This window comes from Muscardinus avellanarius (genome assembly GCF_963383645.1).
Source record: "Muscardinus avellanarius genome assembly, chromosome: X".
NCBI lineage: Eukaryota > Metazoa > Chordata > Mammalia > Rodentia > Gliridae > Muscardinus > Muscardinus avellanarius.
Genome location: NC_137792.1, coordinates 1872643 through 1944731, shown reverse-complemented (window position 1 = coordinate 1944731; position 72089 = coordinate 1872643). Strand labels below are relative to the sequence as shown.

Below are 72089 nucleotides of genomic sequence, written 5' to 3'. Positions count from 1 at the left end.
CTCAGGAGAGTTTGCAGAGGCTTCGGTGAGGCTCTGCAATACCATTTCCACCACATCACGGTCGATCGGTGATGCTCACCCGTGGTCATCTCTGAGTGAGGGAAAGGGGCTCAGCACCCACGGTCTGATCTAGGGCACCCCAAAGACCTAAAGACCTCCCATTAGGCCCCACCTCTTGAAGGCTCCACCCCCAATAGGGACACTATTGTGGGAACCTAGCTTTCAACACATGGGTTTCTAGGGAACATTGAAGATTCAAACTAGAGTGACCACCAGTAACGAAAGAGATCTTTACTGTGACCCTAGAAACAGGACTGCATCCATAGATGGCTTTCCTTTGCTCTGTGGCCACCAGGGATCAAACCCACCTTACCCCTACTAGGTCAGCTCTTTACTCCTGGGCTGCTCTCCCAGCCCCTTTCTGCTAGAACATCTCATGCTGACCTTGAGCCAAAGTTCAGTCGGGGGGAGCCCGTAAGAGCCTAAGCCCCCCGTGAAGTGTGCCTAGCATCTCCTCCTTCAAAAAATTATTTTAAGATTATCTGGATCAATATGTGTAATTGGAATTTCATGTTTAAGCATTATCGACTAAAGCGGGTGTGCGATGGCTTGTGAGAGACTGAGTCAGCAAAGAATTTTTTCCCAAGGACAAAGTCTGGGCCAAAAGTTTAAGTTCAAACTGGCCTTAGTTTGAGCCAACGTGTAAGATTAGGTTCAAGCTGGCCCTGTGATATGAGGCAAAGCACACTTTCTATGATTCATTAAATGTCTGGCACCCTGCCCTGAGGTCTGTTAAAGAATCTTTTCCTCTTTGAACTTTCCTGCTTACGTGAATATGTTTTTTTTCTGTCCTGCATGAAAGAAAGTATAAAAATTGTTGTAAGTTCTGAATAAACAGAGTAGACTGCAGCTGGTCCGTGTGTCAGCGTCTCACGACCTCGACTCTCCTCTCACCAGCACACGAACGCCGACTCTTGCTAGGGCTGGACCCCGGCAACTTTTATTTTAGTTTAAGATAGGGTCGCAATATATTATCCAGGGTGGCCTCAAACTTGTGACCCCTCTAGCCCCAGCCTCCCCAAGTAGCTGGGGTTACAGGCTCACACCATCCTATGTGGCTCTACATCCACAGAGCTCCATGGTGCTGAATTGAGACTTCTGGTGTTGCCTTTAAGAGCCACACTGCTGCTGGGCGTGGTGGCCCACGCTTGTAATCCCAGCATTCGGGAGGCTGAGACAGGAGGATCGCGGTTCGAGGCCGGCCTCAGCTACTATCTAGTGAGTTCCTTTGCAACTCAGTGAGACCCTGTTTCAAAATAAAGGATTAAAAAAGGGCTGGGGTTGTCGCTCGGAGGTAGAATGTCCCTGGGTTCCATCTCCATTAATTAAAAAAAAAAAAGAGCCACACTGCTGGCTGGCTGAAACACATGTTAGTTTTTGCAGGGCAGGCATCACCTAGTATATCATGCTGTCCTAAGTGTTAAAGTTGAAATCTGTGAGCTAGATACTGGTAATCCCAATACTCGGGAGGCTGAGACAGGATGGTCCGAGGACAGCCTCAACAAGCAGGGAGACTACCACCCATCTAGTGAGACCCTGTTTCAAAACAAATAAAACAGCACTGGGGATGTAGCTCAGAAGTATAATTCCCCTAGATCCAACCCCCAGTCCCATGAAAAAAAGGCCTCCCTAGGGTACCAGATCCACACTGCCATGCTTGATGCTCAGAAACCTAGTGGAGAAATAATGAGAGGACTATAGATTTGTTTCCTAAATTCAATTCCCTAAAGAACCACCGACAGCGGTGTGGAGAGGCCCTTATGACGACCGTCAAGGGTCGTCTCATGAGTAAATCGGGGTACGGAGAGGCCCTTGTGACGACCGTCAACGGTCGTCTCATGAGTAAATCGGGGTACGGAGAGGCCCTTATGACGACCGTCAAGGGTCGTCTCATGGAGAGGCCCTTATGACGACCGTCAAGGGTCATCCCATGAGTAAATCGGGGTACGGAGAGGCCCTTATGACGACCGTCAAGGGTCATCTCATGAGTAAATCAGGCGGGTGAAGGACCTCCATGTCGGAAGACTTAGGTGGCGGTCATGACAAAAGAGGGCATTTCTATTCTGAAGGGTATTTATTGGTAAGAAATTCTGTGAACGTGAGGCTTTCTGAGACACATCCAGCACACCCACACGGTGCTGCACAGGAGTTCAAAGTGAGAGCCGGGAAGTGCAGTCCTCGGAAGGGACACTGCCTCTCTAAATCCCAGCAGAAGCCGGACGTGGTCGGCACGCTTGTCATCCCCGCGCTTGGGAGGCGGAGACAGGAGGATCGCGCAGGTTCGAAGCCAGCCTCGGCTACGTAGTGAGGCTCTCGGCAACTTAGTGAGACCCTGTTTCCAAATAAAGCATAAAAATAGGTCTGAGAGTGTAGCCCGGAGTTAGAAAGCCCCTGGGTTCCATCCCCAGTACCACCAAAAACAAACTGTGGGGAGCCATTAAGGCGTTCCCCTAAAAGAGTATTTCTGACTCAGCTGACTGTCCTTCACCCAGAGTCAACAAGGTTTGGGGTCTGGGAGAAGATCAGGTGGTGATGGCATGAGGGTGCCGATGAACCTACCTGTAATGTATGTGCTTTGGACTGGTCTTTATTGTATTTTGGTGGTGGTAGCATGAGGATGTTGATTGACCTGTAACTATGTAAATATTATCTAGAAAAACAAACCCAGCGTCGGAGCAATAGAGAATACTGACCTAGAAGTAGTCATCGACCAGTAGAGATATTGACCCAGGAGCAGGGGTCGGCCAGTAGAGATAGTGGGCTGGCGCCCCCCCCCACATTAGAATAAATTAAATATTCTGAGAATCAAATTCTTAAGAGTTGAATTCTTCATCCTCACGCCTCTCTTCGGAACCCATACTTTTGCCGGCTGGCTCTGGCATCAAGCAAACAAACAAACAAACATCAGAGTCTCTCTAAACACTTATCACCAGGGCAACCATATAATTTATCATCTAAACGTTGATGCCTGGGAGTGAAAGGGGATGCAGCTCACCAGATGGGAGATTGAACAGTAGGTGCCAAATGGAGCTATTGTAGCTGAGCATATGGTCAACCTCAAAATCAGAGAGGATCTGCTGGTCCAAGCCAGTCACTCTTCCTCCTTGAAAACACACTAGGGTCATCTTGAAACAATGCACACATGTGCACATATGCACACACGGACGTTTATGTAGACACACACACGCACTCATATAAATATACATTATAATATAAACACAGATATGTCTTGGCCCGACCCAGGACCAATTAAATAAGATTTCTGAAAGTGGAGTGAATCTTGGGCATTAACAATTTTGTTTTGTTTTTTGTAGTACTGGGGATTGAACCCAGAAGTATTCGACCTCTGAGCTACACTCCCAGTCCGGTATTTTTATTATTTATTGAGAGTGGTGTGCTGTTTTGCTTTGGGGCCTGTCAAGAGGCGGCACATCGCGACACCAGAGTGTAACTGAGAAAAAGTCACCCTCACGTGACCAGGAAGGAAAAGAGAAGAGGAAGAGGCCAGGGTCCCATTAATGTCCTCAAAGGCACACACCCAAAGACCTAAAGACCTCCCCTCCCCTCGTACAGGTCCCACCATCTCCCAAACACACCATCATAGAAACTGAACTTTAGCAAGTGGGCCTCTGGGGAAGTGCACATCCAAACCGCAGCCTAGCTGCCAGGGACGCGCTGACCTGGCGGCCTCCAGCCTGAGCACCTGAGGATCTGCGGCTGAGCCTTGCTGGGTCAGGACTGGGGTCTTTCTCTCTGGGTCCTAAGTGCCTCTGGGCTTGGGGCGGTCACTGAAGCACAACCCCATAGACAGCTGAGCCTTCCTCCGAGGTGGGGTGCAATCTGAGGCCTTGCCTGCTCTACTCTTACGGTCTCACTACCCTGTGTTCAAAGACTTCTGGGTCTGCCACGACAACCTCGTCCTCTCTCCTCCAGCCCACCATAAACAACTCTGTGTAGGGCAAGGAGGGATGTGCTCTAGCTACCTGAAAAAAAGAAATCCCCCTAGCCGGGCGTGGTGGCACACGCTTGTAATCCCAGCAATCCGGAGGCTGAGACAGGAGGATCGCGGTTTACGGCCAGCCTCAACTACTTAGTGAGGCCCTTTGCAACTTAGTGAGACTCTGTTTCAAAATAAAGAAAAAATAATAGGGCTGGGGGTGTAGCTCGGAGGTAGAATGCCCCTGGGTTCCATCCCCAGTACCGCAAAAAAAAAAAAAAAAAAAAAAAAAAAAAAAGATGATAGATCCCAGAGAAACGTTTTGTTCCGAAATTTCATCTTTTTTTAAGGTTCTTTTTTACTTGATGGTACTGAGGATTGAGCCCAAAGGGATCTACCTCAAAGTGACACCCCAGCCCTATCTTGTGTTTTCTTTAGAGATTGGGTCTTGCTAAGTAAACACACGCTGACCCTGTGATGAGCTTGTCTCAGCCTCCCAACTCTTGCAACTACAGGTGCGCCTCGGCGGGCCCGCCCATCATCTTCCAATGGTATATTCATGTGGAAATACTACGGGGTTGTAAAACTGGCTTGTCTATTTTTTATCGGAGTGACTACAACATAAGGCTAATGAAAAAAGTAATTATGGATCATACTCTGTCTGTGTCCTCTTTGTTTTTCAAATGAAAGCTGTTATGCCACATTAGCTCAAAGATAGGAATATTTTAATAATGTCAGATGTATAACTTGCAAGAAAAATGAATTATAATTTTAAAATGTATTCAGTCAGAGAAATTAGATTTCCTGAGGGCATATCTCCTCTATAGAAAGAAAAGGTGTTCTCAATTATTGGCTTTGCATGCTAGCTATGGAAAGTTTCTTCTCAGTTTTAAGAATTCATATTTTTCAATATATTTAATACCTTAAAAGTAATTAAAGAGCTTCATGATAAATGGTAAACCTGAAATACTAGTTTGGGCCAGGGATGGTAGCATACCCCGATAATTCCAGTACTTGGGAGGCTGAGACAGGAGGACTGCAAGTTTGAAGCCAGTCCAGCAACTGAGCGACACCCTCACCAACTTAGCAAAATCCTGGTTCAAAATGAAAACTAAACGCTGGGCGTGGTGGCGCACGCTTGTAATCCCCGCATTTGAGAGGCTGAAAGAGGAGGATGGCGGTTCGCAGACAGCCTCAGCTGCTACTCACAGTGAGGCCCTTGCAACTCAGTGAGACCCTGTTTCAAAATAAAGAATAATAAATAAAATAGGGCCGGGTTGGAGCTCGAAGGTAGAATGCTCCTGGGTTCCATCCCTAGTACCGCAAATAAAAAAAATAAAAAATAAATAAAAGAGAGAGAGAAAGAAAGAAGAAAAAAGAAAAACAGAACTACGGATATAGTTCAGAGGTAGAAGGCTTTTTGATCCCCATTACAAAAACAAAAACAAAAACTAGTTTGATCTAATAGTTAATTTCTTTTTTTTTTTTTTACAATACTGGGGATGGAACCCAGAGGCATTCCACCTCCGAGCTACACCCCCCAGCCCGATTTTTTATTCTTTATTTTGCAACAGGGTCTCACTGAGTTGCTGAGGGCCTCACTAAGTAGCTGAGGCTGTCCGCGAACCGCGATCCTCCTGTCTCAGCCTCCCCAATGCTGGGATGACAAGTGTGTGGCACCACCCCCACTGGTTTAAATGTTTTTAATGTTACCTTTTTATAGTTTAAAATAACAATGTGATAAACAGTTCTTACTACATTACAGATATTGTGTGCTCTTTATATATTTTAATTCGCTTATCCTTGTGAGCACTCTATAATTTAGGTGCAATCGTCGCCCACAATGTACAAATTGAGAAAAGGAGGCCCAGAAAAGTGACATCACCGTGCTGAGGGCACACAGGCATAAGAGGTAGAACCTAGATTTGAACCAGCGACCTGTGGGAACCAGGGAAGACAAACACTGACCTATCTTCAGCCACATCAATTCAACCTGGGGCCCCTGAGTCAAAGTGTCACCAATCTGTGCGGGAGCTGAGCACACACGCACATCGTGAACTCTGATGTAAACAAGTGCGTGTGGGTGAACAGGCCTTGTCAGAGACCTCCTCTTGAGCCCTCCCCAACTTAGTGCAACCCTGTTTCCAAACAAAAAAATAAAAAAAGGGCTGGTAGCATAGCTGGGAGATAGAATGCCCCTGGGCTCAATCTCCATTAACAACAACAACAAAAAATTAATTTTCTTCACTAGAATGAAAGATTATATAAAGTGAATGTAATAAAGTAATCAATACTTGGTAACCCACTGAACATTTTAAATAAAAATAATAGAGCCGGGCGTGGTGGCGCACGCTTGTAATCCCTGCATTCCAGGAGGCTGAGACAGGAGGATCACGGTTCGCGGACAGTCTCAGCTGCTAAGTGAGGCCCTCTGCAACTCAGTGAGACCCTGATTCAAAATAAAGAATAAAAAGTAGGTCTGGGGTGTAGCTCGGAGGTAGAACATCCCCTGGGTTCTATCCCCAGTACAAAAAAAAAATTACTAATATTAAAAATAGTCGAAATAAGTAGCTATATTCCATAGCCACTTGATTTTGATTCCGGACAGAATGGAATGCGTTTATCCTTGAAAGCAGTTAAGTACTCCAGAGTCAAGGTAAATGATGAGGTGGGGGGGGGGAATGAAAGACCGATCTAATCCAAGTTACTTTTTAGATGTTTACACATTTAGTTTTATATGGAGATTTTTTCTTTTTTTTTCTTTTTTTTTTTTTTTTTTGCAGGTCTGGGGATGGAACCCAGGGGCATTCAACCTCCGAGCTACATCCCCTGCCCTATTTTTTGTTCTTTATTTTGAAACAGGGTCTCACCGAGTTGCACAGGACCTCACTAAGTAGCCGAGGTTGGCCTCGAACCACTATCCTCCCGCCTCAGCCTCCTGAATGCTGGGATTACAAGCGTGCGCTGCCATGCCCAGCTTATATGGAGATTTCAATCCTGACTCAACATGCCTAATACAAAATGGCCCTTTTGACGCAGCAGCAATATGAATTTGACCTGAAAGCATTCTGCCATCTGACTGGAAATATCCCGGGAACTATGAAATCCAGGTAGGGGAAAGTGGGCTGCCTCCTGGCTAGAGGACCGGGAACTCCTGGCTAGACTTCCCGGGCCACAGGCCACCTCGACTTCCCAGCTCTGCTGACCCTGGCTCCCAACGTCAGGGACCCACCAGGCCCCAGTTCTCATCAGGCAGCAGGGGGCAAGCTGGAATCAGCGATGGGACACTGCAAAAATCTGGAGGATGTGCCGAAATCTGTTAGCGCACACCGGTCAGTCACATCTGGCTCCAATTTCTGCCGGATTATGGATCACCACTACCCCAAAGGACGCATCACCACTCCTCCTCCGAAGTCACTCGTTAACTGAGGGCAACATTTCCCGGGACTCTGACGCCCTAATGGCTATGATCAGCTCACTGAGTTGCCTGGGGTGGGGGAGGAAAATAAACCAGCAACGAAGGATCGAAAGTTTTCTTAAGTCTTTGAGGGCAATCAATCAATCACCAGAGGGAAAGCAGGCTCATAATGAAAATGACACACTTGTTTCTCAACAGAGTGTACAATGAAACCGTTAGCTTGTGTTTATTATTTGTGTCGGTGAAAGGTGAAAGGGTTCTGCCCGCGGCGCTGAGCTCGGATCTGAACCTAGACTTCTTTCGTGGCTCTGGGACAGGTGGGGAAAGAGCCTTATCATCCTTGAGACGAGTTTCTTTACCTCCCTCTGGTATTTATGGTGGAGCACAGTGAGTGTAACATGATACGCCAAGATGCTCGCAGGCAGTGTATTCGATACCTGCTGATGACATATAAAGGAGGTGCTCCTCTGTGTCAGTCCAGTTTCTAAGCCAAAATGGTATGGAATAATCAAAGAAAAGCTCTCTCTATCTGTAGCTATTAAAAATGCCTAGTGGCGCACGCCTGTCATCCCAGCATTCGGGAGGCTGAGACAGGCAGGTCGTGGTTCCCGGACAGCCTCAGCTACTTAGCGAGGCCCTCTGCCACTCAGTGAGACCCTGTTTTCAAATAAAGAATAAAAAATAGGGCAGGGGGTGTTGCTTGGAGGTCAAATGCCCCTGGGTTCCATCCCCAGTACTGTAAAAAAAAAAAAAAAGCCTGTGTTAGTCAGCTTTTAGTTGCTGTGACCCACACAGATAACACAAACAACTTTAAAAAGGAGAGTCGTATTTTGGCCGATGGTTTTAAGAGGTTTCACTCCAGGACTGGCCTGCTCCATACACTGTATATCTTGGCAGAAAGAAAATAAACAGAACAAGACATCACAGTGACTTGGCATTCTAGTATAAGATAAAAAAGGAAGGCGTGAGCCACTTGCCAAGGAAAACACGCAAATCATAGAGATGAGCCAGGATTATAATAAATACATGTCAACAGCTAGTTAAAATAGGCACTTGGCAGAAGATGTTAAGTACGAGTAAAATCGGGGTCATTAAACCAATGTGCTTGTCTATGTTATTAGAAGGTACTGCTCATTCAACAATTAAGAACATCAAGCTGCTTGTGATAGTGTACACCTATGACCCCAGTACTTAGGAGGCTGAGACAGGAGAATCACAAGTTCAAGGACAAGCTCGGCAACTTAGCAAAGAGACCCTCAATAACTTAGCGAGACCCTTTTTCAAGTAGAGCCAGGGCTGAAGCTTAAAGTAGGATGCCTCTGGGTTAAACCTCTTGTACCAAAAAGGAGAAAGGATATTATTTTAGTTTCTCCTGTAGCGTTATTAATGGTATGATCATTAACTATGTCATTTATAGGATGTGGAAATGAAACTCATTTTCAGTACTAGGGATTGAAATGAGGGGCGTTCTACTACCTCTGAGGTATACCCCCAGCCCTTTTGCTTTTGAAATCAGGTCTCACTAGGTTGCTGAGGCTGCCCTGGAAGCTGCGATCCTCTTGTCTCAGCCTCCCGAGTTCTGTGATTACAGGCAGGGGCCACCATTTCCGGTTTTAACATTACATTAGCCATCACATCTGGCTGGCTCTGGTCTCTTTAAGGATCAGCCTATGAATATTTTATACCCTTTGGAATATGAATTTTTCCTATGATAATACTAAAAATTTGATCATCACGGACACAAGCCAGTTTTCTTGGAGTATAAACCCGCAGGAAAATTAAATTTTCAGAATGACAAGGAGCCTTTTGAACAACCTTGAACTCAGGGTACATTTAGGGTGTGGTGAGCTTTTAAGAGCTGTTCTTTAAGCTGGCTGCGAAGAGTTGAGGAGGCTACTCCAAGTTGGCTTTCTGCTAAAGCATGCTAAGAATGCGTTCCTAGGTCCTCAAGGTGAGAAGAGAGAGCCCTGGAAAGAAAGCTTGGTGCTTAAAATAACATCAAGAGCTCTCTCTGGCTTCCATCTGGGAATTCAAAAATGCAAAACTGTCATTAGGCAAATCTTACTGGCAGACAGACGGGCTTCCCCACGGAATGAATGCCCTTGGAGTGACGGAACCTGCAGTCTCTTCTTGTCAGACCATGAACTCTGCCTGCTTTAAAGGTACTGACGACCATTTATCAGAACTTGACTTAGTCTATACGATGCAAAAAATACGGTTGAATAACACACACTCTGATAGCTTCCTACTGGCTTACAAGTTTTCTGAGAATTAGGTCAAAATTAGAGCCGAAGCCGGGCGTGGTGGCGCACGCTTGTAATCCCGCGCTTGGGAGGCTGAGACAGGAGGATCGCGCAGGTTCGAAGCCAGCCTCAGCTACTGAGTGAGGCTCTCGGCTACTTAGTGAGACCCTGTTTCAAAAATAAAATATAAAATAGGGCTGGGAGTATAGCCCGGAGGTAGAAAGCCTCTGGGTTCCACCCTCAGTACCACACATACACAAAAAAAATTAGAGCCAAGCCCCTTATTTATTTTTTTGGTGGTCCTTGAAATGGAACTCAGGGGCTTTTCTACCTCCAGGCTATACTCCCAGACCTATTTTATAACTTTTTTTTTTTTTTTTTTGCAGGGCTGGGGATGGAACCCAGAGGCACTTGACCTCCGAGCTACAACTCTTGTCCAACTTTTTATTCTTCCTTTCTTTCTTTCTTCCTTCCTTCTTTTTCTTTCTTCCTTCCTTTCTTCCTTTCTTTCTTTCTCTTGTTCTTTCTTTCTTTTCTTTTCTTTCTTTATTTGGTGGTACTGGGGTTCCTGGAAACCCTCTACCTCCGGGCTACACTACCAGACCTATTTTTTATATTATTTTTATTTGGAAACAGGGTCTCTTTTTTTTTTTTGGCGGTACTGGAGATGGAACCCAGGGGCTTTCTACCTTTGGGTTATACTCCCAGCTCTATTTTTTATACTTTATTTGAAAACAGAATCTCATTATGTTCCTGAGAGCCTCACCAAGTAGCTGAGGCTGGTTTCGAACTTGTGCGATCCTCCTGTCTCCGCCTCCCAAGCACAGGGATTACAAGTGTGGCCACCATGGCCAGCTTATTCTTTATTTGGAGACAGGGTCTGACTGAGTTGCGAAGGGCCTCACTCAGTAGCCAAGGCTGGCTTTGAACCTGCGCGATCCTCCTGTCTCCGCCTCCCCAGTGCGGGGATGACAAGCGTGGCCACCGCGCCTGGTTGAGCCATGACTTCCTCTTCAGGCGTCTGAGGCTCTGTCCACCATTCTTTTGGGGATTTTTCAAATATGCGATGTACCTACATACTTTGGGCTACTCTGGTGTTTGTGTGTTGGGAATGAAGAATGCTTTTGAAAGTCTTTGGATTTGCAAATAGCGTATTTACTTATGGTTTTAAAACAAAACAGGAGATACATGTGTGGCCATCCATTAAGTGGTGACTAGAAGCCGGGCGAGGTGGCGCACACTTGTAATCCCCGCGCCTGGGAGGCAGAGACAGGAGAATCGCGCAGGTTCGAAGCCAGCCGCGCTGACTTAAGAGACCCTATTTCCAAATTTAAAAAAAAAAAAAAAAAATGGTCTGGGAGCATAGCCCAGAGGTAGAAGGGCTTCCAGGAACCCCAGTACCACCAAAATAAATAAATAAATAAATAAATAAATAAATAAATAAATAAATATAAAAATATTGTTATCCATTAAATGATGACTACATTCACTGTGTGTGTGTGTGTGTGTGTGTGTGTGTGTGTGTGTGTGTGTTACTGGGGATGAAATCCAGGGGCCTTTTACCTCGGGGCTAGACTCTCAGACCTAGTTTATACTTTATTTGGAAACAGGGTCTCACTAAGTTGCCGAGAGCCTCACTCAGTAGCCGAGGCTGGCTTCGAACCTGCGCGATCCTCCTGTCTCCGCCTCCCAAGCGCGGGGATGACAAGCGTGGCCACCACACCCGGCCTACATTCTTTATTTAAATGCCCTCCGATAGGAGGCTTTGAAGCAAGCCATGATGGAGAAAACCTTGGGTCCTGCCCCCTCCCACCACATGCCCGTCCCTGCACGCAAAAGCACACATTTGCTGAGCCTCTACTTCTTTGCAAAGCTCTGTGTAAAATAAGGTCCTCGCTTCAGATTCTAAGCACCACGGCTTCCTACAGGGAAGATGAGCACAGAAGCACATCCACGTTGCTTGACAATGACTTGGTCGGCAAGCGTTACCTGCCACTTTCGCCAGCCAAAAGTCCAAAGGAGCCAGACAACACCGCGGGTAACTCGGCGCCATGCCACGGTACAGGTACTGCTTGTTTGAACATATCTAATACTGTAACTGGTATTCAACGCACCAAATGTCACAGTTGTGTTTCTATCTGCTTGGAGGACTATGCACTTATTAAATGCATAGGACAGAGCCGGGCGTGGTGGCGCGCACTTGTAATCCCCACGCTTGGGAGGCTGAGACAGGAGGATCACACAGGTTTGAAGCCAGCCTCGGCTACTGAGTGAGGCTCTTGGCAACTCAGTGAGACCCTGTTTCCAAATAAAAGTATAAAATCGGTCTGGGAGTATAGCCTGGAGGTAGAAAGCCCTGGCTTCCACCCCGAGTACTACCAAAAATAAATAAATAAATAAACAAATAAATAAGTTAATTAATTAATTAAAATAAGCCAGGCGTGGTGGCGCATGCTTGGAATCCCAGCATTTGGCAGACTGAGACCTGAGGATCACGGTTCGTGGCCAGCCTCAGCTGCTTAGCGAGGCCCTCTGCAACTCAATGAGACCCAGTTTCAAAATAAAGAATAAAAAACTGGGCAGGGGGTGTAGCTCAGAAGTCAAATGCCTCTGGGTTCCATCCCCAGACCCACAAAATAAATAAATAAATAAATAAATAAATAAATAAATAAATAAATAAATAAATGCTAGGACTACCTCTAAAGAGCTAAAGCTAACTGCCGCTTTTGCAAAGATAAGAGCAGCATACTTGTTTTTATTTACTGAGGCACATATTTATCGCGTACTCCGGTGGGGATGCTGATTTAGAACGCCCGCCCTCTTCCTAGGGAGTTTTCCCTGCCCGGTTCTGCCGGCACCTGGTGGTGCTTCTATTTACGTCCACCCACTGTCCGCACAGCACACGTGCGTCCATCCTAGATGCTGTCAGCGCCTCACAATTTGGGGTTCACGTTGACTGTTCCAGAGATGAGCATACAATAAAGACTGTAACCGTTTCAGATGTCGGAGTTGGTTCCTGTTCTTAGCTGGTTTAGGAAAAATAGCCAGAGCTATACTGCTCTGAGCTTAGGCAAAGTTTATTATTACAAAGGAAGAAAGAAGGGACCGATCGATAAAGCACTGTCAGAGAAAACGTAGTGGAGTGCTTTGAAAGTAAGACACTGACGGCTCTGAACACATAACTTATTTTATATAGAAGAATTCATTATCAGCTGGGCGTGGTCACACACTTGTCATCCCCACGCTTGGGAGGCTGAGACAGGAGGATCACGCAGGTTCGAAGCCAGCCTCAACTGGTTTAGGAGACCCTGTTTCCAAATAAAATATAAAATAGGTCTGGAAGTGTAGCCCAGAGGTAGGAGGCTCCTGGGTTCCATCCCCAGTACCACCACCAAAAAAAAAAAAAAAAAAAAAAGAATTCATTATCTCCTTCCTCCCATCCTGCTTAGCCAATATGCCTCTTTCCCCACCAAAAGCAGATGCGGGCTCACCAGTTATCTCTGCTGTATAAGCCTATCCTCACAGGGACAGATGAGTCTGATTAAAATATGCTACTTATAAACAGTCAGAGGGCTGCACGGAGGAAGCCCGTTTTGTCTTTGGTTTTAGTCTTAAAGCATACATTTTCTACCTATGTCCTTGGTGAGTTCATAGCCTTTTCCTATCTCTACTAAAAAATTGCTTATTATGTTAAAAAAAAAGGGGACTTCCGGGAAGATGGCGACCGAGAAAAGCGGGGCTTAAGAGCCTCGCTAACAACCAATCTCCATTACCGCAAAATCAGCGCCTTTCATAGCCAGAAAACACCATCACCAGAGAAACAAAAAAATCACCAGGCTCCAGAGAGAAAGCGGTCTGAGAACAGAGCTCAGAGCCACAGAGGAGATACATCGGCCTCACGCCCGAGGACGCGGCAGCAGCGCCATACTGCTGGCGGCAGCGGCAAATTCACCGGTCGGCTACAGCAAGCCGAGGTGAGCCGCTACGGAACAGCCAGGCGGGATTTTTCAGCACAGGGAACATCTAAAGCTCCCAGTGGCTGAGCTCAGCACACGCTGCAAGAACTCAGAGTGGAATTCAAAACCAAGAAGAAATAAGCCAGCCTCATGGCTGAGGGCGTAGCAGCGGCGCCATATTGCCACCGGCGGCAGCAGCAGTGAATTCAACAAGTCCAGTACAGCTACATCTGCGAACTCAAGAACAGTGAGTCAAATTGCGGGCCACAGAGGAGAAATCCCAGTACTGTACTTGCTGGGACTTGACCCAGTGAGGGAGGGGCGGTGGCAGAGATATCACACCATAGGAGAACGTGCAACCTGGCACCCCCCACAGTCTAAAGCAGCCTCTATCGACTCTCTGGGTCGGAGACTCTGTGATACAACCCAGTAAAGGAGTAGTGGAGTCTGAGATACTACTGACTCGAGATCCAGAGCACCTTAAGTGAAGTCATAGTGACCCAAGGGAAGAACCCAGAGAAGGCACAAACTTCCGAAATCATGGGAAAGAGGAATAATACTGGAGCAATGAATGCCCACAACCCCACAACATCAAAACCCAATAAAACAGAAAATCAGAGATTTCCAGAAGATCAAATCAGGAAAATAACTGTAGAAATAATAGAGGTGCTTCAAAAAGAACTCAGAGAGAGCCAAAAAGAGATAAAGGATGCAATTAATGAAGTAAAGGCCTCAATTCAAAGCACAAACAACCGATTAGACCACATGGAGAACAGATCTCGCTCTTAGAAGATGATCATTCCAAAAATGAACGCATAGTTTCTAATCTAGAAAAAAATATCGAACAGCAGGAATCTGACATTGAAGAAATATGGGCCCATTTTAAGAGAGCTAACCTAAGAATAACTGGAATAGAGGAGGAAAAAGAAAGTGATACCAAAGGGATCAACAATCTCTTCAAGGAAGTAATAGCAAAAAATTTTCCAAACATAGAGCAAGAGGTTGATACACAGATCCAGGAAACTTATAGAACTCCCTTTAGACAGGATCGGAGAAGAGGATCCCCACGCCATATAATTGTCAAAATGACCAATGTGGAAGCCAAGCAGAGAATCTTAAAGGCAACAAAAGCAAAGGGCCAAGTGACATTCAGAGGCAAACCAATTAGAATCACTCCAGACTTCCCAAACCAAGTTATGAGAGCCAGAAGGGCTTGGAGTAACATATTCCAAACTCTGAAAGAAAACAACTTCCAGCCAAAAATTTCCTACCCAGCAAAACTTTCTATCAAATTAGATGGAGAAATAAGAAGCTTCCATGACAAACAGAAACTGAAGGAATTTATGTCTTCAAAACCAGAGCTAGAGAAAATACTCAAAGAGATTAATTACAAAGAAGAAATAGGTAACACACACCAGAACCAGAGAAACAAGATTTTCCATCCAACAGACAACTAAGATTGGTTATCTGTGGAGATTCATTATTTATGTTAGTCTTTTACCTATCTCTAAATGGTATTGTTTGCCTTTATTGTTGTTAATTTTTAGGATTTCTAGTTGGAATATTAATATACCTTCAGATATAGCATTTGGAAATATTTTATCCAATTCTATTAGTAACTTTTAACTCTGTTTACATTGTCTTTGGATATACAATATTTTTTTATTTTTTTAGGGAGTTTGTATACCCCGTTGTTGCCTGTGCCATTGAAATCATATCCAAGAAATCACTGCCAATTTCAATGTTGTGAGGTTTTATGACCCAGATTTTCTTCTAAAAGTTTATAGTCTTAAGATTTATATTTAGGTCTTTTATCTATTTTGAGTTAATACTTGTATATGGGATTAGGTAAGGGTCCAATTTTATTCTTTTCCATGTAATTATTATTTTTCAACAATATTTAGTTAAAAGATTATTATTTCCACCATCAAATGTTCATGGAAACCTTGTCAAAAATAACTTGATAATATAGGGAAGAATTTAGCTCTAGGCTTGTATTTAACTCCAATGGTTTATATATCTGCCTTTAGAACAGTACTACACTGTTTCAATTATTGTATCTTTATATGGTTTGAAATCAGAAAATATATATCTTCTAGCTTTGTTCTTTTTCAAGATCATTTTGGGTATCTAGAATCCATATTCCATATTAGGATAGATTTTTTCTGAAAAATAAATATATAAATATATGATAGTTTCACCTAAAAAAAATAGAAAAAAAAATATTCTCTGGTAAGAAAGAAAGCAAAGAGAAATATTGAAATGTTATCTTTAAGTCATCAAAAGCTTGGTATCAGACAAATGAAACTTATGTGATATTATCATTTTTAATTTTGGATAATTTGCTATAATACTAGATGTCAACCACTAAGCCAAGCATGGGAAGGAGGGATGGGGAGGGAATGGGGTGGGGATCGGGTGGGGGCTGACTGGGCGATGTGTGCATGTATGTCTACAAAAGTTTGTATCTCACTATGATTTATGAATACAGTGCACCAATTAAAAAAAAACCCACTTGTCTTACAATAAAGAACAGAAAGACACAGGAATGTAGTCTTTTAAGGTATGGAGGTTTCGGGCTATAACTATTTTGTGTAATTAGTAATCACTGCCGGGCTAACATGGTTTTCTTTTTCTCTTTAGTAGTGTGAAAATCCGTATAATTCTAGTGTCCAGCTGGGTTAACAGCCAACTTAGCTGACCAAGGTCAATCCTGACTGCAGCTCTTGGCTGACAGCTTAGAGGCAGAGAAAAGCGTGTTATTGTTCTGCCCTAGTATGAAAGCTTGTTTTTATCACCAATTAATACAGCTCTTATCAACTATCAATACAGGCTCCATCCCCATCAAAGACAGAGCCAGCAAGGGCACTGTGGTTTGGGTCAGCGTTGCCCAAAGGCCCGTGTGCTGGCAAGGCTTGGTACCCAGCCTGTGGTGCTACGGAGAAGCAGGGCCTAGCTAGAAGCCCTCAGGGTCTGCCCTGGAGGGAGATACCGGAATGCTAGCCACTCTTCTTGTTTGCTTCTGAGCCATCACGAGCTGGCTCTACCACGCATGCTCCACCCTGATGTCCCTAGACCAAAAGCATCGGGGCCGAGCAACCGTGGCCTGGAACCTCCGAAATAAACTCGTCTTTTTAAACCGATCGCTCCAGGTACTTTGCTACAATAATAAAAAGCTAACAGAGAAGCTGTGATTTCTCCCAAGTTTTGGAGGTGAACCGTGTAGAAAGGACTTTTCTCCTAATGAGACACTAAGGTGCGGGCTGCTGCCGGTCTCTTGGGGATAAACTGCTTACAGAATAAAAGCAAGATGAGAAAAAGTGGGAACGTGCGCAGAGTCCCTCTGAACTCCTTGTCAAAACTGGCACGTTTCTGCTTAATCCCAGTTAGCTACCTAACACACGCAGGCTAAAGATTCCCAGTGGTGAAGCGCACTTGTCATCCCAGCATCCGGGAGGCTGAGACCGGAGGATCGCGGTTCGCGGACAGCCTCGGCTACTTAGCGAGGCCCTCTGCAACTCGGTGAGACCCTGCTTCAAAATAAAGAATAAAAAATAGGGTTGGGGGTGGAGCTCGGAGGTAGAATGCCCCTGGGTTCCATCCCCAGTACCGCGCACACTCACACACACAAGAGTCTCAGCTATCATACACATTTCCTATGCTTTACATTTTAAGATGCTCATAAAACCCAAGAGGAAAACATAGTCACTGTTCCAAAATGAAGTCTGGACCTAGAAAGTACTGGCGGCCACATCTCCAAGGGCGACAGAGGACGGGAGATGCTGTCACAATGACTCCTGAGCGGTGACGAGGGTGTGGCCAGCACAGACGGAAGGCAGGTGGACACATTCCAAAAGCAGAGCCTAGCTTCAGCCCGGGACAATAAGCGGAGCTTAGGGAGACAGAAGGCTGTAAAAGGGCATTCTAGAAAGAAAAAGCAGTGAGCTTTGAGCGGAAACCGGCAGTGGTGGCCGGCGCAGGACTGTGATTCCACTACCTGGGAGACCCTGAGTGACGGGAGGATGAAAGTTTTGAGGCCAGCTTTGGTAACTCAGCAAGGCTCTCGGCACTGTAGTGAGACACTGTTTCAAAATAATAACTAACTAAATAAATAAGTAAATAACAAGAGCTATGGGTATACTTTGGAGGTAGAACACCCCTGGGTTCAATCCCTACTAAAAATACATACACAGCAGTGTGTATTCTAGGAATTTTCCCCCTATGTACGTATGTATGTATTTATTTATTTTTGTGGTACTAGGGATAGAACCCAGGGGCACTGTACCTCCAAGCTACATCCCCAGCCATATTTTTTAAGTCTCTCTATCTTATTTTAAGCTTAAGTAATTTTATTATAACAAAGGCAGAAAGGACAAAAATTTATAAAACATTGCATTAAAAATAAATACAGTGGAGTAACTTATTTTCAAGTTACTCTAGTCTTTTTTTTTTTTTTTTTTTTTAGTGGTACTAGGGGTGGAACTCAGGGGCTTTTCTACCTCCGGGGGGCTATACTCTCAGACCTATTTTCTATTTTATTTGGAAACAGGGTCTCACTGAGTTGCTGAGAGCCTCACTAAGTAGCTGAGGCTGGCTTCGAACCTGCGCGATCCTCCTGTCTCAGCCTCCCAAGCACAGGGATTACAAATAGGCACCACCACACCTGGCGTTACTCTAGACTTTTTATTTTTGAAACAGGGTCTCACTGAGCTGCGAAGGGCCTCGCTAAGTAGCTGAGGCTGGCCTCAAACCGCGATCCTCCTATCTCGCCTCCTGAATGCTGGGATGACGAGTGTGAACCACAGCGCCTGGCTCCCCCCGCCATGTATATTCTGCCGACTCAAGTCTCTTTCACATATTAGACACTCAATGAAGTTTATAAGTGAACAAAAATAGGCATGGAGACACAGGATTAAAATATGATTTATATCTATTTCAAGACCTTGATCACTAACAAAATCCCCCTTTGGTAACATCGGGCCTAATGGAAATTGTGTTCTTTGTATAATAACCTGCTTTGTGACACCGCTTCCTGGAATGAGAACCATCAAAGAGAGTTATTGCTGTAACTGATCAATCGAAGAGAGCTTTAATTCATGGGCAGGCCTGCTTTTATTTATTTATTTTTCCTTTCAAGGCGTCAGCGAGGTCTCTTGTAAACAAATTCCTATATCATGTTTGTTAAGAGCTCTTATCGCTTTTTAGTAAAATTATAAATATCCAAATCCGAATACTAATTACAATTTTTCTGTACTAGAGATTGAACTAGAGGTGTTCTACTTCCGAGCTCCATGCCCAGCCTGTTTTATTTTTTATTTGGAAACAGGGGCTCATGAGGTTGCTGGGGCTGACTTTGAACCTGTGATCCTCCTATCTTAGCCTCCCAAATACTAGGATTACAGGCCTGTGCCACCACACCCGGCTCAATCACTAGTTTTGACCAGAGAAACAATTTAAGTTGAAAGAAGTATGATTATGAGACACGTAAAGGACAAAACAGACCAAAACAGCCAAAACTCTTGTCTCTAAACAGTTGGGCACAACAATCTCATTGATTCGTTTTTTAAAGAGTTTAGTAAAAGCAGATCTGAGACACGTAGTAGCCAAAACAATAACTCTGGACACATGTTTTGAAACAACAATTTCACTGATTCATTTTTGAAAGGCTTTAGGGAAAGCAGACCTGGGGCCGGGCGTGGTGGCGCACTCTTGTAACCCCCGCGCTCGGGAGGCTGAGACAGGATGGCGCAGGTTCGAAGCCAGCCTCGGCTACTTAGTGAGGCTCTCGGCAACTTAGTGAGACCCTGTTTCCAAATAAGGTATAAAATAGGTCTGGGAGTATAGCCCCCGAGGTAGAAGGCCTCTGGGTTCCATCCCTAGTACTACAACAAAATATAGTGTTCTGGGTATCCAGGGCCCAGGAACTAGACCTCTAGGACCACTGAGGATACCAAACTGAGTCCATGCTCAAGCCAGGCGTGGTGGTGAATGCCTGCAATCCTAGTACTTGGGAGGTGTGGTGGTGAATGCCTGCAATCCCAGTACTTGGGAGGTGTGGTGGTGAATGCCTGCAATCCCAGTATTTGGGAGGACCACAAGTTCAAAGCCAGCCTCTGCAATTTAGTGACGCTCGCAGAAGCTTAGTAAGACACTGTTTCAAAACAGAAGGGTAGGGGTGTGGCTCAGAGGTAGAATGGTTCAATCCTCATTAAACAAATAAATAAAATGGATTACATCGCATTTGCTCCATTACATACTCTCCTATATACTTTGTTTTTTTTTTTTTTTTTTTTTTTTGGTGGTACTGGGGTTCCTGGAAGCCCTTCTACCTCCGGGCTACACTCCCAGACCTATTTTATATTTTTGAAACAGGGTCTCTTACGCCAGCGTGGCTGGCTTCGAACCTGCGCGATCCTCCTGTCTCCGCCTCCCAAGCGCGGGGATTACAAGCGTGCGCCACCACGCCCGGCTCTCCTATATACTTTGATCTGTAGTTTTTTTTTTTTTTTTTTTTTTTTTGTACTGGGGATGGAACCCAGGGCCATTCTACCTCCCAGCTACACCCCCATCCCTGTTTATTTATTCTTTATTTTGAAACAAGGTCTCACCGAGTTGCAAAGGGCCTCACTAGGTAGCTGAGGCTGTCTGGAACCCTGATCCTCCTGTCTCAGCCTCCCGAATGCTGGGACTCCAAGGGAATGCTGGGACTCCAAGGGAATGCTGGGATTCCAAGCATGGCCGGCTTCAACTTGTAGTTCTTAATGCAACAGACACTAAATGAGTAATTATGGTACCGTAGCGCTTAGGAAATAATTACGATAAATAAAAGCTTGTGCGTGTTTAGTATGACGCATGTGTACGCCATAATGATTCCAATACACTGAGCGTCGGTGGCTGCAAACATCCTTCAACCAAACTCAGATTTAAATCAAAGATCTGGGAGCAAGGTCCCCTCCTCGGTGTGGAGGTGTCGGCAAGGATCCCTGATACGTGTCCTTTCTCCTTCCCTATGCAAATACAGTAATTCCCCTTTGCACGGGGACTATGTTCCAAGAACTTGAGCAGGTGCCTGAAAGCACACACAAGACTGAACCCTAAAAAAAAAAAAAAAACTATGATTTTTTCCCCCTATATGCCCTGAAGCCAAAGTCCATCTGGTCTTTCAAGTTTTACCCCCTGCTGGTTCCTTGGTATCCTCAATCTTGTGCTTTGGGTCCATTATTAAGTAAAATAGGTGTTCTGGTGAGATTAAAACATGTTCCCATTTAGTAACGTCTGGAGCTGGTGTGACTGCATGCCGAGAGCTGCAATCCCAGCAGCGGTTGCGTCCACTGTAATACATTTACCTGGGCGGTGACCCGTAGGCTGGTAGGATGCGGCTGCGGGAGGTGGTCCCTGAGAGTACGGCCTTGGAGATTTCTGGAGGTGGTCCCTGAGAGTACGGCCTTGGAGATTCTATTTATGGTCCCTCCTCTCGGGCTCCCTCTCTTGCTTCTGGGCCCTGTGATGTGAGGGGCACAGCCCACGTGCTTTCCCTCTGCCTCTTCCCCCCCAGGCCCTGAGATCAAGAGTCCCCAGCCTCACATGGACTGTGCCTGAAACCATAAGAAACAAAAACTTCCTTCCTTTAAATTATATGGTCATAATCTTTAGGGGTTACCTGAAACACAAACACTGCAATACTATAACAGCTGATCTGATCACCAAGAGGGATACTAAGTAGCCGACGCGTGGGTAGTGTATAGTGCGCGGACACGGTGGGCAAAGGCACGATTCTCCTAGTGGGTGAGATGGAGCCAGATGGCGAGAGATAATCCTCATCCTACTCAGAACGGCATGCAACTTACAACTTACGAATTATTTATCTAGGGACTTTTCCATTTACTATTTCCAGACTATGGCTGATCCTAAGTAACTAAACTGCGGAAAGCGGAACTCTGGGCAAGGACTTTATCCCAACTCGTGGGAGGCAACTTAGGACAGAGAGAGGAGCCATGAGTTTGGGGGACTCTGTCTATACGCTGGGTACTCTGACAAGTGCCTTCCAGGGCTAAGAGTTTCCTACTGTGTAGCTCAGTGTAGACATCCAGGGAACCTCTGTGTGTGGCCTTGCAATAGCAAGGCGATGTGATGATTCTTCTGCAGTTATGTGTCAGACGTCCACCTGCCTGCTGCACTCTGAATCCCTGGTGATTAAGGCTGAATTCTTGTCAATGTGTGGCCCCAATGAGCACAGCACATGCTATAAACAGATGCTTAATAATTATATGACATATGGCTAAATAAATAAACCAGTCCTGAGACTAAATTACTATGGAAAATGGAAAAGCAAAAATAAATGACTGCAGAAGTGTTTTTAAAGGGCAATTACATGACAATACGCCCAGACCATAATGTTAATTTGCTTAAATCCAACACCCAAAGCAAGTATGTATTGATTACAACCTAGGCAACAAGTGCTATGCCAAGATGACAAGTATCAGTGTAGATGAATACGATATTCTTTACATGAGGGAGCTGACTTTCTAAGTGTCGCATGGAAACGCGATTTGGGAGAGAACAGAGAGAGAAGGAATCAAGCGTGACATTTTCAGAGTTAAGAGCATGGGGCAGCCGGCTGCTCCTGTGAGACTTACGTTTGGGGGAACTGCGCTGCGGCCCGCGGGACCGGTGAGAACGTGTGTCATCTTTCCTTGAAGAATCCCACAGTTGTGATGTTCACTCAGGAAACACTCGCTGCGCCAACGGTAGACCGGGTTCCAATTCTGTGAAGCCAGCCTCTCGAACTTTTGATGCCACTGTACCACTTCAAATCAAGAGATAGCCTCACGCTACTCAGAATGGCAAGCAATTTACAGCTTATGAATTATTTACCTGTCTTAGTCCATTCAGGTTGCTATAGCGAAGCAGTGCCATAGACTACATAGCTTAAAAACACCTAGGATTCTCACCGTTCATCAGGCTACAAGTCCTGTACGTGAGGTCTCCTCCAGGATGCCGACTGCCATCTTCTTGTTGCTGTATTCTTACATGATAGAAAGAGAGCTTTTGGAAAGTCTCTTTTCTAAGAGTACTATATCCATCCATGAGGGCACTTCCTTATGACAGAATCACCTCCCAAAGGCCCACCTTCTAACACCATTGCATTAGGTATTACAATCCCCACATACTTATTTTGAAGGTCTAAAAACATTCAGGTCATAGGGCAACTGCAGCAGTTAGACCAGTGCTTCACAAACTATTATGTGCAGGGCGATACCTGGGTTGCTGTGAACACACAAATCCTGATTCAGGATGTCTGGCTTTCTTCTTTTTCTCATAAGCTTTCTGAAGGAGGCCATTGTGAAGAGGATCTCAATCAGAGCTTAGCAGAAGGCTGGAAGGCCTGAAATTTGTATTATATGGTTTTTCAGTCCTTTCATATTTCTGGATATTTCTTTTGCCTCCTCGTCACTAAATTCTGGTAGACTTTTGAGTAATGTAGTCATGCTATGTTCAAGCATTAGGATGTTTGCAGGACCAACTGTGTTGGCAGATGACTTACGTAAATTACTAACAAAATCTCTTCCTTAATCATCATAGCAAAGGCTGCTGCTCACACAAGGTTTTCTGGGCCTGAGGTGGCACCCCGAAACTGGGAGAAAGGAAACGCCCAGGCAGAGGCAACCCAGTGAGTTCTAACCATGCTCTCTGGTTTCCTTAAAGGAGAGAGGTGATCGTGCATCTCCCATATTTTCTTCTGTACCTCAAGGGAGAGAAAAATCTATCCTGAAATCGGAAACTTCAATCCCAAAGTCTGGGATCCCTCCAGCCTCGTTATTAAGACCGGACAAGGAAGTCATTGCTTGGAAAAATGAGTTATCAGACTCCTTCAACTCTGGGTGGAGAAGTTAGCCCTCCTGGCCACCATCGAAGCAGCTTTTCAAGTTCACTCACAGCTAGGGTGACGCTGGGCAGAGCGGGGACTGTTTACTAAAGGGCCTCATGTGAAGCGAACTTTACAACGTCCCTGTAAACTCGCATTTTATCTTCCCTTACTGCAGATGAGCCAGCCAGGAAGCTCAGTGATTAGAAAACCTCTCCAAGGTCACAGGGTACACAGGCTGCTGAGGATGTGAAAGGTGCCTGAAGCCACATTCTGGCCTTCCTGACAATGCTTTTGGAAAATAAAACTCTTCAAATTAAAAATGCATTGAGAGTCGAGCGTGGTGGCTCAAGCTTGTAATCCCAGCATTTGGGAGGCCGAGACCGAAAGATCGCGGTTCGAGGCCAGCCTCAGCTTCTTAATGAGGCCCCTTTCCAACTCATTGAGACTGTTTCAAAATAAGGAATAAAAATAGGGCTGGGGGTGTCGCTCAAAGGTGGGATGCCCCTGGGTTCCATCCCTACTACCGCAAAAATAAAATATAAAAAATAAAAAAGGAAGAAAACGTATTTCAAAGCTGCGGCCTGAACAGTGCTAAGGAGCAGCCCGACCTTCAAAGCGCGGGCCAGGGAGATAATGGGGAGAAACCGCTTCCGGAAACCGCTTCCGGGGCAACTGACCCGAGAGGACGGAGCACCGCAGGCGCGGGGTCATTGAAGGTCAGCGAGCTCGCAGGGGGACGACGGACCTGCCGGGCGTGCTAAAGAGCTCAGAGGGATCGAAACGAAACCGGAGACGTCGAGGAGTGGGTATCTTTAGACGAGAAGGTCTTTTTCCTCTCCCGGCCCGAGAACGCCGGGACGAGCGGTCGCCGCCATCTTGAGTCCCGCCGTTTATATAGCGGAGGGAGGGGCGGCGTGATGACGTCACAGACGCGCGCGGGAAGGTCACAAAGTCCGAGCGCCCGACCTTCATGGGCGGGCGCTTGACGAGTGGAGCCCGGCCCTGATAGGTGGAGCCGCGGCGTTGAGTGACGGCCGGGCCCGCCTTCTAGTTAAGGATTAGCGGGTCGGCCGTCAAAACGGAAGTGCCTGAGGCTTGCCTTGGTAGGACGGAGTGCAGGGTTAGCGCAATGGCGGGCGGGCCAGGGTGGGCTGCGCCGACTTTGGGGACTGATGAGGCTGCAGCCCCATCTGCCCTAGGCTTTTTGGGGGGGGATAGGGATAGCGCCCCAGGCTGATCTCCCCCTAAAAGAACACACCCCCTTTTGCCCTTGTTTGCAGAAATACACTCAAAACCTGGGCTCAGACCCAAAAAAGGGGCCCAGCCTGCTCCCTGCAGAGGGCCGGACCTGGGACATCAGAAACCTTTAGGGGAGGGTCCAAAACCCCAAATCCCTATCTGGGTAAAATTTGCACACCAGTAATCTCAGTCCTTGGGGGGCTGGGACTGGAGGATCTCAGGTTCAAGGCCAGCCTCAGCGACTTAGGCTCTCAGCCACTTAGGGAGACCTTGTTTGCAAATTAAAAAATTAAATAGAGCAGGGGGTGTAGCTAATTTCTGGCATTATACACACACACTCAACCAACCAAACAAAAAAAATCTCCTGAGCTCCTGGCCTATGGCTCTGAATCAGTGTACTTGAATAAGGACCAGCCTTCAATCCCGAGAAATCTGAACAGGTAGCCTGATGGAGGCATGATTAATTTCATTCTTGTGGGTGTGTAGTGCCCACTCAGACTTTGGAAAGTATATATATGCTGTTTTTATACTTAGATATCTTTTTTTTTTTAATGCGGTACCCAGGGGGCATTCTACCTCTGAGCTACACCCCCAGTCCTATTTTTTAGTCATTTTTATTTTTGAAACAGGGTCTCACTGAGATGCAAAAGGCCTCACACTAAGTAGTTGAGGCCGTCCTTGAACGGCGATCCTCCGGTCTCAGCCCAAATGCTGGGATTGCAAGCGTGCACCACCACGTCTGGTTTATACTTAGATGTTTTTAGGTATCCCGAGCTTCTCGGGGATTAAGCCATATTGCATTGTTGAGTAACACCGCATTGTTGATTAATTGTGGGTATCGGTGTTTTTAAAAATAAGGATGCTTTCCATAGAAATAGGAGGGAGACGAAAGCCTATATTTGAAATTTACTGCTGCATTAGGAAGAGCAAGTGTGTTACTCATTTGGATGTGTGTGTGTGTGTGTGTGTGTTGCTGAGGATTTAACCCGGGGATGTTCTACCTCTGAGCTACATCCCCAGCCCTATTTTATTAATTAATTAACTTATTTATTTATTTTGTGGCACTGGGGATGGAACCCAGGGGCATTCTACCTCTGAACTACAGCCCCAGCCCTATTTTTTATCCTTTATTTTGAAACAGGGTCTCACTGAGTTGCAGAGGGCCTCGCTAAGTAGCTGAGGCTGTCCGCGGACCGCGATCCTCCTGTCTCAGAGCCTCCCAAATGCTAGGATTACAAGCGTGCGCCACCACGCCTGGCTTATTTTATTATTTAACTAGAAACAGGGTCTAAGTTTCTGAGGGCCCAGCTTTGCTGCTGAGGCTGGCCTCAGACCTAAGATCCTATCACCACAGCTGCCCAAGTACTGGGATTTGAGGCACCTGCCACCACGCCTGGTTTTATTTGGAATTCAACGAGGCCTTTAATGATTTTTCCTTTCAGTAGTAGTAGCGCCCTTACCCCGCCAAGAGTTACAAAGGGTCAAGAAAAAGACCAATTGTCTTGCCCATTAGAATTTATACATCTGTTTCTTGCCAAGTAATTAAATATTAGCTCGCATAATCTATGTACTGAGCAAACACAGAGCCCAGTTGTTTTTTAAAATTAATAAGGCTCTGCGCTGTAAGGGGGAAAAATGCTTCCTTGAAAAATGTCTGGGTTTAATTACAACTCATTGAAACCACTGCACTTGAAGAATTATAAGAGAAGTCCATGGCATGATGACCAGCGTAAGATGACGCAGCAGTTTGAGGAATAGAGAATACTAATATACAACTGTTATTTAATTTTAATTGTAATATTTTTGTAGGTTTGCCAATTCCGCGGCTAGAATGAAGCACATCAACTTGTCCTTCGCAGCCTGTGGGTTTCTGGGCATTTACCAGTTGGGGGCAGCATCTGCATTTTCCAGACACGGCCAGAAGCTTTTGAAGGACGTGCGGGCCTTTGCCGGGGCTTCGGCGGGATCCTTGGTTGCTTCTGTCCTGCTAACGGCGCCAGAAAAAATCGAGGTAATTAAGTCCTAACGAGGCTGTTCCTCATCGAGAAATTAACAGGGCCGGGCCCAACCGAGTGTCGACTCTACGACGTGAACCCTGCAGAGAAAACCTGTTTATTTTTTCTGTTTATTTTTTTTCCCCCCCCTGGCCAACAAAAGGTTAACGCTTTTCTTTTCAAATTGGCCTTTGAGGGATCTGTGGTCCGGAAAGAAGATTATTTGGGGGGACAGTACGACAAGGCCAGCACATGCCTTCCTTACCTCTGAGTTCTTACTCTCTCTGCTTGGCGCTGTTTTCTGCACCAGCACAGCAGTGAAGCGGGGGATGGGATGGGGGCATACGATTTCAACTAAGGGGAATGATATGGGAATTTAATTTGCTTTTAATTCTCACGGTGAGTGGAAGCCCTGAATTCCAAGCAGTTTAGCCAAGAAAGGAACAAAAGTAGCCATCCCCGGTGTTTTCTTTAGCCCACACTCTTCTTTCCAAAATCCCTTTTCTGCTCTCTGGACTGCGATCAAGCGTTTACTCACCGTGAGAGCTGCTTTCTGCGGGTGGAGAAAATATTGGTTAATTACATACACAGGCCGGTGACTTTGAACAATACCAGTGCGACGGCTTAACACATTCGTGCCCGGGAATGAGCTGCAAAACTAGCACATTTTAAACAGCGGAATCTCCGTCCCCTGGCGCGCGCCCGTAATCCCAGTACCCGGGGAGGCTAAAACAGGAGGATCACAGGTTTGAGGCCAACCCTCGGTAATTTACTGAGACCCTGTTTCAAGATAAAAAATAAAAAATGAAAAATGGGTCTGGGGATGTAGCTCGGTGATAGAACACCCCTGAGTTCAATCCCCAGTGCCACCACCAAAGATACAAAAATAGTTCTCAAACCTGTTTTTCAGCCACCTATGGAAGGGAAACTAGAGTTCTTTTTAGAAGCAGCAGACTACTGGGAGTGTGGGGGGGGGGATGATGGAGGGTTAATTCCTTCTTTTTTATGCAGTCATTTATTTATTTATTGGTGCTAGGGATGGAACCCAGGGGCATTTATTTATTTATGTATGTATTTTTTAGTGCTAGGGATGGAACCCAGGGGCATTCGACCTCCAAACTACACCCCCCTGCCCTATTTTTTATTCTTTATTCTTTATTTAGAAACAGGGTCTCGCTGAGTTGCAGAGGGCCTCACTAAGTAGCTGAGGCTGTCCCCGAACCCCCATCCTTCTGTCTCTGCCTTCCGAATGCTGGGATTACAAGCGTGCACCACCACGCCCGGCTACAGTCTTCTCTTGAGCCGGGGCAAATAATCCGAGCTTCGGAGTTGAATGGACTTGGTTTCCAACCCTCCAGCAAATGCAGAAGTGCATTGGGTGTGATTTACTGTGAACGTGACTTGGATAGAAGGTCATATTCCAGCCAGTTCTGAGACTGACCTTCTGCGATGTTAAGCTATTGCATGATTTACCTGAATTTCAGAGTTGCTCTCATCAGGTTTTCAGATCAGATCACATGTTTTCTTTTTTTTTTTTAAATCAAATTGGAGGCTTTTTTTGGTTCATTGTGTTGCTATGACATGACGAATAAGTCTGTTGGGTATTTACATTGGAAGGTAGAAAACTATTCTTTTTTTTTTTAACCTAAATATTTCTCATTCATATTCTCTCTCTCTCTCTCTCTCTCTCTCTCTCTCTCTCTCTCTCTCTCTCTCTCTCGGTGGTACTGGGGTTTCTAGAAACCCTCTACCTCCAGGCTACACTCCCAGACCTATTTTATATTTTTATTTGGAAACAGGGTCTCTTAAGCCAGGGTGGCTGGCTTCCAACCTGCGCGATCTTCCTGTCTTCACCTCCCCAGCACGGGGATGACAAGCCTGCACCACCAGGCCCGGCCCTCATTCTCATTTTTTCAAAATATTTTTTCAAGCTGGGAGTCGCATGCTTGTAATCCCAGCATTTGGGAGGCTGAGACAGGAGGATCATGGTTCGTGGCCAGCCTCAGCTACTCAGTGAGGCCCTGTTTCAAAATAAAGAATAAAAAAATAGGGCTTGGGACATAGCTCGGAGGCAGAATGCCCCTGGGTTCCATACCCAGTACCATAATAATAATAATAATAGTAATAATAATTTTTCAGCTAAAATAACTTTCTGGCTGGGCATGGTGGTGCAAGCTATTGTAATCCCAGTACTTGGGAGGCTGAGACAGGAAGATGACAGGTTCATGACCAGCCTCAGTGACTTAAAGAAACCTGTTTCAAAATAAAGAATAAAAGCCAGGCATGGTGGCGCATACTTGTAATCTCCGCGCGTGGGAGGCTGAGACAGGAGTATGGCACGGGTTCAAAGCCAGCCTCAGCTACTTAGTGAGGCTCTCAGCAACTTAGTGAGACCCTGTTTCCAAATAAAGTATAAAAGAGGTCTGGGAGTGTAGCCTGGAGGTAGAAAGCCCCTGCGTTCCACCCCCAGTATAAATAAATAAATAAATAAATAAATAAATAAATAAAAATAGGTTTCAGGGTATAGCTCAAAGATAGAATGCCCCTGGGTTCAATCTCCAGTACCCCAAACAGAGAAACCAATCAATCAATCAATAAATAAATAACCTTTGATTGCAAGGTTATATTCTCTCTCTCTCTCTTTCTTTCTTTCTTCCTTCCTGATACTGGGATTTGATCCCAGGAGCCTTCTCCCTCCGAGCTATACTCCATCCCTTTTTTACTCTCTATTTTTTTGAGACAGGGTCTTGGTAAATTGTGGAGGGCTGCCCTAAATTGCTGAGGCTGGCCACGAACGAACCTACGACTCTCCTGTCTCCTGTACCGGGATTATGGGAGTGCGTCACCATGCCTTGCAGGATTGCCTCGAGTTTTGGGCAAACTATTTTTTTTTTAACCTGCGTTTTTATCTCATGCTGGTGCTGTGAGTTCCTGGAGCTTTTCCCTCTTGTGAGAACTACATTGAGGAATTCATCTTGTTCTGAGCTTACACACGTCTAACCGTGAGGAGCACCCGAAGCTGGGTGTATTTTAGGTAGTAGGCAAATTTAGACACTGATAGTTAAGAGCTGAAGGCTGTAAAATGCTCCCAGCCTTTACAATTTGCAAGGAAGGCATAGTGTTAGACGCCAGGGGAAACTGAATGATAGGTGTTACAGTTCTGAGAGAAGACGTTACGGTTTGGGAAACTGTCCCCAGGGACGTGTTAGACCCCCCCCCCCGGGAATAATTCCCCCCCAAAAAACCCCACCAAAAAACCGCGGGTTCTTGTCCTGAGCTAAGGATAGATATACAATATTCCGGACACTTGCTGAAGATTTAAAGAAGTTTACTAAAAGATAGAAATACAGAAGACAGTTACAGCCTCATGTTACGGGTAAGATGGGGGGGGGGTGCTTCGAACAAAATCACCAGAATACAAAACACAGAACAGAGCCGGGCGTGGTGGAGCACGCTTGTCATCCCCGCGCTTGGGAGGCGGAGACAGGAGGATCGCGCAGGTTGGAAGCCAGCCGCGCTGGTTTAAGAGACCCTGTTTCCAAATAAAAACATAAAAAATAGGTCTGGGAGTGTAGCCCGGAGGTAGAAGGGCTTCCAGGAACCCCAGTACCACCAAACAAAGAAACAAAACAAAACAAACAAAAAAAAAAAACCACAGAACAGGCATTTTATACACGACACCCTCCCTCTTGTTTCACGTAATTCTGATGTAGTAAAAGTCCCTGTAAGGTCCTTCCCCTTACTTCCCCACCAGGGTGTCTCCTTTCAGGAAGGTCGACCCCTCCTCCCATCCTAGGTAGATTATCCAATTATGTAAACCTGCCTTTAGAATGAGGATGAGGAAGTCCTAGTTCCCCTCTCCTATTGACTTGCTAATTATCTTTAGGTCAATTTACATTGGAATGGTTGCCTGCTTCTTGGCAGAAACCAAGTGCTTTCACAGATCTGCCCCTCACCCAATTTTTGAAATACATTTATTAATAATCAGAGCTTTCTCCAATCTTCCTAGGTCATTCCCAGTACTGATACAATAGGGAAGGTTAGGCCACTCTTTGGTAAGTTTGTAGTCTGGCCACAGATACATGTGTGTTTAACGAAACAAATAGAAGAAAATAGGCAGCCGGGCGTGGTGGCGCACGCTTGTAATCCCCGCGCTTGGGAGGCTGAGACAGGAGGGTCGCACAGGTGCGAAGCCAGCCTCAGCTACTGAGTGAGGCTCTCAGCAACTTAGTGAGACCCTGTTTCCAAATAAAGAATAAAATGGGTCTGGGAGTATAGCCCGGAGGTAGAAAGCCTCTGGGTTTCACCCCCAGTACCACCAAAAAAAAAAAAAAAAAAGAAAAGAAAAAAGAAAGAAAGAAAAGAAAATAGGTGAAATGGAACTTCCAGCTTGGTTGGAAAAGTTCAGTTTATTTGGGGAGCATTATAACCTCTTTCTCACTTAGTAACTTGCAGTAGCTTGGAGACAGTGAGCCTACAGTCCCCCTAACTCACAGCGCATAGTGACTTTACCTGAATCCACATCACCTGTGTCTGTGCCCCCGGGACGCGTCCCTGTGCACTCAGGACTCGGTCACGGCTTGCTGTGATGACCACCATCAGCTCGCGTCCCTCTCTGAGCTGTTTCTGCCGGTGTTTCTGTATCTCTGACCCCTGTCTAACTCCTATTCCTACTTCAAGTTCCATCCCAGATGTCCAATTGGAGGGAACCCCTAAGGCTTACTATATCTATTTCCAAAAACTCATAACAGCCGGGCGCAGTGGCACACACTTGTAATCCCTGCGCTCGGGAGGCGGAGACGGGAGCATCGCGCAGGTTCGAAGCCAGCCTCGCTGGCTTAAGAGACCCTGTTTCCAAAGAAAATTATAAAAATAGGTCTGGGAGTGTAGCCCGGAGGTAGAAGGGCTTCCAGGAACCCCAGTACCACCAAAAAACAAAACAAAACAAAACAACAACAACAAAAATACTCTTGTAACAAATGGCCATCAACTTACTGCCTTAAAATAAAAGGAATGTAGGCCCGGCATGGTGGCGCACACTTGTAATCCCAGCACTTGGGAGGCTGAGACAGGAGGATCGCGGTTCGCGGGCAGCCTCAGCTACTTAGTGAGGTCCTCTGCAACTTAGACCCTGTTTCAAAATAAAGAATAATAAAAAAAAAAAAATAGGACTGGGGGTGTAGCTCAGAGGTTGAATGCCCCTGGGTTTAATCACCAGTACCACACAAATAAAAAGGATTTTGGTTTTGGAGGGTGGAGTAAGGAATACTAGGGGTTGAACCCAGGGGTGTTATACCTCCGAGCAACAACCCTAACCCTTTGTTGTTGTTGTTGTTGTTGTTGTTGTTGTTGTTGTTGTTGTTGTTTTGCATGTCTGGGGATAGAACCCAGGGGTATTCTACCTCTGAGCTACACCCCCAGCCCTATTTTTTATTCCTTATTTTGAAACAGGGTCTCATTAAGTTGTGGAGGGCCTAAGTAGCTGAGGCTGTCCATAGAACCAGGATCCTCCGGTCTCAGCCTCCCGAATGCTGGGATGACAAGCGTGCGCCACCACACCCGGCTTCATTTTTTTAATTTTGAAAGAGAGCCTCACTAAGTTCCTGAGGCTGGCCTTGAACCCACAATTCTCCTGTCTCAACCTCCTAAGGACTGGGATAACAGGAATACACCACCATGCCTGGCTTTTGTGAACTTTTATAACCACAGATCAAAGGAGTCAAAAGTCAATACATTTACCAAGTCCATTGGTGGGGGTTTCTAGCAAAAGGGGGAAATACGCCCTACAGATTTCAGACCTGATCTGATAGCATGCCTATCTTTTGGGTTGGGGAGGCTGGAGGGATGTTAAGCTTATCCATATATCCTGAGATGCTTACCTGAGAATCATGAGGATGTTCAGATGCAAAACTGCCTAAAAGGCCAGCCGAGGGCCCCAGATAAACCTGGCTCTCAGCCTTCAAGCCCCCTCTGTCCAGAGTCATAAGGTCTCATCCTCCCAAGAACTGGGATCACAGCCCCAGATAAACCTGGCTCTCAGCCTTCAAGCTCCCTCTGTCCAGAGTCATAAGGTCCTCACCTAAGGTCAAGCACTGTGCAGAAGCCAGGCCATCTATGTGGCTTCTTCAGAGAACTTTATTTCCACAGCAGACAGACCTGGGCTTCTGCCCAGGCCCTGATGTTCATTTCAGAAAAACTATTGGGAGAGAGACTCCATGTCTCCCCACCTCAGTTGCTCTGTTAAATGGGTGATTATTCTCACCTTGCCAGGTTATGGGGGGGGGGGAGTGAGCATGGGCCTTGCTGGGTCCCAGCCCTGCCTGCACGTGAGTACCGCCTGGGGGGCTTTTACACAGCCCCGGTGCGCCACACAGGGCTCCAAAGACTCTGCTCTCAGTACCTGCCCAAATATGGCCCTCCCCACTGACAGCTGGTGACTGTCTTTAGCCACCAGTGCCCTGCAGGACTGAAGTCAAGCCCAGAGCGGGGTGGGAGAGGAGGCTAATTGTGTGTGTGTGGCTCTCTGGAGAAGACTGCGCCGAATTAGAACTTAAATCCAACTGCCCTGCGGTTTTTATTTGTGGACAAAGGCCATTTTAAGATGGGGAAACCAAGAAAATAGGCAGGCAGGCAGCCAGGCAGCCAGGGATAGTGAAGACATATAATTTCCTAAGGGCTCACACCAGTGGGCGAGAAGACAGCCAGGTACCGGATGCGAACACCTGTGCCGGCCTGTAGCATCCTGTCTCTGCATGGGGAATCCAGTACATTGTATGATTGGATGTAGAATTTTGGAACTAGAAGGATAAATTATCTCCTCTTCCTCCTCCTCTTCCTCCTCCTTCTCCTCCTCCTCCTCCTCCTCCTCCTCCTCCTCCTCCTTCTTCTTCTTCTTCTTCTTCTTCTTCTTCTTCCTGCTTCTCCTCCTCCTCTTTTTCTTCCTCTTCCTCCTCTTTTTCTTTCTCCTCCTCCTCTTTTTCTTCCTCTTCTCTTTTTCTTCCTCTTCCCCCTCTTTTTCTTCCTCTTCCTCCTCTTTTTCTTCCTCTTCCTCTCCTCCTCCTCTTTTTCCTTCCCTCTTCCTCTCCTCCTCCTCTCTTCCTCCTCCTTTTCTTCTTGTTCTTCCTCTTGTTCTTCTTCCTCTTCTTCCTCTTCCCACTCTTCCTCCTTTTGAGTGGTACTGGGGATTGAACTCAAGGGCATTCTACCTCTGTGCTAGACCTACAGCCCTATTTTATTATTTTTATTTAGAAACATGATCTTTATGTGTGTGTGTGTGTGGCACTGGGGGGTTGAACCCAGGAGCTTTTCTAGCTCCAGGCTGTACTCCCAGACCTATTTTATACTTTATTTGGAAACAGGGTCTCACTCAGTTGCCGAGAGCCTCACTAAGTAGCTGAGGCTGGCTTCCAACCTGTGCGATCCTCCTGTCTCAGCCTCCCAAGGACTGGGATCACAGGCATGTACCACTGTGCCTAGCTTTTTTTTTTTCCCAATGGCACTGGAAATTGAACTCAGGGCTGTTTTACCTCTAAGCTAGATTCCAGCCCTGTTTTACTATTTATTTTGAAACAAGATCTCACTAAGTTGCTAAGGCTGGCCTTGAACCTGCAATCCTTCTATCTCAGCCTCCCAAGTATTCGTATAACAGGCATGTGCTGCCACGCCCGGCTGAATTTCTTTTGATGACACGTAGGCCAATTATCAATTTTCTTTTTCAGGAGTGTAACCAATTTACCTACAATTTTGCTGAAGAAACAAGAAGGCAGTCGTTCGGGGCTGTGACTCCTGGTTATGACTTCATGGCCCGATTGAGGTAATGTGTATTTACAATGTATCCCTCCCTTCCCCCAGAAGTATATGAAGACGGAATGTGGAGGACTCTCGGTACAAAATGTGGCAAGCTCAGCACACACTCACCTGGCTCATGCTTGTCATCCCCGCGCTTGGGAGGCAGAGACAGGAGGATCGCGGGTTTGAGTATGGCCTCAGCAACTTAGTGGTGGTGCAGCCTTATAATCCCTGCTCTTGGGAGGCTGAGACAGGAGGATCACACAGGTTCAAAGCCAGCCTCAGCTACTTAGTGAGGCTCTCAGCAACTTAGCGAGACCCTGTTTCCAAATAAAATAGAAAATAGGTCTGGGAGTGTAGCCTGGAGGTAGAAAGCCCCTGGGTTCCACCCCCAGTACCACCAAAATAAAATAAAATAAAATAAAATAATAAGGAGGCATTCAGTAATTAAAGGGGAGTAACATAGTGCGCCTTCTTTGTTAGACAAGGAATGGAATCTATTCTTCCTTCCAACGCCCACGAGCTGGCCCAGAACCGACTGCACGTGTCCATCACCAACACCAGAACCAGGGAAAATTACTTGGTTTGCAACTTTCCCTCCAGGGATGACCTGATTAAGGTAAGCAAGCCACATTACCCGGTGGAGAAAATCCACAAGTGCTGATTTAGACACAGGATGCGAATCATAGTAAGAACCATGGTCTCAAAGCGCTGTGCCTTGGCTCAGACCCGATAGATGATCGGGGCTCAGTGAGTGAGTTATGTGTCGGATGAGCGGATCAACCAGTCTCCATCCCGAAGCCACCATCCAGACCCCGCTTGCCAGGCAAACTCGCTCCTGGAGTCCTGGCCTCCTGTTCTTTATGTGAAACGGGTCGTGGGTGCGGTTTAGGAACAGAAATACTTTCCTAAATGTGCGGAGCTAATACTTTGAGCAGCGTAGGGAAGACATTTTTCCGCACGGTCTCCTGCTCCGTCTTTCAGAAGTCCTTCTGCAAATCAGGTAGGACAGGTGTAATTGCAGCCCTTTTGTCAATTCACAAGGAGGAAAGGGGCGGAAAGATTTCACGCCGCGTACGCACTGCCCAAGGTTACCTTGCAGGCCACGGGCCATGGGGAACAAATTCTCCTACCCAGCTCTCTCTGCTTTCCAAGCTAATGTTCCATTCTATTTCGTCCACTTTGTTTTGATGCCTTTCTGTCCAAACGCATTTGAAAAGTGGTTGACTGAGAACTTATTATCTCTGGGAAATATTTTGGACGACTGACTTCCAAAGAGCAACCCGCTGGTGAAGAGAAAGCATGGAATATTTCTGAATTGGAAAGGGGTTTCTTTTCTTTTCTTTTCCTTTCCTTTCTCTTCTTTTCTTTTTCCTTGCATTTTCTGTACTGGAGATAAAACCGAGGGACATTGTTCCCTCTAAACTAAACCCCAAAGCCTCTTTTATTTTATTTTATTGTATTGTATTGTATTGTGGGTCTGAGGATGGAACCCAGGGGCATTCGACCTCCAAGCTACGGTCCCAGTCCTATTTACTTGTTTTTATTTTTTATTTTTTTATTTTTATTTTTTGGTGGTACTGGGGATAGAAGCCAAAAGCTTTGTTTGGGATATACTCCCAGAACCATTTTATATTTTATTTGGAAACAGGGTCTCACTAAGTTGCTGAGAGCCTCACTAAGTAGCTGAGGCTGGCTTCAAACCTACGATCCTCCTGTCTCAGCCTCCCAAGCGCGGGGATTACAAGCGTGTGCCACCACACCTGGCTCCTATTTTATTTATTTTTTTTGAAACAGGGTCTCACTGAGTTGCAAAGGGCCTCTCTAAGTACCTGAGGCTGTCTGCGAACCGTGATTCTTCCATCTCATCCTCCCGAATGCTGGGATTACAAGTGTGCGCCACCATGCCTGGCTCCCCAAGCCCTTTTTTTTTTTTTTTTTTTTTTTTTGTGGGTCTGGGGATGGAACCCAGAGGCATTCTACCTCTGAGCTACACCCCCTGCTCTATTTTTTATTCTTTATTTTGAAACCGGGTCTCACTGAGTTGCAAAGGGCCTCACTAAGTAGCTGAGGCCGTCCGCGAACCGTGATCCTCCAGTCTCAGCCTCCCGAATGCTGGGATGACAACAAGCCCTTCTTAAAAATATATGTTCTTTTCAAACAGGGTTTCACTAGGTTGCTGAGAGCCTTGCTAAGTTGTTGAGACTGGTCTGGAACCTGTGAGCCTCCCGTCTCAGCCTCCCAAGTACTGCGATAACAGGCGTGGGTAACTGCACGTGACTAGGATGTGCTTTCTTAGAAAAGCTGGCCACGTTTATCTTCCTGTTCTTTCTCCTGAATCATTGGCAAGCCTCAGGTAATAGAACGAGTGTACGCTTTGGTAATGTGTTAAGAGTGAGTAATAAAGTTCCGCCTGAATTAGATGACAAATGCATTGATTTTTAATACCATCTTGCTGCCAGAATCTGGCGCTACTTAATGAAATGTTGAATTGACAAGTAAAATTATTTTGCAACTGGATATATTTTTCTCGCTATTACTTATTACACCACTTTCTGGCTCATACATAGTTCCTGGTCTTCCTATCTTAGAAAAAGAGATTTTTTTTTTTTGCTATCATCTTCTTTTAAATCTTATTTTAATATTATGTAGATTTAGACCATGTAAAGGGAAGGGCTGGTTGACCCCTGCTCCCTCGCCGCAGGTTGTCAGTGGCTAGACAGACATAAAAAGGCTTCTGACAGGTTAGTAGAACTCTTCTGGTCTTCCTAAAAAGAGCTGTGGGCTACTGTTCCCTAAAAAAGATAAATAAATAAATAAAACAGAAATACTTCCTGCAGCTGTCACCTTTTCCTTTTTAAAATTATATTTTTTAGTTAACATACAATAATTGTGTCTATTTATGGGGTATGGTATGGTACTTTTATACACGTATGCCATGAGGAACTATCAAATCAGGGCAGTTAACAGATCCATCACCCCCAATACTTATTGTCCTTTGAGGAATATTCAAAATCCTTTCTTTAGCTATTTGGGAATAGAGGATAAATTATTGTTAACGGTAGTCGCTGGACTATGCCATGGAACATTAGAACTTATTCCTCTTATTTGACTATATTTTGTACCCAAGAACAACCTTCTTCCTATTCACCCGGTACCCTCCGATGCTCAGTATTCAACTTTCTGCCTCTACAAAAACCTTTACTATCCTTCATAGATGAGTTAGAACCTGTGGCATTTGTCTTTCTCCATCCGACTTATTCCACTTAACATAACGTCTTCCAGCTCTCCATAAACATACTGGCACAAATGACAGTCCTTCATTCTTCTTTATGACTGCATAGTACTCCATTGTCTACGTCTAACACATTTCTTTATATGTTCACCAGCGGACGGACACCTGGGTTGATTGCACATCTTGGCTATTAGAAATCATGGTACAGAAGCCGGGCATGGTGGGCACGCTCGTCATCCCCGCGCTTGGGAGGCGGAGACAGGAGGATCGCGCAGGTTCGAAGCCAGCCGTGCTGCCTTAGGAGACCCTGTTTCCAAATAAAAAATATAAAAATAGGTCTGGGAGTGTAGCCCGGAGGTAGAAGGGCTTCCAGGAACCCCAGTACCACCAAAAAGAAAAAAAAAAAAAGAAAGAAATCATGGTACAGAAAATGTAGAAATCAAGATATCTCTTTCATATCCTGATTTCTTGTTCTTAATATACATATAGCCGAGGAAATATGTATGTATATATGTATATGTATACACACATATACATACATACACACATATATATTTATACACACATACACATATGTGTGTATGTACGTGTATGTGTATACCTACATATGTACATGTCTGTAGAACTGGGATAGATAGATCATATACTTGTCCTCTTCATTTACACCTATTCTCCATCTAACCTGGCAGAACTCTCTACCCCAGTCTTTCAGTCCCCATATATTTTGTGTGCTGTGTGTGTGTGGCTACTTTGTTAATTTAGCGGTTTGTTTTGTTTTGTTTTTATTTTTTAATGGTGCTGGGGATAGAGCCCAGGGGCGTTTCACCTCTGAGACACACCCCAGCCCTTTTCATTTTGAAACAGGGTCTTACTAAATTGCTGAGCGTCTTTTTGTTAAGTGGCTAAGGTTGTCCTTGAACCTGCCATCCTTTTGTCTCAGCCTCCCAGAGATTACAGGCTGGCCGCGAATCGAATCGTAATTCTCCGGTCTCAGCCTCCCAAATGCTGGGATCACAAAATGACACCACCACGCCCCACTGACATGTATATTTTATAACACGACACAGTATCTATTCCACACACCAGAAATATGTATTTTATAATCCGGTATATTATCCACCAGAAAAATTCATTTTATAATCAAATACAGTATCTATATAACACATAACAGAGATGTGTATTTTGTAATCAGAGTATCTACTTAGCATATTCCAGAAGAGATGAGCGTTATAATAATCAAATACAGTATCTATTGGACACACACCAGAAGTATGATTGTCAGAGTACACATCTCTGATATATAGAAAATAGGAATATGTATTTGTATTCAATATTTATATTTGGTCTCAGCCTCTTTTTTTGATAAATATCCAGAAGAGGACTGTGGCCCGTCCAACCAGGGCCCAGTTTTTGTGGCACCATGAGGATGTTTGTTTCTTATTTTGTGGTCCTTGTTTCTGGTACCTGAAGGTAGTTTCACTTCCCTCTTAAAGATTAGAGGGTTCCAGTGCTCCAAACAAGATTAGAAGCAACCTGGTCATGTATGACTCTGAATTCCCCGGAGTTTTGCACCCAGAGCTCTCAACACACAGCCTTGGGCCACTTTGCAATATTGGGAAACTGACGAAAACTCCAGTTTGAATAAAAGACCATTAACGAGGACTAAATAGCAGAGATTTTAACCTGGAAATCTTGGCCCATGTTGCCATCTATATCCATTTTGTAATCTCGAACTCATTTTTTCTGCTATGGGCTAAGTTAAGTTTCTTAAAAATGCTTGGTTCTTCCAAAATTATGTCATTTTCAGAAAAATAGGTGAAACTAGAGAACATTACGCTAAGTGGGATCTCAGGAACAGAGAGTCAAGGGTTGGATATTTGTTATATGTAGAAGCTAGGGAGAAAACAGGGGATTAAAGGCGTGGTGGCGCACGCTCGTCATCCCAGCATTCGGGAGGCTGGGACAGGAGGATCGCGGTTTGTGGCCAGCCTCAGCTACTTAGCGAGGCCCTCTGCAACTCAGTGAGACCCTGTTTCAAAATAAAGAATAAAAAAATAGGGCAGGGGGTGGAGCTCAGAGGTAGAATGCCCCTAGTACTACAAAAATTATTTATTTATTTATTTATTTATTTTGGTGGTGCTGGGAGTGGAACCCAGAGGCCTTTCTACCTCCAAGCTATACTCCCAGACATATTTTATAGTTTATTTCATATTTTATAGTTTATTTGGAAATAAGGTCTCACTAAGTTGCTGAGAGCCTCACTCAGTACCTGAGGCTGGCTTCAAACCTGCACGATCCTCCTGTCTCAGCCTCCCAAGCGCGGGGATGACAAGCGTGCGCCACCACGCCCAGCTAAGATAAATAATTTTCGGGTGATTTTATTCGAAGCACCCCCTCATGTTACCGTAACATGAGGCTGTAACTGCTTTCTGTATTTCTATCTTTTTTAATAAACTCCTTATAAATCTTCAAAAATAAATAAATTATTATTATTTTATAAATAAATAAAAATAAAGGAGCTTCATGATAATAGGGAGTGAGACTAGTAAAACAGTGCAGGGGACGTGGAGGAAGGAGAAGAAAGGAAAGGGAAGAAGGGTCAATGGAGGAGATAGGCCAAATAATATTATGTCTCTATACAAAAGTAATCAACCTATATACAAAGGCATCACTAATCAACCTATATACAAAGGCATCACTAATCAACCTATATATAAAGGCATCACTAATCAACCTATATACAAAGGCATCACTAATCAACCTATATACAAAGGCATCATTAATCAACCTATATACAGAGGCATCACTAATCAGCCTATATACAAAGGCATCACTACTCAACCTATATACAGAGGCATCACTAATCAACCTGACTAGCATGTATGGGCAGAGATGAGGGGGTAGGAGGATGTCGGTAGGAAGGACCCACACTAATTGATGCTGTGTGCAGGTGTGGATGTATCACTTTGAATCTCACCACAGTATATAATACCGCACCAATAAAACTATAAACAATTCTCACTGGGCGTGGTGGCGCACGCTTGTAATCCCAGCATTCGGGAGGCTGAAACAGGAGGATCGCGGTTCGTGGCCAGCCTCAGCTACTTAGTGAGGCCCTCTGCAACTCAGTGAGACCTTGTTCCAAATTAAAGACCAAGCCAGGCATGGTGGCGCACACTTGTAATCCCCGCGCTTCAGAGGAGGAGACAGGAGGAGCGCGCAGGTTCGAAGCCAGCCTTGCTGGCTTAAGAGACCCTGTTTCCAAATAAAAATATAGAATAGGTCTGGGAATGTATGTAGCCTGGAGGTAGAAGGGTTCCATCCCCAGTACCACAAAAAAAAAGAAAAGAAAAAAAAGAGAAAAAGAAAGGAAGAAAGAAAGAAAGAATAAAAAATAGGGTAGAGGGTAGAGCTCGGAGGTAGAATGAGCAGGGTTCCATCCCCAGTACCACAAAAAAAAACCTCTAAAAATAATTCTGCAATCCTCCCCCCAAAAAGAAAAAGAAGATGTTTGGTTCTTTATTTATGATACCAGCTGACTGCTGCTCTGTATAAGAGACAGGATGCCCCATGGACCTGAAAATCCAGCTAGAAACCTGAAGGGGTGTGTGTGTTAAGTTCTCTCTGCTGCTACACTTTCTCGGGTCATTGCTAAGTAACATCGGCTAGCAACAGCCCACCTGTACTGTGGTAGCTGTTACGGTTTTGAGAATATGTTACGGTTTGGGGGGAAACTGTCCTCGGGACCCCCCCCCCCCCCCGTTAAGGTCCCGGACACAACTTCCCTCAAACCACAACAAAACAGAAAAACCGCGGGTTCTTGTCCTGAGCTAAGGATAAGTCCCTGTAAGGTTCCTCCCCCAGCAAGGTGTGGCAAGGTGTCTCCTTTCATGAAGGTCGACCCCTCCTACCATCCTAGCTAGACTGTGTAGCTCTGTCTTTAGAAAGAAGAAGGCCTAGCTCCCCTCTCCTATGGACTTGCTAATTACTTTTAGCTAAGTCATTCCTAAGTTTCAGTAGCTGTTTGCTTCCTGACCGAAACCAAGACCAAGTCTTCCTTTCCCCAGGTCTGCCATTTTGACACGATTATTTTTGAAATATATCTATTAATAATCAGAGCTTTCTCAGATCTCCCTAGGCCATTCCCAATACTGGTACAGTAGCCCTCTTCTCTGGAGTCTTCACTCTGTGATGTTCAAACAGGGACACCTTTCCCGGAACCTAGTCCTATCGTTAAGCGGCGCATACTTACCATGACCTTCAAGGCTCACGGTTTTCTCATTGGTGAAAAAGAGTAATCAGATCAGAAACACCAACCACTACGAAATATTCACAAGGAGGCGTTAGGTGGTCAAGCCCTATATGCGTGTGGATGAGAGCCAATATATGCCAGATAGTAAGCAAATAAAATAATAGCATTATTTTATTAAATTAGTAGTATTTACCACTGATTAGTGTTATTTGTAGATTAACACTACTGGTTAGCACCTCTGGACACATCTGCCATGAAACTTTAATTAATTAATTAATTTATTTATTTATTTTGCAGTACTGGGGATGGAACCCAGAGGCATTCTACCTCCGAGCTACACTCCCCAGCCCTATTCTTTTACTCTTTATTTTGAAACAGGGTCTCACTGGGTTGCAGAGGGCCTAAGTAGCTGAGGCTGTCCACGAGCCACAATCCTTAATGCTGGGATTACAGGTCTCCTCCTCCTCCTCCTCCTCCTCCTCCTCCTCCTTCTTCTTTTTCTTCCATACTGGGGATGGAACCCAGGGGCATTCTACCTCTGAGCAACACCCCAGCCCTATTCTTTTATTCTTTACTTTGAAACAGGGTCTCACTGAGTTGCAAAGGGCCCAAGTAGCTGAGGCTGGCTGCAAACTGCCATCCTCCTGTCACAGCCTCTTGAATGCTGGGGTTATAAGCATAGGCCACCATGCCCAGCCCAGCCCTTCATTCTTTAGCTTTATTGCTGAAGGTCTAAGTAGATCCATTTTGCATATTGACTCTTTTCAAAACTTTGCATATCAAATCCTTTCAAATTTTTGCATATCAACTCTTTTCCAACTCCAGACTTTATGCTGGGCTATTTTCCTCTGGAAACAAATGGACCACCGGAAATCCAAGCACATTTTAATGTTAGCCTTTGGCAAAGCATAATTAGGGAGATAAATCCTTGGTTTCAAAGAAAGTCATCTGGCAGCTTCTCCGTGGAGTAGACATGAATTTTAATTTCCGCATGCCAGGATAGAATGGCCTCCGACTGCTTCCCCAACTTGACACAAACCCTGGAATTCCTCGTGTTTCAAGCCCATGTACACAAGTATGCTGAAAGAGCCGTCATTCATGCATGCGGGGTCTCACTGAGTTGCCGAGTCTGACTTCCAAGTCTCCCAAGTCCTGGAATTATTTACACGAATCGCCACACCCAGCAGGATTTGAGGTTTTTATAGGATAAAGAATCAGGGTTACCAGGGATGATGGTTCACGCTTGTCATCCCAGTACTTGGGAGGCTGAGACAGGGGGATCGCCAGCTCACAACCAGCCTCAGCCACTTAGCAAGACCCTCAAGTAACGTAGTGAGACCATGTCTCAAAATAAGAAATAAAGTAGGGCTAGAGGTGTAGTTTGGAGATAGAACATTTCTGGGTTCAATCTTCAGTACGACTCCCCCCCAGAAGAGGGTGATTTCAGGTCGAGTCTCGTTCTTTCTGAATACCCGCGACAGTATCAGTTTATGATGGTGTCCCTGGCTCTCTTAGGAAGAAGTACCCTGTCTCCCTTGCTACGGTGCCCTGCGTTTCCTCGCACATGGAATGCTATTAGAGCAAGATCTTCTCACATTTAGCTGCGTGGAGGTGAAACTAGGACTGGATTTAAGATCGGCCGTTATCTTGGCAAGACGGGAGGAAGATAAATTTGAATCTGTCTTTGAATCTCAACAACACCAGCAGGCTCTGGATAAACAGCCAGGTTCTCATTATACTCCGCGGTAAACTTGAGGCAGAAATGAGACGGGGCGACAATTTATTCTCCGAGGAAAGCGAGCGAGGCCACATAATTTTCTAAGCACCCCTTTTTCTGTAAAATGCAAAATGAAAAACTCAAAAAAAAAAAAGAGCCCGCCGGGATGTGTGCGGAATGTAGGCCTGGCGCTGCCTCTCCCGCTCCTGCACGAAGCCGCTAACTTAGGTTTTTATCATTTTAGCATGTGGTTTTTGTATTTTAAGGGGCAGTTCAGCCCAAATCGAAGCGATGGTTTTACATGCGTACCATGTTGAGAACGCTATACCAGCAGCCCACAGGCAATGAAAGGCCCGGCCCTCTATTTTTTATTAGCGTTCACAACCACCACCACGAAGCTACTGACATGTGGGGGCCGGTTACCGACCCGGGTTTGCTTTGCCCTCTGCACGTGGTGCTAAGCATTCAAAACAGTTTTAGAAAAGAGAGTTTATTCGCAAGGCAGCCAAGCGTGTAGTTGGGAGATTCAGATCTCAAACCTGCTTCCCTGAGGATTGAACCCAGGGGCATTCTACCTCTGAGCTACACTCATAGCCCTTTATCTTGACTTTTTCTTTTTTCTTTTCTTTTTATTATTTATTTATTCTTTTATTTTTTGGTGGTACTGGGAATGGAACCCAGGGGCCTTCTACCTCCGGGCTACACTCCCAGACCTATTTTATATTTTATTTGGAAACAGGGTCTCTTAAACCAGCTGAGGCTGGCTTCGAACCTGCGCGATCCTCCTGTCTCAGCCTCCCAAGCTCTGGGATTAAAAGCGTGCACCACCAGGCCCAGCTCTTTTATTTTCTAAAATCTTTCTTTCTTTCTTTCTTTCTTTCTTTCTTTCTTTCTTTCTTTCTTTTTTTTTTTTTTTTTTGTGGTACTAGGGGTGGAACCTAGAGGCTTTCTACCTCCGGGCTATACTCCAGACCCATTTTCTATTTTATTTGGAAACAGGGTCTCACTGAGTTGCAGAGGGCCTCACTAAGTAGCTGAGACTGTCCACGAACCACGATCCTCCTGTCTCAGCCTCCCAAATGCTGAGATTATGAGTGTGTGCCGCCACCACGCCCATCTTTTTTTTTTTTTTTTTTTTTTTTTTTTTTGGTTATACTGGGGACTGAACCCAAGGGCATTCTACCCCTGAGCTACACTCCCAGCCCTGTTTTTATTTTGCTATTTTAAAACAAGGTCTCACTATGTTGCTGAGGTCTTTCTCAGTGGCTGTGGCTGGCCGGGAATCTGCGAATCCTCCCCTCTCAGCCTCCCAAGTACTAGGATTACAGGCATGAGCCGCCCTGAGTTTGGGATCTTTATGGGTTAATGAATAAGGGTGATTTAAGGCATTTGCAAAGGTGATTGGAGGTCAAACAGTCAGTGGTCTGGGTGCGTGTCATCAATTTTCATGCCCGTTCGTGGGATGCGTGTTCAGAAATTGGCCATGGGAGACTGGAGCAGACCTAAGAGAAGGGTGGGTGATTTAGCCAGCTTGAGAGGAAAACAGCCATTAAGTTTCTGAAAGATAATTTAGACAACCATTTACCATCAAGTCTCCTGAATGCCAGAAGTATCACGTATAGCAAAGCTAAGGGGAATTGATAAAAGCCAGACATGCCGGGCTTGGTGGTGCCCACTTGTAATCCCAGCATTCTGGAGGCTGAGACAGGAGGATCCGGTTCGCGGACAGCCTCAGGTACTTAGTGAGGCCCTCGGCAACTCAGGGAGACCCTGCTTCAAAATAAAGAATAGAAAATAGGGCTGGGGGTGCAGCTCAGAGGTAGAACACCCCTGGGTTCCATCCCTGGTAGCGCGCGCACGCGTGCACGCACACACACACACACACACACACACACACACACACACACAAAGCCAGGTGAAGAGAGAGGACAGACCCATTGCCAAATGATCTTAATAGAGACACCTCTTCCTGGGGGAGGGGGGAGAGGGAGAGGGAGGGAGAGGGTGTGTGTGTGTGTGTGTGTGTGTGTGTGTGTGTGTTTGCATGCACGCACATGGTACATGGACTTTCTGCCTCCAAACTATACCCACAACAATTGATTGATTGATTGATTGATTGATTGGTTTATGGTACTGGGGATTGAACCCAGGAGGCATTTTACCTCTTAGCCACACCCCAGTGCTATTTTACTTTATATACATATTTTTTTCTTTTTTTTTTTCTTTTTTTTTGTGGTACTGGGGGTGGAACCCAGGGGCTTTTCTTTTTCCCTCCGGGCTACCCCACCCCCAGTATACTTTATTGGAAACCCCACCCCCAATATACTTTATTGGAAACAGGGTCTCGCTGAGTTGCTGAGAGCCTCACTAAGAAGCTGAAGCTGGCTTTGAACTTGCGCCATCCTCCTGTCTTAGCCTCCCAAGCGCGGGGATTACAAGTGCGCGCCATCATGGCCGGCTTATATTTTTATTTTGAAACAGGGTCCCACTGAGTAGCTGAGGCTGTCCTAAGCCTGCAGTCAGGCTCTCAGTCTTCTCTCAGTACTGGGATGAGAGGTCTCTGCCACTGCCCCTGCCTTATTATTTTACCTTTGTTTTTTTCTTTTTTTTGCAGGTCTGGGGATGGAACCCAGGGGCATTAACCTCAGAGTACACCCCCAGCCCTATTTTTTATTCTTTATTTTGAAATCGGGTCTCAGTGAGTTGCAGAGGGCCTCGCTAAGTAGCTGAGGCTGGCTTTGAACCGCGATCCTCATGTCTCAGCCTCCCGAATGCTGGGATTACAAGCGTGCTCCACCACACCCAGCTCATTTGTCCTTTCTTTCTTTCTTTCTTTCTTTCTTTCTTTCTTTCTTTCTTTCTTTCTTTCTTTCTCTTTGGTGGTACTGGGGTTCCTGGAAACCCTTCTCCGGGCTACACTCCCAGACCTATTTTTATAATTTTTTTATTTGGAAACAGGGTCTCCTAAGCCAGCCCCGCTGGCTTCGAACCTGCGCGATCCTCCTGTCTCCGCCTCCCAAGTGCGGGGATGACAAGTGTGCGCCACCACGCCCGACCATTTGTCTGTTTTGAAACAGGGTCTTGCTAGGTTGCTGTGGTGACGAGACTGTCCTGGAACCTGTGGTCCTCCTACTCCACCTCCCAAATATTGGGATGGTAGGTGTGCACCCCCACACCCAGCTCGTATGGAGATTTATCCATGAGGTCAATTTCACCAGAAATCCTGTGAGGCTAGACACACCCAAAGCACACACGTGGGCATGGCATTTTACCACGTCATTTTATTCTTTTATTTTATTTATTTATTTATTTATTTATTTATTTATTTATTTATTTATTTATTTTGCAGTACTGGGGATGGGATCCAGGGGCATTCTACCTCCGAATGACAATCCCAGCCCTTATTTTTATTCTTTATTTTGAAACCGGGTCTCACTGAGTTGCAGACGGCCTCACTAAGTAGCTGAGGCTGTCTGTGAACCAGGATCCTCCTGTCTCTGCCTCCCACATGCTGGGATGACAAGCGTGTGCCACCACGCCCGGCTTTCCCTCTTTAATAGCTACAAAACGTGCCCGGGGCCTGTGATTCCATCCTTTTTCCGCCCTCTTAGGGCCAGCCAGTCGGGGAGAAGGCCACCTTAAGTGAGAGTGAATCCCATTCCCTCCTTGCAAACAAGCGTCCTCTTTTTCTGCCTCGGTCTTAAGTGAGGTTGTCAAGGTACCTGGCAATAATTCAATAAACCCAGGCAAAACAAAATGAACTCAAGGGAGCCAGGAGGGGGCCAGGTTCAAGGCCAGCCTCAGTTACTTAGGGAGAGCCCCCTGTTTCAAAATACAAAAATAAAATAGGAGGCAAAGTATAGCTCAGAAGCAAAACACCCCTGGATTCAACTCCTAGTAACACAAACACACACACACACAGAAATTAAAAGGGACTTTTCTCTGGGGAGCAAAAAAAAAAAAAAACAATTGCAAGATATTTAATTTGTGTCCCCTGGCCCTGGGAAAAAATTCATGGGAACATATATTTTCTGTTAAACCCAAAGTCCAGGTGACACTGCAGCACTTATTAGCTTAGATACCCTTGCAGAAAGTATTTTCATCGTGTGTGTGTGTGTGTGTGTGTGTGTGTGTGTGTGTGTGTGTGTTACTGGGGATGGAACCAGGGGCATTCTTCCTCTGAGCGACACCCCCAGCCCTATTTTTTATTCTTTATTTTGAAACAGTGTCTCACTGAATTGCAAAGGGCCTCACTAAGTAGCTGAGGCTGGCCACGAACCGCGATCCTCCTGTCTCAGCCTCCCGAATGCTGGGATCACAAGCACGCGCCACCACACCCGGCTATCTTCATCTTTTAAAAAAATGAGCCAGGTTTGGTGGCGCATGCCTGTCATTCCAGTAGTCGGGAGGCAGAGACGAGAGGAGATTACAGGTTTGAGGCCAGCCTCAACAACTTAGGCCCTCAGCAACTTAGTGAAACCCTGTTTTCAAATTAAAACTAAAACAGGACTGGGCTATAGCTCAGAGCTAGAATACTCATGAGTTCACTTTCCATTAAACCTCTGCCCCCAACACACATACACATATGCACATCCCAAAAAGCAACTCAGATAATTTTTTTTTTTGTGTGTGTGTGTGTGTGTGTGGTACTGGGGGTGGAACCCAGAGGTCTCTGGGTTATACTCCCATTCCTATTTTCTATTTTATTTGGAAACAGGGTCGCACTAAGTTGCTGAGAGCCTCACTAAGTAGCTGAGGCTGGCTTCGAACCTGCGCCATCCTCCTGTCTCAGCCTCCCAAGCGCTGGGGTTACACGTGTGCGCCACCACGCCTGGCTCACAACTCAGATAATTAAAAAGTCTGTGGGAGGTGTCTGGCAGGGTCTGCTTTTTAGGTGTGTGAGGAGCCGCCAAGAAAGGCACACTTTGGACTTAATACTTTGCTATCGACATATTGGAACTTTTTATACTTTCCAGAGGACACTGTATTTTCATTTGGCCTGGATGCACAGTGGCTGTAGCACCTAGTCCGACTGCTTTGACCTGGGGCAGGAGCGAGTTCTCGTTATATCCGAGTCCAACCCAGAGAAGATTTTCCTATAGAAACCCCGTCACCCCCTTGACTGCGCCTCTAATTTAGTGGCGGTTCAGAAATAAATAGACCTCGGAGAGGCTGACCTAAAAATTATCCCTCTAATATTATTTCTTTGAGAGAAATGCCTTCTGAGTCCTAAATAATTCTGAACAGATGATCTACACGCCAGCGTTTGGGCCGTAATCCGTTTCTGAATAATGTATGTTGAAAAAGAAATGCCTCGTGGAATCTTCGACGCAAACCAGCCACAGAGTCTCCCACATATCAGCTGAAAGACGAGAGCTGAAATATTCGCTGTCTGATGCTGTATGTTTGCAAATAGAACACTCGCGAGGGGTTTGGAAGCGATTCTGAAAAAAATACAGCAGCCGCATTCCAGGAAGGCAATTGGGGCCCGGCGCCTTCCGTTGGAAGGAATGATAATATTCTAAATGACAGTCATTTTCGGCTTTTTAAATGGAAGCGCGTATCACCGGTGTCTCTGTTTGCCACGGCACCATTATACCATTATATACCCTGACGCCATTGCTGGAATATAAAAGATGGTACTCCCTTGAAGGCCACCACCTCCGAGTGACCTACTTTTAGGCATCCCTCCAGCGCTGGGGCTCAATCCCCCCTCTACCAGAGCCAAAAAGGCTTCTTTCCCCCACCTCTGGAAAATCACAGCGCAAGTCCAAAATGATTTTTTATGATACTGTAAATGGCAGAGTATTATGAATAATTTATTGGCAGCTGCCAGCCGCTCCTGTTTGGGACCTAAATCTCCTAATGAGGTGGTGCTTCTGCAGCTGAAACGCTGTCTTTTTTTTTTTTTTTTTTTTCCCTTGGTGAACTTCCTTGGCTCAGGGAGCATGGACTCGTACCTATTGCTGCAGGCCCTTTGCAGATCCGCAGAATGTTATCTTTTAGTGGAGAAGCGTGTGCGACCGCGGCCCGCAATCTCTGCAACCTGTTCGTTTGTTAAGACTTGTGTAGGAAGAGAGCTGTCGGGTTCATGATCTCCACGGCGATCCCTTTATCCACCGGCTGTTTCTGTCTCTCTGCCACCCAGGTCCTCTTGGCGAGCAGTTTCGTGCCCATTTACGCCGGACTGAGGCCAGTGGAATACGGAGGGCAGGTAATGTTGTTATAACTGAGAAATTACCATCACCGCCGCCTACATCGGTCCCTGCAAAGGATTCAGTTTGGGAATGATTTGGGTCTAAATCCGTTTATAGGGGTTACATGTATAAAAGGCTTTATTTCTACTTCAGAGGGAAAGAAAATCAAGATCAGAAATTATGGTGCCTTATCATCAAAATCTTATCCTTGTTTTCATTATTTAAAACACATTTATAGCCGGGCCTGGTGGCGCAGGCTTGTCATTCCCGCGCTTGGGAGGTGCAGACAGCAGGATCGTGCAGGTTCGAAGCCGGCGAGCTGGCTTAAGAGACCCTGTTTCCAAATAAAATATAAAATAGTGTGGGAGTGGCCGGGCGTGGTGGCGCAGGCTTGTCATCCCAGCGCTTGGGAGGCTGAGACAGGAGGATCATGCAGGTTCGAAGCCAGCCTCAGCTACTGAGTGAGGCTCTCAGCAACTTAGTGAGACCCTGTTTCCAAATAAAATAGAAAAATAGGTCTGGGAGTATTGTCTGGAAGTAGAAAGCCCCTGGGTTCCACCCCCAGTACCACAAACAAACAAAAAAAATAGGTCTGGGAATGTTACCCAGAGGTAGAAGGATTACATCCCCAGTACCACAAAAGAAAATACATACATACATACATACATACAATTTATTTTAGCCGTGTGGGTTGGCACATGCCTATCATCCCAGTCCTTGGAAGGCTGAGACAGGAAGATCACGGGTTTGAGACCGGCCTCAGCAACTTTGTGAGAGACCCTGTTTCATAATTTAAAATCAATCAGTCAATCAGTCAATCACTCAATCAGTAAAATGGGGCTGGGGGCCTAGCTCAGAGAGAGAACATCCTAATATGTCATCGTGGGGAAAAGTTTCAGGGGTCTGCATATCTCTCTCTCTCTCTCTCAAACAAGCCTCCATCAGTTCTTTGTTGTTGTTTTTTTTTCTTGGTGGTACTGGGGGTGGAACTCAGGGGCTTTCTACCTCCGGGCTATACTCCCAGACCTATTTTATATTTTATTAGAAACAGGGTCTCACTAAGTTGCTGAGAGCCTCCCTAAGTAGCTGAGGCTGGCTTCGAACCTGCGCGATCCTCCTGTCTCAGCCTCCCAAGCGCGGGGATGACAAGCGTGCGCCACCTCGCCCGGCTCCATCAGTTCTTTGGAAACATCTCCCCTCACAACTCCTTGGCCAGGTAACCGTCCCCTCTCCCCCCAGCGTTCCCCACCCACCAAGCTGTTCATCCCCCAAGAGCCAAAACACTATTGGAGGAGAGCGCTCTTTCCTGGGGCTGTCTTTCAAAGTAGCGTGCCAGTCCTTGTAGAGAAAGGCTTTCACGCCTGGGGTGTCCAGGTGACCCTAGCCGGCTTCTCCTCCACCGAGGGACTTGGGGGTCGACCCATGAATTTTTTGGGGGGTTCTGGGGATGGAACCCAGGGGCATTCGACCTCCGAGCTACACTCCCAGCCCTATTTTTTATTTTTTATTTTGAAACAGGGTCTCACTGAGTTGCAGAGGACCTCACTAAGTGGCTGAGGCTGTCCGCGAACCGCGATCCTCCGGTCTCAGCCTCCCAAATGCTGGGATGACAGGCGTGCACTATCACGCCCGGCGGCCCATGAATTTTGTAATCCAGCAGCATTAGTGTTTAACACGGCCCAGAGATGTGCATTTTATAACTGAATACAGTTATCTATGGAACACATAGCAAAGATGTGTATTATGGGCTCAAATAGAGCATCTATTTAGTAGTGAGCACAGAAGAGAGCATTACGTAATCAGATACAGTTTTTATTGGGCGCCAGAAATGTGTATTTGATAGCCAAATATAATCTCTCTTTTATATATACCTGAGATGTATATTTTACAACTAAACACGGTCTCTATTTTTCATATGCTTGAGTTAAGTATTATACAATCCAATATATTATCTTTATATATTTATATTTGATATATTATATATTGTACATTTAATATATATTTAATATATTATATATTTTATATATTATATATTTATAATATATATATATATTTTTTGGTGGTACTGGGGTTCCTGGAAACCCTTCTACCTCCGGGTTACACTCCCAGACCTATTTTTATACTTTTTTAATTTGGAAACAGAGTCTCTTAAGCCGGAGCGGCTGGCTTCGAACCTGTGCGATCCTCCTGTCTCCGCCTCCCAAGCGCGGGGATTACAAGCGTGCGCCACCACACCCAGCTCTTTAATATGTATTTAATATATATTTAATATATTTTGTAATCCAGTATATCATATTTAGCATATATCAGGAATATGTATTTTCTAATCAAACACAGTATCTAACACACAGCAGAAAAGTATGTCTTATAATCAAACACAGTATCTAACACACAGCAGAGATGTGTATTTTATAAGCAAATATGGGACTTACTTAACATAAGCAAGATATGTATTTTATAATTAGAATACCTACTTAGCATATACCAGAGATGAGCATTGTATAAATAAGTACACTCTCTATCTGACATATAACCAGAAATTTGTATCTTATAATCAAATATAATATCTTTTATATACATAAATCAGAGATGTATATTTCATAACAGAACACTATCTATTTCACATGCCAGAAATATGTCTTTTATAATCCAGTATATTATCCCCAAGAAATATTCATTTTATAATGAAATACAATATCTATTTAACTCTTAAGAGAGATGAGTGTTTTGTAATCAGAGCGTCTATTTAGCACATTCCAGAAGAGATGAGCGTTATCTAATCAAATACAGTATCTATTGGACACACACCAGAAGTATGCGTGTCAAAATACACATCTCTGATATATATAAAATAGAAATATGTATTTTATATTCAAATACAGTATCTATTTTATATGTATACCAGAGATGTATATTTAATAACACAGTATCTACTTATATCAGTATTTTAAAATCCAGGATATTATCTACTTAGCCTATACCAGAAATATGCATCTTATAATCAAATACAGTATCTATTTAATATGTAACAGAGATGTGTATTTTCTAATCAAATATGATATTTACTTGGCCTATACCAGACAGAAGCATTATATAATTAAATACAGAATCTATTTGACACATACTAGAAATATATATTTTATAATCAAATACAGCACCTATTTTACATATATATCAGAGATATATATTTTATAACTAAACATAGTACCTAATTTACATGTGCCAGACCAGAGCTATGTATTTTAAAACCCAATATATTACCTATTTAGCATATGCCAGAAATAGACATTTTATAATCAGATGTACTGTTTAACACATGCAGAGACATATCTTTTATAATCAGATAAAGTATCGACTTAACACACACTAGAGATTGTATTTATAATCAAATAGAGTATCTGCTTAGCATATAGCAGAGATAAGTATTATATAAATAAATACGGTGCCCATTTGACACATACCAGAAATATGTATGTCAAAATATACATCTCCAATATATGTAAAATAGCAATATACATTTGATAATCAAATACAGTACGTAATATATATCAGAGATGTTTTATAACATAGCATCTATTTTATATATACAAGAAATCTGCCTTTCTAATCAAATATGTTATCTATTTAACACATAGCACAGATATATATTTTATAAATTTTATAACAGAGAACCTCTATTCACCATAAATGAGTGTTATATAATCAAATACAGTATCTGTTTAACACATATCAGAAATATGTATTTTATAACAAATACAACATCTACCCACTTTTCACATATCAGAGATGTCTATTTTATAACCAAATAGTATCTGTTTCACATCTACCAGAGATAATTCATTTTATAATCTAATATATCTTTAGCACATACCAGAGATATTCATTTTATAATAAAATACAGTATCTATTTGACATGTACCAGAAATACATATTTTATAATCAAATTTGGTATGTATCTTACATATATCAGAGATGTATATTTTATAACAAAACAGTCTCTATGTCACATATTTTCTCTCTCTCTCTCTCTCTCTCTCTCTCTATATATATATATATATATATATATATATATATATATACTTTTTTGTGTGCAGTACTGGGGATGGAAATCAGGGGTATTATAATTCCGAGCTACACTCCCAGCCCCATTTTCAGTCTTTTTATTTTATTTTATTCATTCATTCACTTATTGATTGATTGATTACAGGTCTGGGGATGGAACCCAGGGGCATTTGACCTCTGAGCTACACCCCCTGCCCTATTTTTTATTCTTTATTTTGTTTTTGTTTGTTTGTTTGTTTTGGTACTGGGGTTCCTGGAAGCCCTTCTACCTCCGGGCTACACTCCCAGACCTATTTTTATATTTTTATTTGGAAACAGGGTCTCCTAAGCCAGCGGGCGTGGCTGGCTTCGAACCTGCGCGATCCTCCTGTCTCTGCCTCCCAAGCGCGGGGATTACAAGCGTGCGCCACCACGCCCGGCTTATTCTTTATTTTGAAACAGGGTCTCACTGAGTTGCAGAGGGCCTCACTAAGTAGCTGAGGCTGTCCGCGAACCGCGATCCTTTGGTCTCAGCCTCCCGAATGCTGGGATTACAAGCGTGCACCACCACGCCCGGCTGAGATATGTATTTTATAATCAAATACAGTTCTATCTCACACATGCCAGACGTGTATTTTATAATAAATGCACCAATATCTATTTAGCACATACCAGAGATGAGCATTATATCAGTAAATACAGTATCTCTTTGGCACGCACCAGAAGTTTGTCTTTTACAGTCAAACACAGTCTGTGCACACTGACGGATGAATAGGCGCCGGAGCCCATGTGTCTTCTGTGTACGTCAGTGTCCTTATCTCTTAGGGAGTACCCTCAGATAGTCAAGGTGCCGCTCACACGTCTCCCATCAGCTGCTTGGACCCCGAGGGCCTGGCACGGTGGTGTTTCTGGAGTGCCAGGAGGAATCGACTGCCTCTCAGCACTGGAGGAGACTGACTTCCCGCCAGTCCCTTGGCTAAAATGATGGAGGAGGACGTGCCTTTGTTACGACCTCTTCAACGGTCCTTACAGGATCCCTCCCTGTTCAGCATCCTCTGCCCTGTATTCTATAGGATTCTTGGCCCTAAGCCATCGGCTTTGTGTTGGGGCACAGAGAGAAGGCCGAGGAACACAGGGGTTGCCCAAGTGAAAGTAGACCCCACAGGGAGGAAGGACAAGAACCTCGGGGAGACCGTTATCTTAGCCACATGCACGCAAAATACTATTTGTAGTGATCTACCTGCAGATGGTGCTCGCCAGTTATAAACAACATATCTACTCATTTTTTTCTTTTTTGTGGTACTGGGGGTGGAACCCAGGGGCTTTTCTACCTCCGGGCTACACTCGCAGACCTATTTTATACTTTACTTGGAAACAGGGTCTCACTAAGTTGCCGAGGGCCTCACTAAGTAGCTGAGGCTGGCCTCGAACCTGTGCGATGCTCTTGTCTCAGCCTCCCAAGCGCGGGGATTACAAGTGTGCGCCTCCACGCCCAGCCATATCTACTCATTTTTAAAAGAGTGCTATAAGTTATTGTCATTCTCTGATTTCAACCCTTTTAGACAAATACCCAGGAGTGGTATAGCTGGATCATATGGTGGATCTATTCCCACCTTTCTTAGGAATCTCCACACAGATCTCCATAGTGGCTGAACTAGTTTGCATTCCCACCAAGAGTGTAAAAGAGTTCCTCTTTCCCCACATCCTCGCCAGCATTTGTTGTTGTTTGATTTCTTTATGCTTGCCAATCTGACTGGGGTTAGATGGAATCTCAGTGTAGTTTTGATTTGCATCTCCCTGATGGCCAGTGATGAAGAACATCTTTTCATGTATCTATTGGCCATCTGTGTCTCTTCTTCTGTGAAGTGTCTATTCAGTTCAGTTGCCCATTTCTTGATTGGGTTGTTTGTTTTGCTAGTGTAGAGTCTTTTGAGCTCTTTGTATATTCTGGATATCAGCCCCCTATCAGAGTGGTGGCTGGTGAAGATCCTTTCCCATTCTGTAGGCTTCCTCTTTAGGTTCTTGATGGTTTCCATTAATGAGAAGAAACTTTTTAGTTTGGTGCCATCCCACTTGCTAATTCTGGCTTTAATTTCCTGCACTTTGGAGGTCTTGTTGAGAAAGTTACTGCCTGTGCCTGTATGTTAGCGTGTTGATCCTATGCCCTCAATGACATATACATACCCATGTGTCATAGCAGCACAATTCATAATAGCCAAAATGTGGAACCAACCTAGGTCTCCATCAACAGATGAATGGATTGCAGAATTATGGGAAATACACAGAATGGAATTCTACTCAGCTATAAAGAACAAAATCCTGTCATTCACAAGAAGATGGAAAGACCTGGAGAACATTATGTTAAGTGAGATCAGCCAAGCTCAGAAAGAGAAGGGACATGTGTCTTTTCTAATATGCCCAAACTAGGGAATATTAGGGGTACCAGAGGGACTCCAGACAATGGAGGGGAGACCTCAGCAAAGCTAGAATGGAAGGGTAGGAGAGGAAGAAGGCTGAGGTTGATTAATGAAGAAGTTACATATGAATTTGTGTAAAAATATAACATGGTTATCCTGGACACTCATTGTTGGGAGGGGAGAAGGAGAATTGGGGGGGAGGGTACCAAGCACAGTCTGAATGTATACCGTTTTCAATATGTTCCACATAAAAATAAAAAAATTTTAAAAATAAATGCATGTTAGCAGGACCATGGGAAAAAAAAAAAAAAAGAATGCCATAAGCCAGGCGTGGTGGTGCACGCTTGTAATTCCAGCATTTGTGAGGCTGAGACTGGAGGATCCAGGTAGGTTTGCAGATCAAACCTGGATCAGCCTCAGCTACTTAGTGAAGCCCTTTGCAACCCAATGAGACCCTGTTTCAAAATAAAGACTAAAAGAAAAAAAAGGACTGGGCATGTAGCTCAGAGGTATAATGCTGCTGGGTTCCATCCCCAGAGCCACAAAAAAAAAAGGTCATAAATCATTTAAATACCAGCTTATGGAAATGAGGAGAGCTTTCCCTATTTGTAATATTGTCTCTCAGAGCTAATATATACTCCGTTTCCTTGGAAACGGAGGAAAATGAACTATTTTGTCATTTAAAAATTTATTTGCATTGTATCATGCCTTAACTACATAGTTATTTTAAAGTATCATTTTCCCTCTGGTTGACGTGAAAGTTAGCCTTTATTTTTAAATATAAATTTTGAATACAGTTAAAGCTGCTGTCAAAATCAACTTTACATTATGAACTTTAGTTTTATAATGATCTGAAATCTAAAATAACTGTTTATTCAAGGTATTGCTTTATTATATACTCTCAACCTGACCAAAATTAAAAGAAAAAATTCGAGCTGGGCGTGGTGGCGCACGCTTGTAATCCCCATGCTTGGGAGGAGGAGACAGGAGGATCGCACGGGTTCAAAGCCAGCCTCAGCTACTTAGTGAGGCTCTCAGCAACTTAATGAGACCCTGTTTCCAAATAAAAATATATATATAAAAAAAAGGTCTGGGAGTATAGCCCAGAGGTAGAAAGCCTCTGGGTTCCCCCCCCCAGTACCACCAAAAAAAGAAAAAGAAAAAATCCTAAGAGCCGGGCATGGTGGCGCATGGTAATCCCAGCATTTGAGAGGCTGAGACAGGAGGATCGCAGTTCAAGGACAGCTTCACCTACTTAGACCCTTTGCAACTCAGTGAGACCCTGTTTCCAAATAAAGAATAAAAAATAGGGCTGGGGGTGTCACTTGGAGGTAGAATGCCCCTGGGTTCCATCCCTAATACTGTAAGTAATAATAATAATAATAATAATAAGAAGAAGAAGAAGAAGAAGAAGAAGAAGAAGAACAATAATAATAAATATCATATATAATGTAATTAAATATTTTGGCCATAAGTATAGCAGAGAACAGGCAAGCCTGGAGTCATGACAAGGATGGAAACCAATCTGGCCAAGTTCCTTGATCTTGGGCCATATAATGGCCCTCTACCCTTAAGAAAACCAGGCCGCCATGTTGGAGGCGGGGCTTGGTTGCTAGGGAGCGGTTGCTGGGGGTATCCCAGACTCATTGGAGGAGGGATTTGGTTTCTAGGGAGCGGTTGCTAGGGGTGTGGTGGCCATGTTGGAGGCGGGGCTTGGTTGCTAGGGAGCGGTTGCTGGGAGTGTACCAGTCTTATTGGAGAAGGCATTTGGTTGGCAAGGTAGCCATGTTGGGGGCGTGGCTTGGTTGCTAAGGAACAGCCCTGGGGGCGTGGTCTTGGGGACTATATAATGGCTCTCCTCTCTCTGCTCTTTCTTTCAGTTTCCCTGATGTGAGAGCAGAGCCCTTCCCCTCTCCCTCTCTCTGCTTCTGGCCCTGAGCGCACCAAAGCCACCAGTCTGACATGGATGGGGACCCTGAATCTCCCTTGATCTTGAGCAGTGTCCCAGGACAGGGCCTCACCCATCAATATCTTGTTATCTGTCCATCAGGAACACTTCACAGCCGCCTGTTGGACTGAACCTATTCTCCAGAAAGCATTTAATTTCCCTCTGCTACTCAATGGAGTCCCAAATCAGAGGCCCCACAGGCAGAATGCTTTTTTTATTTTGTTTTGTTTTGTTTTGTTTTTTGGTGGTACTGGGTGACGGGTTGGGTCCCACGGGGCAGGACCTTAGAAAAGGAGCAATCGCGGGAGACAGACGATATCGCGAGAGGGGTGGAGTTTCCACGCATAACTCCGCCCACAAGATGTAAACTTTAAAAGGAAGGGCATTTCCCTGAGCTCGGAGGTCTTCAGGAGGTCCAGCTCCTATCCCGGGGGAGACCGCCTTAAAATTCTTTTTCTTCTTGGCCCACTGGTCTCTCTCACCTTTTTTATTGCGCCTAAGAACCTAACATCTGGTGCCGAAACCCCGGGATTTTTACTTTATTTTAATTTAATTTTTAATTTTTTTTTTCCTAACACTGGGGTTCCTGGAAGCCCTTCTACCTCCGGGGTACACTCCCAGACCTATTTTCTATTTTATTTGGAAACAGGGTCTCTCTAAGTTGCCGAGAGCCTCACTAAGTAGCTGAGGCTGGCTTCGAACCTGCGCCATCCTCCTGTCTCCTCCTCCCAAGCGCGGGGATGACAAGCATGTGCCACCACACCCGGCAGGCAGAATGATTGACAGAGCCCCGCAGAGACCTCGGATCTTTCCTGGCAGAAAATGTCAATTGACAAGTGTCCTTCCTGGCTTCTTCCTGACTTTCTCGAAGCCCGAACATCTCGCACCGTCTAATAGAGTTTCCATGCCAAGTGATTTTCTAGACTCTGCGTCTTCGGGGAATGGCGAACGTGGCTTTAAGTGTGCGTTTTACCGTGGGTGTCAGCTTTTCCTATGATCTGAATTGCATACCTGAAGTCTGAAGGCTGCTATAGAAGAATCCAAAGAGACATGGTGTTACTCGTATTGACTTAGAGTCACAGAAGGGGAACCCCGCCTTAATATAGTACCCAAGTACAAGCCCCCAGGGGCTGTTCCTTAGCAAGGGGCTTACCCAAGAGGGGTGGGGTCAGTGTCTTTCTCTTGTGACCTTTATTAAAAATGCATGCAACCTAGCGAGGAGGCCCTTTGCAACTCAGTGAGACCCTTTTTCAAGAAAAAAACAAAACAAAAAAATAGGGTTAGGGATGAGCTCAGAGGTAGAATGCCCCTGGGTTCAATCCACAGTACTGCAGTAATAATAATAATAATAATAATAATAATAATAATAATAATAACAACAACAACAGCAGCAGCAACAATAATGATGACGACGACGATGATAATGATAACAACAACAACAACAACACAACAACGATGATGATGATAAAAAACAAAATAAAATGCACGCATTCCTGTTTCCATATCTGGTATGACTGGCCCAGTCATGGTTACATACAGCTGTACTCCCAGTACTTGGGAGGCTGAGACACGAGCATCGCAGGTTGATCCACAGCCTCAGCTACTTAGCCAGCCCCTCAGCAGCTTAATGAGATCCTATTTAAAAAATAAAATAAGCCGGGCGTGGTGGCGCACGCTTGTAATCCCCGCTTGGGAGGCGGAGACAGGAGGATTGCAGCAGGTTCAGAAGTCAGCCTCGCGGGCTTAAGAGACCCTGTCTCCAAATAAATAAAAAATATTTTTAAAAAATAGGTCTGGGATTGTAGCCCAGAGGTAGAAGGGCTTCCAGGAACCCCAGTACCACCAATTAATTAATTAATTAAAATAAAATAAAAATAAAATAGAGTTGGGGTTGTAATTCAGAGGCAGAATGACTCTGGGTTCAATTCCCAGGAGAAGGCATTGTACCCTATTTTTTAAATTTGGAAGCAAAGCCTCGGTGAGTTGTGGAGGGCTTAACTAAGTTGCTGAGGCTGTCCACAAACCTGTGGTCTTCCTGTTTCAGCTTCCAAAGTACTGAGATTATAAGCATGTGCCAGCATGCCTGGTTCATAATGGCTTTTTTTTTTTTTTTTTTTTTTTTTTTTGCGGGTCTGGGATGGAACCCAGAGGCATTCGACCTCTGAGCTACTACCCCTGCCTAATTTTTCATTCTTTATTTTGAAACGGTCTCACTGAGTTGTGGAGGGCCTCTCTAAGTAGCCAAGTCTGTCCATGAACTGCGATCCTCCGATCTCAGCCTCCCAAATGCTGGGATTACAAGTGTGCGCCACCACGCCTGGCCTATAATGGATTTTATTTAGCTACATGTGGGGAAACAATCATTCTATTTAAAAAATTGCATCAATCACTTCAAAGTATCATACTTTAGCTGGGCAATCCATCTGTAAAGTACCAGAGAACAAATACCTTGGGCGTGAGGGTTTTGCAGAATCTCTGTCCATACGCCCACCCACTCAGCTCTCTGTGTGGGAAAATAGCACTCTGTCAACAAAAGGACATGGCTGCGTGTCAATAAAACTTTATTGACAGAAGAAAATGGTGGGCCATATTGGGCTTACCAAATCTTGACCCACAACAAGGAAACTTGCAAGCAGGTGATTACATAGGAGTCCTCCTTCTCTACAGGGATATGTTTCTTCTAAGACTTCCCATGGATTCCTGAAACTGCAGATCAGAACAAACCCTCCCTAGACTGTGCATTTTTTTTCTCTGTGTCCTAGTGTTTCCACACAGCGCTAGAGTTCTTCCCTGATGCCTACTTTGCTTTTGCACTTTGAGCCCATAATTAAGTAAATTGTATACGGTCTGAACCATTATGCTAATGTCTCTGAACATCATATTTGCCGGGTTTATCCATTTTCCCGCAAGTGACATAATTTTGTACTTTCTGGCTGAGTAGAATTCTGTGTGTGTGTGTGTGTGTGTGTGTGTGTGTGTGTGTGTGTGTGTGTGTAGGTCACTTAGAGTATGGCTGGAGATTAGAAAAGGGGTAGTTGGATAAACCATAGTAATGAGGGTCAGCAACTGAGATCCAGCAGTGAGTTTGATTTTTTTATTTTTACTTTTTCACGGTACTGGGGATGGAACCCAGGGCCATTCTAACTTCGAGCTACACCCCCAGCCCTATTTTTTATTCTTTATTTTGAAACAGGGTGTCTGTCACTGAGTTGCAAAGGGCCTCACTAAGTAGCTGAGGCTGTCCGTGAACCATGATCCTCTTGTCTCAGCCTCCCGAATGCTGGGATGACAGGCCTGCACCACAGTGCCAGGCCCAGCGAGTTTGATTTTTGCAGTGCATTTTACTCTGAAGGATGACGGTGCTCTGTGATCATAACCAACACACAGCACCACTCTCATGAGGAAGGTCAGGAGCTATTTTTCCTAAGGACAATTTTAGAATCACAGCAGCACGCCGTGGTAGCTATCCACATATAGAATGCCACCTACGAGGCTGGGATCTGTGGCGAACAGCCCAAGAATTCCTGGACTTGAGGGGTTTAACAAGCAGGATTGTAAACCACTGGTAGAACGCAGCATGGAAAATGCTTGCACTTTTAATTTGGAGGCCGAGGAATCTGTGTGACTCTGTTTCCAAAGTGTTGGAGATTCAGCCTGCCGCAGTGTATGCGTGCCTGATCCGAGCGAGAGCTCAGGAGAGCGTAAATCAGGATTAAGACGCACCGTCTTTAGAATATGGGAGTCTCCCGGCGAGGTTACAGAGGAACTGGGGCATTGCAAATTTAATCAAGACATCTGAGAAGCTATATGTTTTCCCCAGACATTTATCCAATCAGGGTAAGCTAACAAGAGCAAACAGAATTTGGAAAACGGATTTTCAATTCCCTGAAACAGCAGTCATTAACCCGATCGTAAATTAGAATACTTTTCTACTGAAGGAGCCCGATTGCTTCTCTTTTTATTACATTGAACAAGTCAGGTGAGCTCTTACTTAAGGGTCTCCGACAAAGCTTTAATTTTCCTTGATGAAGCGAATATGAATTTTTATATCATCGCTGGCAGGTTCTGTTGAGAATCTGGTTTTTCCCCCCCCTTTTTCTCTACTTGTTATCGAATTCCAGAACTTAGTGTTCATACCTAAAGCAATGAGGGGTAAAAAAGCAAATTCTGGGTAAGAATCAGATATTTGGGGACTTTCTTTCATGCAGACTTCCCTTTTGTAGTGTGTGTGTGTGTGTGTGTGTGTGTGTGTGTGTGTCTTATAGCTATATATGCTATGCATATATGTACTATATATGTGTGTTATATATATAGTACACATATATAGCAGGTTATGTAAATATGTATATGTAACACATAAATGCATAAGCTATATACTATATGTATACACAAACACACATACATGTATATACAGATACCTACATTAGTTGGTGTCTCTATGATAGGCAATTATATAAAAATACAATTATATAAAAATGAGTGCTATAGTCTTTTCAACAGAAAGACCATATGCAAATTATCCAGGTCAGTTTCATTTAAATCAAGCCTTCTTTTGCTTTCTCCTCTGCCCAAATTCAATTCCTCTAAAAGAGATTTTTCAGCCTATTTTTATCTTTTAATTGACTTTCATTTTCTTTGGAGGAGTTGATGTCTGGCCCAGGCTTTCATAAATAATAGAATAAGATCATTTCATTGCTGGCTTTACAAGTAAAAAGAAGGAAGAAGGAATCAAAAGACAGACACTGTAGAAGAAATGAACAACTTGTACTCACTTGGGTAAAGACGTTTCGCGTTAACCCCTTTCTTTCTCCTTCATGTTCGTGTATCTACATTACAATTTCCACATTCTAGAGAAGCTCGGTGCACAGACTTCCCCGCTCAAGGTTCTGCCGTGCAGGATTCTCCGTGGTGACCGGGCTTTTTCTCTTTGGCGTGTTATCTGAAGAATGATTCTTAAGACCGATACAACTTTCAGAACTTGGGTTTGATTTCAGTGTGTGTGCCTGGGCTACAAGTGATCATGGAACCATGGGTTTTCATGCACCGAGATGCCGGAGCCAGCGGCAAAAGTACAGGTTCTGAAGAGAGGCGTGAGGATGAAGAATTCAACTCTAAGAATTTGATTCTCAGAATATTTAATTTATTCTAACGTGGGGGAGGCCACCAGCCTATTATCTCTCCTGGCCGACCCCTGCTTCTGGGTCAATATTTCCTTCTGGTCAACCCCTGCTCCTGGGTCAATATCTCTACTGGTCGACGACTATTCCTGGGTCAGTATTTCCTACTGGTCGACCCCTGCTCCTGGGTCAATATTTCCTACTGGTCGACCCCTGCTCCTGGGTCAATATTTCCTACTGGTCGACCCCTGCTCCTGGGTCAATATTTCCTACTAGGCCGACCCCGGCTCCTGGGTCAATATTTCCTACTGGTTGACCCCTGCTCCTGGATCAATATTTCCTACTGGCCAACCCCTGCTCCTGGGTCAATATCTCTACTGGCCGTCGACTACTCCTGGGTCAATATTTCCTACTGGTCGACCCCTGCTCCTGGGTCAATATTTCCTACTGGTCGACCCCTGCTCCTGAGTCAGTATTCCCTATTGGGCCGACTATGGGTTAATTTCTGTAGGGGTATTTATACAGTTACAGGTAATTCAACATCCTCATGCTACCACCACCAAAATACAATAAAGACCGATCCAAAGCACATATATTACAGATATGTTAATCAGCACCCTCGTGCCATCACCATCTGATCTTCTCCCAGACCTTTCACTCTGAACTTTCATGACCCCCAAACCTTGTTGACTCTGGGCGAAGGACAGTCAGCTGAGTCAGAAACATTAATTTAGGGGAAAGTCTCAATGGCTCCCCACACCGAGAGTCCTCTGCCTTGGAGTAGACGGAATAAGGGGTGTTGTGTTTGTTTTTTCTCAGAATATAGTTTTATAGAGGAGGGGCCAAGGTCACACCTGGAGCAGCCTGTGCCCAGTCCTCCTGGCTCTAAGACCTGTTTTATTTCCTCCCCTTCCTCCTCCGTCTGTGGTCACTCTCCTTTGGGAGTGAGTCAACAGCTCCAGATCTCTTCTGATTAATCTTTGTTTACCAGCGCTTTCCATTCTTTATGGCTTCAGAACATACCGCCTGCTTCATGTACACAGGAGCCACTTTGCAAACGGAAGGCTTTTAGGTGGCTCTTTATTTTTAAGTTTGCTGCAGAAAATACCAATTTCCCATTGTATCATAACAACTGGACCTCCTGCAGTGGTGGGGCTTTTGCAGAGTCAACAGTGAACCCGACTTCCCACTCAGGTTACATAATGAGCCCCCAGCTCGTAACACATGACTTCTGAGACAGGTACCCTAATCAGTATGATCTCAAGTGGGTCTTATGTAAAATCATGGAGCTTGTAAATTTTGGGGAGTTTTCTGATTCTGCCCAGATTGATTGATTGATTGATTGATTGTTGATTTCCTTTTTTGGTGGTACTGGGGATGGAACCCAGGGGCATTCTACTTTCGAGCTACACCCTCAGCCCTATTTTTTATTCTTTATTTTGAAACAGAGTCTCACTGAATTGCAAAGGGATTCACTAAGTAGCTGAGGCTGCCTGCAAACCCGGATCCTCCTGTATCAGTCCTTCTGAATGTTGGGATTACAAGCATGCGCCACCCCGCCTGGCTCTTATTTTTTGTGTGTGCGGTACTGGGGTGTGGAACCAGGGCCTTTTCTACCTCCGGGCTATACTCCCAGACCTATTTTTATATTTTATTTGGAAACAGGGTCTCACTAAGTCGCTGAGAACCTCACTAAGTAGCTGAGGCTGGCTTCGAACCTGTGAGATCCTCCTGTCTCAGCCCCCCGAAGCGCGGGGATTACAAGCATTTGCCACCACACCCGGCTCTTATTTTTTTTTGTGTGTGTGTGGTACTTGTGTGTGGGTGGAACCCAGGGACTTTTCTACCTCTGGGCTGTACTCCCAGACCTATTTTATATTTTATTTGGAAAAAGGGTCTCACTAAGTTGCTGAGAGCCTCCCTCAGTAGCTGAGACTGGCTTCAAACCTGTGCCATCCTCCTGTCTCAGCCTCCCAAGCGCTGGGATTACAGCGTGCACCACCATGCCCGGCTGCCTCTTACTTTTTTTAATAAGTGGCATACATACAAAGATTTGATTTACTCCCCAAACACAGCTCCAGATGAATGAGTCCTGACACCTATCAATTTTGGAGTCTACCTATGTTGGTGTGGATTTAGAATGTTCCCCCATCCCTCAAGGACACAAGGCAGCCATGCTGTGGGTGGGGCTTGGTTGCCAAGGAGTAGTCTCTGGGGGTGTGACATGCATGTTCGGGGGCGGGGCTTGGTTGCTAAGGAATGGTTGCTGGGGCGTGGTCTTGGGGTTATATAAGCCCCTCCCCACTGCTTTCTGTCTCTCTTGCTTCAGGCCTCTGTGATGTGAGAGCAGAGCCTCCTTTCTCTCCATCTTTCTTCTTCTGACTTCTGTGACCTGACATGAACTGAACCTCTGAAATCTCCCAAACAGTGAGCCAATAGATCTTTCTTCTCTAAGTTGTGTGGTTAGGCTTACAGGGTCACAGCAGTGAGGCTGCTGTCAGAGGCAATATCCAACGAAGGAGAGTCCCTGCAGAGACAGCCACCATCCTTTTCTTTCTGTGGGAGTTGTGCCGCTGATACGGGGCTTTGCTTTCCACAGAAGTGGGTGGACGGAGGCCTCACCAACAGCCTCCCCATCCTGCCTGTAGGCCGGACAGTGACCATCTCCCCCTTCAGTGGACGCCTGGACATCTCCCCACAAGACAAAGGGCAACTGGAACTGTACGTCAATATCACCAACCACGATCTCATGGTGAGGAGTTATGTCTAGGGGCATCGAAAGGACCCTAATTGAGCCGGGCTTGGTGGCGCACGCCGGTCATCTCGGTACTTGGGGAGGCAGAGGCAGGAGGATCCCAGGTTTGAAGACAGCCTCAGCAACCTAGTGAGACCCTGTTGTGAAATAAAAGTCAAAAGGGCTGAGGATGTAGCTCAGAGGTAGAATGCCCCTGGGTTCAATCCCCAATACGAGAAAGGAAGGAAAGGAAGAAGAGAGGGAAGGATTGAGAAGGAAAGAGAAGAAAGGCAGGGAAGAGAGAAAGAAAGAGTCCTAATCTCAAAATCCCCACAGAATTAAACATGAATTCCAAATCCTGGCAGCCCATTGATAACTTTACATTGGGGTCCCATTTCTCATGGTTCGAATCCTTTTGCAACGTGCTTAGGGACCTGGACTCTTAGGGACCGATTAACCGTCAATTTATTTAGTATTTTCTTTTTTTCTCGCTTCTGTGTCACATCAATAAATGTGGTAGAATTATCGGGGCAGTTGAAAATTAGGTCATCTATTTAATTAGAAAGGTGGAAGTAGAGAAATCTATAAGAATATTGGAAACTCAGAAACGCAAATGAGCAATTGACATAAAAATGTCGATTTCCTTAATCTCAGCTAGTTGTTCTTAATATGGGGTGAGGGTGTGCCCAGGAAACACCTGGTGATGTCTGAACACATTTTTTTTTAATTATCACAGCTAAGATGGCTACCGGCATCTCATCTTGTGGGCAGAAGCCAAGGATGGTGTTAACTGCCCGGCATCCACTTGGCATGGTGATGCGTGCCTGTCATCCTAGTACTTGGGAGGCTGAGACAAGAAGATGGAATTTTTTTTTTTTTTTTTTTTTGGTGGTACTGGGTTCCTGGAAGCCCTTCTACCTCTGGGGTACACTCCCAGACCTATTTTATATTTCTATTTGGAAACAGGGTCTCTTAAGCCAGCAAGGCTGGTTTCGAACCAGCGCCATCCTCCTGTCTCCACCTCCCAAGCACGGGGATTACAAGCATGCGCCACCACGCCTGGCTGAGGATGGCAATTTCAAGGCTGGCCCCAGCCACTTAGCGAGACCTTGTTTCAAAATAATAAAAAAGGGCTGGGAGTATAGCTCAGTGGTAGAACGTCCTGGGATCCATCCCTAGTCTCACACACACACATACACACAGACTCTAGCAATCTTACAGAATACCTCTACCTAATAGCTGTCTCTAAATGTCAATAATATCAAGGCTGAGAAATTCTATTCTAGTGTATAGGTGGATTTTATTTTATTATTATTACTATTATTATTATTTATTTATGTATTTATTTATTTCCTCTGGCCTCAGCCTCCCGAATGCTGGGATGACAAGTGTGCGCCTCCATGCCCGACTTATGTGGAGTTAGCCTCTTAATCTTACTTTTTTTTTTTTTTCCTACTCAGTTTTTTGTATCCATGGAAAGAAAACTCAGATGACACACATGAACCACATTTACTTATTCCGGGGTGCCCTACGGCTTCAATCTTTCTCTTTCTATTCTAGTTATCCCTGGAAAACCTGGTGAGGTTCAACCAAGCCCTCTTCCCACCCAGCAAACGCAAAATGGAGTGGCTCTATCAGTGCGGCTTTGACGACACCATCAAGTTTTTACATAAAGAAAACCTGTTTGAATAAAACGCTGGAAAGCTTATACAAGGCAAAGCGGTTTTCAGAGAGATGTGATTTTTGTTTGTTTTTGTGGTACGGGGAAATTGAACCCAGGGGCTTTCTACATTGGAGCTACACCTCGAGACCTTTTGAGTTTTTATTTTATTTTATATTTATTTATTATTTTTGCAGGTTTGGGTATGGAACCCAGGGGCATTCGACCTCTGAGCTACACCCCCTGCCCTATGTTTTATTCTTTTCCCTTTCTTTCTCTCTTTCTTTCTTTCTTTCTTTCTTTCTTTCTTTCTTTCTTTCTTTCTTTCGTGGTACTGTGGGTAGAACCCAGAGGCTTTCTACCCCTGGGCTATACTCCCAGACCTATTTTCTATTTTATTTGGAAACAGGGTCTCACTAAGTTGCTGAGAGCTTCACTAAGTAGCTGAGGCTGGCTTCGAACCCGTGTGATCCCCCTGTCTCAGCCTTCCAAGCGCAGGCATTACAAGCGTGCGCCACCATGCCCGGCATTATTCTTTATTTTAAAACCAGGTCTCAGAGGGCCTCAGTAGCTGAGGCTGGCCACGAACCATGATCCTCCTCTCTCAGCCCCCCGAATGCTGGGATTATAAGCGTGCGCCACCACGCCTGGCTAAGATTTTATTTTGAAACAAGGTCTAGCTAAGTGGCTGAGGCTTGTCTCCAACCTGCGATCCTCCTGTCTCAGCCGCCCAAGTACTGGGATTATAAGAACGCGCCATCACACCTGGCTAGATATCTTTATTTTAGTATACTTTTATTGGTGCACTGGAATCATGCATTGCAATGAAGTTCAGAGACAGGCATACATGCACACAGCACTTGGTAAAGGTCCCAAAGCTCCCAACCAATCCTGCTGTTTACCAGTCTCTTCCACCCCTCTTGTTTCTACAAGGTCATACATCTCTGAGTATTTAGCTATTAATATATCTACTGAATGTATCTACCCTAGGAATGTACATTGATAAAATACCACTGAATGCCAAGAATCAAATAGACCAAGCGGCCGGGCGTGATGGCGCACACTTGTCATCCCCACGCTTGGGAGGCGGAGACAGGAGGATCGCGCAGGTTCGAAGCCAGCCGTGCTGGCTTAAGAGACCCTGTTTCAAAAATATAAAATAGGTCTGGGAGTGTAGCCCGGAGGTAGAAGGGCTTCCAGGAACCCCAGTACCACCAAAAATAAATAAATAAATAAAATAGGTCTGGGAGTGTAGCCCGGAGGTAGAAGGGCTTCCAGGAACCCCAGTACCACCAAAAAAAAAAAAAAAAAAATAGACCAAGGAGCTTGGCAAAAATTAAAATCCAAAATAGCTGGGTGTGGTCTCATAGGTTTATCATCCCAGGACTTGGGAGGCTGAGACAGGATCATAGATTTGAGGCCAGCCTCAGTAAATTAGCAAGACCTTCAGCAACTTGGCGAGACTCCTGTCTCAAAATAAAATAAAAAGAACTGTGGGTGTAGCTCAGATGTAGAACTGTCCTGGGTTCAATTCCCAATACCAAAAGAAAAGAAAAAATTCCAAAATAATCATGCAACCTATCAATTTAAAGTCATAGTATTCAAGCCAGGCACGGTGGCTCATACTTGCAATCTCACTGCTTGGGAGGCTGAGACCGGAGGATCACAGGTTTGCACCAGCCTTAGCTACTTTAGTGAGGCCCTCTGCAATTTAGACCCTGTTTCAAAAAATAAAAAATAGAGCTGGGGGTGTAGTTTGGTGGTAGAATGCTCCTGGGCTCAATCCCCAATACCACAAAAATAAAAATAAAGATAAAATCACGGCGCTGAGATCCCAGTCTTCCAGTGTCTGAGTATTTTCTCATCACCTCGAGGACCTGTGTACGCGTTTCTCCTAATTCACTTACACCGTCTTACATTTTAAATCTGCTTTTATGGGATTTTGCCAAGCATGAACCCTTAATTACTAAGAGGCAGTTAGAAACAAACTAATTTAATTGCATTCCCTTAATTGTCCTGTATCACTCTTTCTACCCTCTGAAAGCATTCTTTAAATCAATGCTACGGTTCCCCAAAGCCAAAAAGACACAATTTTTAGCACATAAACACCCACAATTGCATCTTTTCTTAGAAGCTCTGCAGAGACCCCCGTCTAGACTAATGCCAGTCCCGGGGGTGTGTATTTTATCAACCCAAGCAAACAGGTACTTAAGCTTCAATATGTTGCTTTAATCATCGGTATGAAGTGAATAGATTCTCACTTTATTGTTACGTCCATTTTTCCACTAGATAAATTTTCCGTCTTGCCCAAGATTGTTTTTTTAATCTTACCTCTTTCTTTTTTTTTTTTTTTTATCATTGCATGTGCTTATTCTAGTAATATTCTGGTTGTTTATTCCCATGTATCCATTCTTGATGCATCACCCAGCCAAAATGGATCTCGCCCCCGGCGACTTTCTTCAGTGCGTTGGAACCCAATCCCTACGTCTCTGAGCTTGTGGATGGCTGGTCCTTTCCTCAGCATCCTGCATCCGTGAGCCGCAGTGACTTTCTCCTGTAAGCTACGGCAAGGCGGCGAGGCACGGACCTGCACACCCCCGGCAGGCCCCGCAGGGCCAACATTGAGAACCGGGGGAAGCTCCGGCCCTCTGCGGATCACGAACCGCTGACCCTGCGGGAGTGTGTCTTCCTGCTCCTGCTCCTGCTACGTTTGTTAGCTTTTCTATAGTATTTCACGCTTCGGATTTCTGTTTTCTATTCCTATATATCTTATACAAGTTTTTTTTTTTTGTGTGTGTGTGTGTGTGTCAGTCTGGGGATGGAACCCAGGAACATTTGACCTCTGAGCTACACCCCTAGCCCTGTTTTTTATTTTTAAAATTTTTTGTAGTACTAGGGGTGGAACCCAGAGGTTTTCTACCTCTGGGCTATACTCCCAGCCCTATTTTATATTTTATTTTGAAACAGGGTCTCACTAAGTTGCTGAGAGCCTCACTAAGTAACTGAGGCTGGCTTCGAACCTGCGCAATCCTCCTGTCTCAGCCTCCCAAGCGCGGGGATGACAAGCGTGCGCCACCACGCCCGGCTTATTCTTTATTTTGAAACAGGGTCTCACTGAGTTGCAGAGGGCCTCACTAAGTAGCTGAGGCTGTCGGCGAACGACGATCCTCATGTCTTAGCCTCCTGAATGCTGGGATGACAAGCGTGCGCCACCACGCCCGGCTACAAGTTTTAGATTATATATATAACGCTATACTAGTAGTTTTATACTAGTATATGTATAATAGTGATATATGTATATATAATACTAGCTATATAATATAATGCTAGGTAGTATTGATAGAATATACTATAATGTATATTGCATTATACATTATCTTACACATTATACGTACTGGTATGTAATACTAGTATATGTTAGTAGTATATACATACTAGTATGTAATACTAGTGTATGTTGTTGTTGTTATTATTATTATTATTATTATTATTATGGTACTGAGAATGGAACCCAGGGGCTTCTCTACCTCCGGGCTATCCTCCCAGACCTATTTTATACCTTATTTGGAAACAGGGTCTCAATAAGTTGCTGAGAGCCTCACTAAGTAGCTGAGGCTGGCTTCGAACCTGCGTCATCCTCCTGTCTCAGCCTCCCAAGCGCGGGGATCACAAGCATGCGCCACCACGTCTGGCTATGTTAGTAGTATTATATGCATACTAGTATGTAATACTAGTACATGTTTGTAGTATTACATACATACTAGTATGTATTTAATAGTATGTATCAGTGTCTGCATAGTATCAGTATTTCTGTTAGTATTTTTCTGTAAGTAGTGCTGTTAGTTTAGATTCTATACATATTACTATAGTAGCATACTATTCCTATTCCTATTAGTATCATGTATCTAATATAAGTAGTAGATTATACATACTAGTATGTATTTAATAGTCTGTAAGCATCTGCATACTATCAGTATTTCTGTTAGATTTTTCTGTATTTCTTTTAGTATTAGGTTATATAGATATTACTATACTAGCATACCATTACTATTAGTATTATGTATTTAATTATTAGATACATATTAGATTATATACATACTAGTACACTAGCATAATACTATATATATAATAGCTATATATAACACTAATATAGAATACTAATATAATGCTATATATAATAATGTGTTTTACACATGTATTAATACATATTAGTGCTGGGGTGTGTGCACGCAGCGCCTAAAGAGATGCAGCCTCCCTCGGCCTGAGCG

General features: G+C 44.7%; 1 protein-coding gene across 1 annotated transcript; it reads left to right on the top strand.

Moving 5' to 3' along the window:
- Nucleotides 1-26552: 26552 nt before the first annotated feature.
- On the top strand, nt 26553-67853 carry PNPLA4 (patatin like domain 4, phospholipase and triacylglycerol lipase; the record flags this gene model as incomplete). The annotated part of the gene is made up of 6 exons (XM_080718506.1): nt 26553-26732; nt 34434-34528; nt 34987-35122; nt 49856-49921; nt 66027-66179; nt 67722-67853. 6 exons carry the CDS (start codon nt 26553-26555, stop codon nt 67851-67853), a joined length of 762 nt encoding a protein of 253 aa, XP_080574632.1.
- Nucleotides 67854-72089: the final 4236 nt, after the last annotated feature.